The sequence below is a fragment of the Phodopus roborovskii genome, unplaced genomic scaffold, assembly GCF_943737965.1.
Source record: "Phodopus roborovskii unplaced genomic scaffold, PHOROB, whole genome shotgun sequence".
NCBI lineage: Eukaryota > Metazoa > Chordata > Mammalia > Rodentia > Cricetidae > Phodopus > Phodopus roborovskii.
The window spans coordinates 5,726,250-5,787,197 of NW_026126515.1; the positions used below are offsets into that span (position 1 = coordinate 5,726,250).

A 60,948-nucleotide genomic window follows, 5' to 3' on the forward strand; every position below is an offset into this window, starting at 1 on the left:
TCTGTGTACCCAAGGATGTCCTAGAACTCTCTCTGTAGTAAATGCTGGCCTTGAACTCACAGAGATCAGCCTGCTTCTGCCTCCCGACATTTGGGATTAAAAGTGTGAGCCTCACTGCCAGGCTCAACCACTCTTCATACCGGGATCAGTGCTCTGCCATTAGCTGTTGCTGGGATACAGTGATTCCTACATCCACCTAATTCAGAACTGTCTGTTAGGGTTTACAGGTTCTGGAGATACAAAGTTATCCTAGAAACAAGCTGTGCTTAATCCAGTCCAATTTATGAAAAGGAGCTTGATGATTGAGCTGAGAAATCAATACACAATATGGTGTGTGTGTGTGTGTGTGTAAACACAATATAGTGTGTGTAACTCCAGCATTATCCTTAACTGGCCTAAAGGTAATGACCCAACCACATCCTCAGGGGACAAGCCCAGTGTTTCTCAACCTATGGGTCGTGACCCCTTTGGGGTCCAGTGATGAACATAGATATTTACATTACGATTCGTAACAGTAGCAAAACTAGTTATCAAGTAGCAACGGAACAATTGTATGGTTGAGGGTCACCACTACATGGAGAACAGCGTTAGGAAGGTTGAGAACCACTGCTCTAGTCCTCTAGGCCTGTTTCTCCACCTACAAACAAGGGTTAGGCTTGATGGTACCTGCCTCACTGTAAGTCCTCAAGCTTACTCTTCTAGGGGCTGGGGCAGTAGGTGAGTGGCAGAGCGCCTGTCTAGGCGGCGCCAGGACTTGGGTCCACTTCCGGGGGAGCCGAGGAGGGCACCCACCCGGGGCTTGACGTGGACTCACTGGCTGTGCAGACGCCGAGGGCAGCCACGGGACACCAATGGACTAATATATGCTCCCTGCCTAGACCAGCAACACGGCACGCACTTCTCCCACCTCTCACCGACTCCTGGAACCCTGCGATCGCGCCTGAACTCCAAAGTCCCGCCCGCACAGGGGGCGAGCCAGGGTTGGTGCTGCGCTTGCGTAGTGTGGTTCTCGGGCTAAGGTCGTGCCGCCAGCCGGCCCCTCGCTGTTCATCAAACCCCGCGAGATCTCCAGCGGCCAGACGCGCAGGGGGTCACTGCATCCGGACGCCGGAAGCTGGTTGAAGCCCGCGGAGAAGGAGGCAGCTCCGAGCTAGAGTGACCCGCGAGCGTCCCCACCGAGCTCCTGGCGACGGCGGCGGTATAGCCTTGGGACACTAGACTAGGGAAGGCCCAATAAGCGGGCGCTCTTCGTTTTCGAGAGCTGTCAGGGTAAAGAGCATGAAGTCCGGGCATGATTGTTTGAGTTGCCTCGGGTTTGAGCATCGATTGGGCACCTACTGTGTGCATAACGGAAATACCTAAGTCATGTAAAAACCAGACACAGCTTTATCCTCTTGGTGCTGAGGGTCTGGGCAGTCGGCTTGAAATCCCGGCCAGGTTATTAGTTACTTCTGCGCAAGTGGTTGGGTTTTTCCGAGGAAGGGAAGAACCATGTAGGGATTCTCACATGGAGGTAGAGAGGGAAGGGTTGGACAAGATACGGCTGAACACAAGGCGTGTTTTCTTCAAAGGTATCGGGTCTGGATTCGGCCGCATCGTGTTAGGAAGCTCCTGTTGTAAAGTAGTGGGTTAGAAGGAGCTCAAGTGTGAGTGCGAGTCGTGTGACCTTGGGCAAGTCATTCAGTCTTGTATCTTCTGGGAAGAGGACACCACTCCATCGTGGTGACATTTGAGGAAGGAGTTGTATTTAAGCAAGCTAATTAATAATTGTTTTTTTTCTGTACTGGGGATTGAACCCAGGGACACCCCCCCAATGCATGCTAAACAAATGATTTTTTTTTTTTTTTACTACAGACCTATATCTCTAGTTTTTCATTTTTATTTTGAGACAGGTTTCTCATGATCTTCTCCAGTCTGGCCTTGAATTTGCTATCCCAGTTCTGCCCAGGATTAGGTTTACAAATGTACACTTTCATGTCCAGGGCAAGCAAAACTCACCCGGTTTTTGGGAAGCTGGAAACATTTGGGGACTAAACTCAGAGAAGACTCTTTCAAGGTCCCACTTGGCTAGAAACAGAATATGTGAATTCAGGGAGGTTTTCCTTACATTAGGCTGCTACATTTTTTTTATGACTACCCAGTGGTATTATTTTGGAATAGTGACACCAGTTACAAACCCACTTAATTTAACAGGCAAATGGGATTTGCTGAGGTCTGAGGTCGTGTCGTGTCCCCCCCCCCCCCCATGACTCTTAACCCAATGCCCTTCAGATCTTGAATCTGTTCTGCTTATTTTAGATGGGAAATTTTTAGATGGGAAATTTGTGAGTAAATCAAGGATTTTTTTTTTTTTTGGTATAATTTGAGTGTGTCTGTTTTCACGATGATGAGAGATATTGCAGTTATCCTTTATTAGCTGTATTTGGCACGTCAGGATTTCTGATTTGAAACAAAAAGAAGGAACTATAATAGTACCCTTTTCATGATGATGAGCAGTGTTTAGGCAGACCTGTCATATCACATTCTTTTTGTGGTGCAGAGTTAGCAGAATGCTTTGTGTGAGTTTGGAGAGACTTCACTGAGCTACGTGCCAAGCCATAGATTTTCTTTTGGAGCTAGGATCGCTCATGTAGTCTAGGTGTCCTTAGCCTCTGGAGTCCCGGGATTACAGACATATATCACCATGCTGGCTATAGTATACTAGTATACTGTGTTATTTCCTTTTTCTTTCTTTCTTTTTTTTTTTTTTTGGACAGGATTTCTTGTAGTCCAGGCTGGCCTCAAATTTTGTTCTGTAGGTGAGGCTGGCTTTGAACTTAGTTCTCTTGCCTCTACCTCCCTGGTGCTGGGATTTCAGGAGGAAGGTATCACTTGGCTCGATTAGCATATTTTAGAGAAATAAAGCTGACAGTAGAGAACTAATAGGAAACTGATCATCTGGATCTGGCATCCCTGAGGAGACAAGCTTCAGGGCATACCTGTGAGGAATTAGCTTGGTTCTAAGTTTAATGAAGTAGAAAGTTTGGTGGCACCGTTTCCTATGTTGGGTCCTGGATCGAATAAAAAGGACAAAGCTGGTTGGACACCAGCATCCACTGTTTGTGATTCTTGACTGGGTGTCTTGTCACCAGCTTCCTCAAGCACCTGCTGTGACTCTCCAATGGTGAACCGTTGAAGTGAGCCAGAGTAAGCCTTTCCAGATAATTCTGTCAGGGGATTCCATCACAGCCACAGGAAAAAAGACTGAGACCACTTTGGAAATACGCCTTTGACAATTCAGCCATCACAGTATAATTAGTAACCACTCAGGGACAGTCTGACCAACTGAATTGGAATAAACTTGCTTTTTTAATTCTTTCGTGATTTCTACACATGGTGATTGCACAGAAAATGTGTCCTGTTGGGCATGATGAAATGCACTTGTAGTCCCAGCTAGTTAGGCTGAGGCAAGGGAAGCACTGGATTGGAACTCAGGGATTTGGACACAGCAGCCCCATAAAAAGTCCTCACTGACTAAATGATGTGATGGAATAATAGAGACAACACCACCTTGAAAGATTCCTGTGCCCCCCCCCCAAAAAAAAGAATCTGAAGCACTTGTCTCCTGTGTGTCAGGAGCTGGTGCAGTTGCCAGTCATGGGGGGGGAAGAGAAATAAATCTCACCAGGCCTCTAAATACTACTTTCAAGTAAGGGAAGAAAGTAGAAGTCACTGAGGACATCCTACAGTCAAAAGAGGGAAGAAACAAAGCAACAATGATATGAAATAGGAATGTGAGCCCCCTATGCAGCGTGTGAACCCTGAGTCCTGATTTTCTGGTCGTCAACTGTAAAAACATCCACCAGGCATCTGGGCAGTTTGACTGAGCACTAGATGTTAGGGGGCAAGAGGTTACCTGTGCTGCTGATCCTGCTAATAATGGCGTAGTGTTTGTGTTGTAGAGAAACTTAACGGAAGGAATTTTTGAGTGGAACAGGATAGCAGTGGGATTTGCTTTAAGAGAACGATGGGAAGAATTTTATCCTGATGACATGTATCCCATAGGAAAGAGTGGGTTTGAGAGCAACTACCCATTTCTGCCACCACTGGTGAGATTGTCAGTATGCACATTAGAAAAATTAAAGGACTAGAATGTGTTTCTGTATTCATCATCCTACCCTACTGAATGAATGTTACCAAAATCAGGCATTCAGTTCTATTTTGGGTCCTGGGTTTCAGGCCTAGGACCTCATACATGCCAGGCAAGTGCTCTACCATTAAGCTGTATCTTCAGGCCTAAACACATCGGCTTTTAAAAATATACTATGTGTATGAGGTTTGCCTGCATGGATGTGCATCAAGTATGTGTCTTGTGTCCAAGGAGGTCATAAGAGGGTACTGGATCCTCTGGAACTGTAGTTATAAATAGTTGTGAGCCGCCATGTGGGTGTTAGGAACTGAAGCCATGTTCTGTGTAAGAGCAGCAAGTGCTGTTAACCACTGAGCCACCATCTCTCCTGTGCTGACACTTTGTTGGAGGAATAGAACTGACTCTTCTAAATTGTCCTCTGACCACCACATATACATGTGCCCCCCCATAAGTATGTAAGACAAAACAACAGCAAAAACCTACCCCAAACCCATGAAAGCTCCTTTGTAATCCAGGCACTGAGAAGGTGGATCTCTGGGGCTCCCAGCCACCCTGAAGTTAATGGATAGGCTGCATATTAATGAAGAGAGTCTGTCTTGGTAAATGGCACCAAGGGACACCACCAGAGGTTAACCTCTGGCTCCCAATATGTACACATGTACATCTGCATACACAGATATGAATATTACAGTTGAAGAGGGTTTTTGTTTTTGTTTTGAGACAGTGTTTCTCTGTGTAACCCTGGCTGTCCTCGAACTAACTTTGTAGACGAGGCTGGCCTTGAACCCAGAGATCCACATGTCTCTGCCTCTTTTTTTTTCCTCCTGAGACAGAGTTTCTCTGTGGTTTTAGAGGCTGTCCTGGAACTAGCTCTTGTAGACCAGGCTGGTTTCAAACTCACAGAGACCCGCCTGCCTCTGCCTCCTGAGTGCTGGGATTAAAGGCGTGTACCATTATATCCAACAAAACGTTGTTTAAAAAAAACTTTTAAATTTATTTTGTGTGGGTGTTAGGGCCATTTATATGCCACAGCCCGTGTGGAGATCAAAGGGTAACTTCTGGAAGTCATGTGGGTCCTGGAGATCAAACACAGCTCATTACACTTGGCATCCAGAGCCTTTACCCACTGAGCCATTTTGCTGTCCAAGCAGTTAAGTTTTTAGTTTGTTCTGTGGTATTTGGTGTCTGGGATTCCGTCTTGGTTGTACATGTTAGGCAGATGCTTTACAACTGAGCTGCATGTCCAGTTCCTAGGTTAGTGGTGTATGTATGTATGTATATATATATATCTTGACCAATTGCCTAATTCTGGAGGGACAGGAAATGTTTTTTTGTTGTTGTACGTTTGTTTGTAATCAAGTCTTAGTAAAATACTGAATCTTGATGACATGAAGACAACCCTTTCAGAATTAACCTAACCAAGCCACTTTTTTTTCTTCTCTTTCAGTCTTCAGTGAACTTAATCCTATTAGCTGAGAATTCTAATTGGACTTAGTTGTTGTTTTTCTCCATATATTTATGTTAGGAAGCAAACTGACAGGAGAGTATTATATAACGTTAGATTTTGCTCTTTTCAGTTCATGTGTATTAGTGTTGTGCTGTGTGTATGTCTGTCTGTATAGTACATGCATGTAGTGTCTGATGGGAACAGAAGAGAGTGTCAGATCCCCAGTGCTGGAGTGTGAGCTGCTGTGTGGGTGCTGGGAACTGAAAGACCCTGTTTCTGTGGAAGAGCAGTCAGTGCTCTTAACCACTGAGCAATCTCTAGCTTTTTTTTAGATTCCAAATATGATGTTTTCCTCTCCACTCAGAAACACATATGGAGTTTTTGTTTTTTGGTTTTTTGAGACAAGAGTTTCTCTGTAGCTTTGGAGCCTGTCCTGGAACTTGCTCTGTAGATCAGGCTGGTCTTGAACTCACAGAGATCCGCCTGTCTCTGACTCCTGAGTGCTAGGATCAAAAGCGTGCACCACCACCGCCCAGCTGCACATATGAAATTTAAGTTTTCTTTCCTTGATTTTTGAGACAGGGTTTCTCTGTGTAGCTCTGGATGTCCTGGAACTCACTCTATAAACCAGGCTGGCTTTGAACTCAAGAGTTTTAAATATTTTTAAATTGATTACTTCATATATTTCTAATGATTTTTTTCTAATTATAGGAATTATTTGATATAGAAATCTTGTGAGACCACCGCAAGTAGTGATGATTATACAAAGAGTGGTATTGAATTCCCGACCTGGTATGTATTATTCTGTGGTAAATGAACAATTTTGGGTTCTGGTAACTATTACTTGAAATGGAAGAATAAAAACTAACATAGCAGTGTGGTTAACTAAGGTAGTAAATTAAGATTAGTAAATTTCAGATCTGAGTTTGAGGCCGGCCTTGTCTATAAAGCAAGTTCCAGGGCAGCCACAGCTACACAGAGAAACCCTGTGTCAAAAACAAAAACAGACAAAAAAGGCTAGTAAATATAATAGATGAAACTATGAAACTTTTTAAATAATGTCATATTCAGTTTTAAGATGTTAACTTTGCAAGGCCATTTGAATCATTATATTTGAAAGGTTATATTGAAAGTGTATAATTTTGTATTTTTTTTACTGTGATAGGTGTAACTAACTATTAAAATTTGTTTTTCTGTTTTTTTGTGATGTATACCAGCTTAAATCAATACTGATATCTACCTGATCATAGAACCATAGGTGTGGCCTACTGTTTTGTGGCCGTTTTGTTGCTTGCCTGCCGTGTTTTCTGCCTTGTTTTTGTGTTGAGAACAGTTAGCCTGAGACCTTTCCATTGGATCCCACCTTGGATGGTTCTTGAAAGGTTAAGTTTGCCCATAGTAAACATAATTCAAGATGAATACACTTCAGTGATGATAGCTTCTGCTTAGACGTTTTTCTTATACCTCAAGATTTCTAGATGGCCTGGAACTCACCCTGGAGACTGTGCTGGCCTCAAACCAGCGTCCACTGCCTCTGCATCCCGAGTGCTGAGACTGAAAGCGTGCACCACCACCAGATCACACAAAAGAGTGGGCTTTTCCTTTCCAGAGTCTTCCTATTATTTCGAAACAGAGTATATTATTTACCTGTAATCATTTCTAAAATCCAAAATTACTTTACAAGAGTATTTCTGAATTTAAATTCAAAAGTAATGGGAACTATTTAAAATTTTATGCTGTTATTCTTGTTTGAATGAAAAGGGAGTACTTTAAATCCTAAGGGGTAGCATTAGGAAACAATAAATTATGAGAAGGTGACTTTCTTTTCTTAGGCATGGTGGTGTGTACCTTTAATCCCAGCATGGGATCTCTCTGAGTTGGAGAACTCAGCCAAAGCTACATAGTGAGACTGTCTGGAGGAAAAAAAAGCCAATGTTTTAACTTCATATTTTTGCTTGAAATTTTAGGAAAAAATGGTAATCCAGTGGCAGACAATTTCAGAATGGAAGAAGTCAGTTTACCAGATAATATCAAGGAAGGACAAGTTCAAGTTAGAACTCTCTATCTCTCTGTGGACCCGTACATGGTAAGAAGCAGGGTGTGGCAAGCTGACGAAAATGGTTCTATTCTTGTATTGTATCAGAGTTTTATTGTTCTTTCTGTATGACTAATAAATATTTGAGAAATTGTGTCTTTTTGTTGTTGGTGTTGGTGGTGGTTTTTAAGACAGATTTTCTCTGTATAGCCCTGGCTGTCCAGGAACTCACTCCGTAGACCAGGCTGGCCTCAAACTACCAGAGATTGCCTGCCTTTGCCTCCCAAGTGCTGGGATTAGAGACCTGCACAGTTTAACACTTTGTCTTTTTAACACTTATAGACATTCTATGTTGTGTGAAGAATAGACATTCTACATGGTGTGAAGAAGTATCTTATTGTGACTTTTTTTTCTTTTTCTTGATAGTTAATTTTGAGTATATTTCCATGTGATTATTGGCCAGTTGAATGTCTTTTTTGAAGAAATATCTACCCTGAATACTAGAGAATCTTAAAATTGAATTATTTGGGGCTGGAGAGATGGCTCAGCAGTTCAGAATGATTACTGCTCTTGCAGAGGACTTGTGTTCTATTCCCAGCACCATAGTAACTCCCAGCTGTCTGTAGCTCCAGTTACAGGGGGTGCAATTCCCTCTTCTGAACTTTTCAGCACTGGGTACTTACTTGGTGTACATACATGCAGGAAAACATTTATTCACATTAAAAATAACAGTAAATCTGAAAAAAGAAATAGAAAAATGTCTCAAGTTTCATAAAAAATTTAAAAAATTATCTGTAGTAATGAGTTGCAGTCTTTATTTTGTAGATATTAGCACTCAATAATCTCATATTTCTTCTGTAAGAATTAACCTCCTAGCCAGGACAGCCAGAGCTGTTGTACAGAGAAACCCTATCTTGAAAAACCAAAACAAGAATTATCTCCTGTTTTATGGATTATTTGTACAATCCATACTTCTTTCTAAAGCACAAAAGTTGTTCATTTTGATAAGGTCCAGTTTACTACTACTTTTCCTTTTGTCATATACATTTGGTCTCATATTTTGTCTAACTCAACATTATGAAGATTTAACCCTAACTTTTCTTCTAAGTTTTTTATAGTTTTAGCTCTAAAATTAGACGTGTGGTCTATTTTAAGTTATTATTTGTATGTGGTATGAGAAAGGGATCTATATTATAGTTCTCCAAGGAAATTGAAACTGTAGGAGATAGATACAATTATAGAGACATAGATAAATTAGACGGGATTTGTCGGGGCAATCAGCTAACACAGTTAAGGAGACTGAAAAGTCCATCTATAAACCAGAAAACCAGAGTGGTCTGTATTCTGGCTCAATCTAAGTGTGAAGGAGATTTGAGAACCAGGGAAATAGATAATCGAAGTCTTACTCTGAGGCCGAAGGCCTCGGAGGCTGGGAGGATGCTGCAATTGTCTGTTGGGAATGTGAATCCAAGACCAAAGGCCAAAGAACTTGTGGTTCTGAAGTCTAAGGGCAGAAGAAAAGTCTCCACTCCAGATAAGGAGAGGGTTCTTCCATATTCCAGGTTAGTTTTGGTTTTTCATCCAGCCCCTAGATGGTGCCTTGTGGGCAGATCTCAATCTAGTAAGACAGACATCTAAAATTAAATCTTTTTTATTCCTTTTTCTTTTTTCTTTTTTCCCCCCTTTTTTGTAGTGCTGGGGAGTGAACCTAGGCCTTTGATGTTAGGCAAGCACTGTACCATTGAACTACAACCCCCACTGGCACTCCAGATGAATCATCACAGGGTTCAACTTCAATATTTTGCAGGTGGATATGAATTGCATCAGTATCATTTGTTGAAAAGACTATACTTTGTTGGGAATCAGTTGACCATGAACTGGACATAGTGGCTCATGCCTGCACCCCAGCACTTGGAAAGCCGAGGCAGGAAGGTCGCTGCAAGTTTGAGACACAAGTGAAAGCTTACTTCTAGACTCAAATCTTATCCCAGTATTAACATGTGTGTTTATGTGTTTACCTTGATTATTATGACTGTAGTGATTTTGGAAAGTAGCAAGCATGAATCTGCCAATTCTGGTTTTGTTGTATTTAAACGGTTTGTTTACTTTTTTGGTTTGGTTTTTTGAGACAGGGTTTTTCTGTGTAACAGCTCTGGCTGTCCTGCTACTTGCTTTGTACACCAGGCTGGCTTCAAACTCAGAGATCTGCCTGCCTCTTCCTCTTAAGTGCTGGGATCAAAGGGACACCGCCACTGCCTGCCAAGTCTGTTTTTTTTTTTTTTTTTTTTTTTTTTTTTTTCCTTTCGAGACAGGGTTTCTCTGTGCAGTTTCATAGACTCACAGAGGTCCTCCTGCCTCCACCTCCTGAGTGCGGGGACTAAAGGCTTGTGCCGACACCACCTGGTTTCTTCTTGTTGTTTTAAATGGTTTATTATATTATTTGTGTGTGTGTGCCTGTGAGTTGGCAGGAGGACAACTTGCAACAGTCTATTCTCTCCTCTTACCATTTGAGTTCTGGGAACCAATTTTAGGTTGTCAGGCTTGGCAGCAAACACCTTTACCTACTGAGCCATCTATCTCACTATCCTTATAAAATAAATTGGAGTATTTTACCTTCCATCTTTGAGTTTGTAAACAATTTGTATTAATTATAACCACTGAGCCATCTCTCCAGCACCACCTTATTTTTTAAATCAGTGTGTGTATGCATGTGCATGTGTTAAGGCATACATGTGGAGGCCAGAGGACCACTGTGCAACCAATTTTCTCCTTTCACCTTTATGTGGTTCAGGGATCAAACTTAGGTTGTCATGCTTGTACTGACTGGCTGGGAAGCAAGCTCCAGGGTCTGCTGGGCACCAGCCCCCAGCCCCACCAGGGCAGAGTTTACAGACACACACTGCTGCACCCAACATTGAATCTTTAAAACTTCCAAAAGGAAAAACTGGGCCCTAGATGGTTTCCCAAATGAGTTCTACTTATTTTTAAATTTTTAAAATCTACATTTATGTGTATTTGGTTTTTTTTTTTTTTTTTTTTTTTTTTTGCCTACTTGTATGTGCTCATGCATGACTGCCATGGCTCATATGTAGAGGCCAGAGGACAACTTCTGAGAGTTGGTTCTTTCCTCCTTCCATCGACAAGTCTGTCGTCAGACAGACTTGGTGACAAGTGCCTTTACCTGCTCAGACATCTCAATCGTCTTTTGTGTGTGTGTGTGTGTGTGTGTGTGTGTTTTAATGCCAGTATTACACTGTTTTGATTAGCATACTCTGCAATAGATCTGATTTTCTGTTCAGTTCTATTTCTTTATTGGTACATGGTTTTCCCAATTTTTGCAGAATTAAAATAAAAAGGGGGGCTAGAGTAAGAGACTTGCATGCCTTGCATCAGGTAAATTAAGCTTCCTTTAATGACAGCTCTCTGTTCTGCAGCGCTGTAAGATGAATGAAGACACTGGCACTGATTATCTAGCCCCTTGGCAGTTGTCTCAGGTGGTTGATGGCGGAGGTATTGGAATTATAGAAGAGAGCAAACACACAAATTTGGCTAAAGGCGATTTTGTGACCTCTTTTTATTGGCCCTGGCAAACTAAAGCAATTCTGGATGGGAATGGCCTTGAAAAGGTGATGTATGGTATAACACTTTCTGATTTTTCTTCCTATTTTCATTTCTGCATTCATATTATTTTGTTAGAGAGTGAATAACATCTTTTTTTTTTTTTTTTTAAGATAGTTGCCAAAATGTGGAGAGTTTTGTCCTGTTTACTGTTGGTTATCACTTATCACCAGACAACACTATCATCTCAAATTGAATGTGTAATAGAAAGCTGAGCTATAAGCATAAAAATATTTAATGCTAAGAACTAGAAATAGTTAAATATATGCTAGCGTTCCCTAAGAAGCAGTTACAAGAGGACTATATCCATGATTGAAATTCATCTCATGTCAGAAATCAGAGATCAGTCATTGAGCCATGTAAAATGACCAGTACTGTTTTCACCTACAAAACCTCACTACTGTATATAATTTGACCTCAGTGATGTTCATAGGGAAGATACCTCATTTCTTTCAAACTCAGAGACCTGCCTGCTTCCTCCTCCCCAGTGCTGGCCTCAAAGGTGTGGGCCTCCACCACCTGGCTATATCGTATTTCTTTATATTCCAGTTTCTCTTTTTGTTTGTTTGTTTAATTTGTTTTGTCTTTGTTTTTTGGAGATGGGCACTCTACATAGCTCTAGCTGTCCTGTCAGTAGATAGACCAGGCTAACCTCAAACTCATCATAGTGCTCCACCTTCCTCTGCCTCTCAATGGGCTGAGATCAAAGGTGTGCACCACCGTCTGTCCAAATTTTAGTATTTTTATATAATAACAAATTCTTAATTAGTTTGAGAGAGTTGCTAATGCGTGCTACCACTTTCTCGTTTTTCAAACTTAACAACGGATTGAGGAGCCATGAAGGAAGGGCTCCCAGGAAACTATAACTGTGACTAAGAACTATTTCAGAATTGGGTGTGGTGGCACACCCGTTTAATCCCAGCACTCGGGAGGCGAAGACAGGTGGATCTCTGTGAGTTCCAGGCCAGCCTGGTCTACAGGGGTGAGTTCCAGGCCAGCCAAAGCTGGCTGTTTTAAAGAGAAAAAAGAACTGTTGTAATGATTCTAAGAACAAAAACCTTGCACAAAGGTCACCTGTAGGGAAGATGCTGACGTGTCAATTGCTCGCTTCATAGTATCCTAGGTATTGAGCCTTGCAGTCAAGAATACTGTCTTAAAATGACTTTCCTCATTTTGCCTTTAAAATACTTGCCACAGGGGTAGAGTTCAGTTTAGTTCAGAGGTACACATTTGTTCAGTTCTGGGTGAAAGCCTTTGTTTAATCACCAGCATTTTAAAAGCAACAAAATGATAAAAACCCTTGCCTTTTGTACCACTTTGAATGTCATCATGGCCCATATCTTTAAAAAATTATTTGTTTTTGTTTTGAGACAGTTTTTCTGTGTCATGTGGCTGCCCTAGAACTTGCTTTGTAGACCAGACTAGCTTCAAACTCAGAGATCCACCTGCTTCCCCTTCTTTTTATTGCATGGGAAATAAGATTTCAGGACACAGTGTAGGCTGATGGATGTTTATTTGGGGAGAAATCACTTACACCAGAAACAGTTCCTGCTCCAAGGATGCCCCCGGTGCTCTTTGTCTCCAACCAGGAAATACGAGCTTGAGCTGGGGTCTGGGACCCTAGACCTAGCCCCCACCAGTCACATCCACACCTGTTCCCATAACCCCAAATGGGCGTCATGGTCAGTGCAACAGGTGTGGGCAGGGTGGATATCTCACTACATCATTTTCCCCCTCGAGACAGGGTTTCTTTGTGTAGTCCTGGCTGTCCTGAAACTCCCTCTGTAGACCATGCTGGCCTCAAACTCACAGAGATCCACCTGTCTCTGACACCCAAGTACTGGGATTAAAGGTCTGCGCCACCACCACCTGGCTCTTTTTTCTTTCCATTCATATATATTGTGTGCCTGTGTAAGTGTCTGTGATGTATGTGGGTGTTCATTGCCCGCGTATGTGGAGGTTGGGTGACAACTCTGGGTGCCACCTTCAGGAGTGCTCTTTACCTCCACTGACACCATTTGAGATGGAGCCAGATTGGATGGCCAGCGAACACTGGGAATTATTCCTCTCACTCCTGAGAGTGAGGTAGTCTGCCTGACATTTTTATAAGGGTTCTAGAGGTCAAAGTCAGATACTCATGACTGCAAAGCAAGTGCTTTACTGAATCTGAATGAGCATCCCCTTAGCCCTCATTTGTTTTTACTGTTTACAAATATGCTAGAATCTTAACAAGACCAAAGAATGGACTACTAAAAAATACCATGCAATCTAGTGGCTTCACCATCAGGGACTCACTTCCTATTGTGGGATTGAGTTTCTGGAAATTTCTGGTAAGGTCTCTCTTAGCTTGCAGGGAAATGCTTTCTTGCTGTGTCATCCAGTGCCCTTCCAGGCAGTAAGGGGTATTACATCTGCTCCTTCTAATGACATACATATATTGGATTAGATCCCCAACTTCATGACCTCATTTAACCTCAAATATCACCTTAAAAGACTTGATCCAGTATACCTATAGGGATATAGAGACTTAACATGAAACTGGGTGTGAAATACTTTTCAGTCTATAATTCTCTAACTTCTTGGCATAAAACTGTAGTTTCAGCATTGTTTAAAATGTACATCTTTTATTTCAGGTAGACCCACAACTTGTGGATGGACATCTTTCATATTTTCTTGGAGCTATAGGTATGCCTGGTTTGACTTCCCTGATTGGAGTACAAGAAAAAGGTCACATATCTGCTGGGTCCAATCAGACAATGGTGGTCAGTGGAGCAGCAGGTGCCTGCGGGTCTTTGGCTGGACAGGTAAAGTGTCCACACGTTACTTTTCTAAAATAGAAGGCATGAAGAGATCACAGAATCCACGTACATAATTAAGGATATAAAATTGGGGATGGTGACATGGCTCAGTTGGTAGGGTGCTTGTCTAGCATGCTTGAAGCTCCCGGCTTGATCCCTTGCACCACACAAAACAGGTGTGGTGCTACACACCTGAAATCTCAGCATTTATGAAGTAGAGGAGGAAGATCAGAAGTTCTAGGTCATCCTCTGCTACTAAGTGAATTCAAGCCCAGCCCAGAATGCATAAAAGTTGTCACAAAAAGTAACTAATTAATTTTAGGGTTAGCAATTTATAAGTTGCCCATGATCCAGCAAATAGCCTCACACCCGTGCACATGGAAGCAACATTGATTAAACTTTAATGGTTATTGTTTTTAAAGACACGAAAGTAGGAGGGGGACCTGTTACAGTAAAGAAGGGATTCTAGAGGAATGGGAGGGGAGAAAGGGAATGTGGCTGACTGCAACCAAACTATAGGATACACATATATGAAGTTGTTAATGGTAAAACTGATCTTAATTAAGAAAAGATTTGTTATTTTTGTTTGATTTTGTGTGTGAGCTCATGCATGCATGTTTGTGTGTTAGATCCCTTGGGACTGGAGTTAAGACTTTGTGAGCCTGCTGAACTGGTGTTTCAGACCAAACCCAGGTCTTCTACAGGAGTAGTAAGTGCTTTTAACCACTGAGCCATTTCTCCAGACCTCTTAATTTTAATTTTTTTTATTATATCATTACTTCGTACGTTGTTGGCAGAAATGTTATTACCTGTTTAGATTCTGTTGATAACAGTATAAAAAAATGGTTCGTGTCTCTGTTAACTAAAAGAGATGTGGCAAATAATAGAGTAATTCTGCCGTTTACGTAGGGATGAAAATCGTAGAGATCTGTCTGTAATTCCTTGAATTAAAGGCAGACAAGCAGGGGTGAAAGAGATGGTTCAGTTGTTAAGAATACTCATTGCACTTGCAGAGAACCCAGGTTCAGTTCTCAGCTCCACAGAATCGCTTGGAACTCTATAACTCCAGTTCAGGGTACCCAGTGATGTCTTCTGGCTTATCAGGCACCAGATATGCACATCAAGCGTATACATATATGCACCCAGAGCACACACATAAATACACCATGGGGTGATTTCTTTGTTTATGGTCTAACAAAGTTTGCTTGAAGATCTGAGTGCAAAGCTAGCCACACTAGTTTGACACAGAGGCCAGGCAGTGGTGGCACACACCTTTAATTCCAGCACTCAAGAGACAGAGGCAGGTAGATCTCTGTTAGTTCAAGGCCAGCCTGAGCTACATGAAATTGACCCAGTCTAAAAGAGAAACAGGGCGCACAGGAAGGTGATCTCAGCACTTGGGATCCTACGCCTTTCACCCCAGCACTAGAGAGGAATGAATATAAGGCAGGAGACAGGAGCTCAGTGCAGTCTGAGGTTTGGTGGACACAGATGCAGTCTAGAGATGCAATCTGAGGACAGGATCACACCTTTGATCTGAGCGTTGATAGAGGTGAGAACTCTCTAGTGGCTGACCAATTTGCTTCTCTGATCTTCAGCTTTAACCCCAATATCTGACTCTGAGTTTTTATTACTAAGAACAATTAGAATTTGTGTTACACATCTTTAAAAAAAAAATGATAAAGAAGGATGTTGGATTGTAGTTCAATGGTTTGAGCCCTTGCTAAGCATGCATGAAATTCTATGATCAGTTGCCTTTACCAAGTAACAACATAAAATTAGACTCTTGTTTCATTTATTTATTTATATTTATTTTTGAGACGGTTTGTCTGTGTAGCTTTGGAGGCTGTCCTGGAACTCCTTCTGTAGACCAGGCTGGCCTTGAACTCACAAAGATCTGCCTGCCTCTGCCTCCAAAGTGCTGGGATTAAAGGTGTGAGCTACCACTGTCTGGCTAAAGTCTTATTTTAAAGAAGAAAAGAAATTCTTCTTCCTCAAAAAGGTTACTTATTTATGTATATTTTGAAAGAGTCACTTGTCTACCTGGATGGCCTCAAACTTACTATGTAGCTTAGGCTGGCCTGATTCCTATTCCTCCTACTTCCTACCTCCACCTTCCAAGTGCTAAGGTAATAATAGTGCGAAAAGCATTTATTGAATTGTAGCTATGTAATAAAATATTTTGAAAGAACTGTACAAAGTTCAGTGTTTTATAAATGGTAACTATATTAGTTATCTCCTTGCTGTAATAAAATGCCTGACAAAGGCACCCGGAGGAAGGAGGGTTTTATTTGGTGCACAGTTCCAGGGTATGGTCCATTATGGCAGGGACACCATGATGGTAGGAGCTCCAGGGAACTGGTCACATTGCAACAGCACTTAAGCAAAAAGCAGTGAATGCTTGCAGTGAGTTTGCTCTCTTTTGTGTATTCAGTGTGGTACCCCAGCCTGTGGAATGGTGGGTCTTCCCTTTCAGTTAGCCTAAGCTGGATAAGTCATTGCAGACATGCCGAGAGGCGATTCTAGATCTTGTCCAGTTGGCAGTTAAGCTCAGCCATCACCGTGGTGCTTTGAAGAAACAGCTCCCATAATCTCTGGTATTTGAACACTTGTCACCCTGTTGGTGGTACTGTTTGGGGGGGGGGAGGTGTAGCCTTGCTGGAGGAAGCTTGTCTGTCACTGGGGGCAGCTTTAAGAGTTCATGGCCTCACCCTACTTCTATTTTGTTTTTCTTCTCCCTGCTGTGGCTGAAGAAGTGATCTCTGATTCCTGTTTTTGCCACCATTCCCACTGCTTGTTGCCATGCTTCCCTCAGGAAATGTACACCCGAATCATCTTCCCTTTCCTAAGTTGCTTTTGGTTATGGCATTTTATCCCAACAACAGAAAGTAACTGACACAGTAGCTTTTATAGCATGGGAAACAAAATACTGTTTTTTAGCTACCGTTTGTTTTCTCCACAGCCCTGAAAATTATTGAGTTTTAAGGGTGATATTTTGGATCTGATTACTTATTTTGAAAATTACACTAAAGTTGTGAATTAAAACTACATTTTATTGTTGAAGAATCACATTATCTGTAGAATAGGCTGGCCTTGAACTCATTGAGATACACTTGCCTCTGCCTCTCCAGTGCTGGGATCAAAGGGATGTGTCACCACACTTTAAGTGTTTTAATTAAAAGCACTGTGATGAATACTGTCTCAGGGTAATATTGATGTGATGAAATGTCACAACCAGAAGTCACTTTGGGAGGAGTCTGTTGTGCTTACACTTCAGGAACAGTCCACCACTGAGGGGTGTCGGGGCATGAACTCAGGGTAGGAACCCAGAGACAGGAGCTGAGGCACTGGCCATGGAGGAATGCTATTCACTGCCTTTTCATAGACTGCAGGTCCCCCAGCCCAGGGGTAGCATACCTACAATGCCTGGGCTGGGCCCTCCCGCCCTTACAGACTCGCTCACAGTCAGATTTTATGGAGGCATTTTCTCAATTGAAGTTCCCTCCTCCCAGGCGATGCTAGCTCATGTCAAGTTGACATAAAGATTAGCCAGGATAGATACTCTCTTCTACTTGCAATATCTTGTGCACTTTGACATTTTTATGCTTGTGTGACTATAAAGTCATTTAATTTTCAAAAAAATTCCTTCCTAGATTGGCCACCTGCTTGGCTGTTCCAGAGTGGTAGGGATTTGTGGAACGCATGAGAAATGCCTCTTTTTGACTTCAGAACTGGGGTTTGATGCTGCAGTTAATTATAAAAAAGGGAATGTAGCAGAACAGCTTCGAGAATCCTGCCCCGCTGGAGTGGATGTTTACTTTGACAATGTTGGAGGTGACATCAGTGATACAGTGATAACTCAGGTTGTTTGCTGATTTGTTTGTTTTAAATCTGATACTATATTTTATTTATTGTGATATAGTTTTGGTTGATACTGATGGGAGCTATAAAATTATAGTGTTCATTTTGATAAATATCATGATTAATGTATTTGTTATACAAAACATCTTCTTGATACTTTCATTTGATTACACATTTACGTTCTGAATTTCAGTTCCTATTTGGCAATATATTTTCACCCTCAATTAACTCTTGTGAAAAATTAACAGTTGAAATAGTGAGATTCTGATCTGTAACTCGCCATCTACCAATCACCTTGCAGCCATAACCCTGGGTTGGGAGATGGTTTTCATAGATTATAGAAGTTATGTATCTTTATTGACAGTGTAGTAAAATATCAACAGTTGATAATAAGAATAAATATTTCTTGACTGTATGTAAAATTATTTGCAGTTGAGATTATATTATTTAAGTATAAAGAAATATATTACTGGACTGGAGAGATGGGTCAAAGGCAGGAGAGGACCTGCATTTGATTCTATGTCAACATCTATGCCAGACAGTTCAAACCACCTGTATCTCAAGCTTCAGGGAGAACTGACCCCTCTGGCCTCATCAGGCACATGTACTTACTTATATGCATGTATCTGTTGTGGGTAGCCACCAGAGACATGGGTTTAAGCCAATGGAAAGTCTTTATTAGCTGGCTACTCACTACATTGGATGTTCACATCCCCAAAAAAGCTCCAGGCTACACTACAAAAAAGCAGCAAGGTCAGTGGCAACTAATGTAATTCTTTTGATGATTACCAAACTTTTATTCTGTATTCCTTCAGAGTGGACTTAAAACTTGTAGGGGCTGGAGAGATGGCTCAGCAGTTAGAGTGCTTACTGCTTTTGCATCCTGACACCCACATCAGCAGCTCAAAAACACCTGTAACTCAGTTCTAGGGGGATCTGAGGCCCCCTTCTGGCCTTCACATGCACCTGCACACACGTGGTGAACAAAATTCATGCAGGTGCCTGTACCTGTGCACATGCACAAACACATTTTAAAAATGTGAAAACACTTTTAAACAGATAAACTTCAAAATGAAATTAATTGGCAATAAAGGTTTAAGTCTGGTGTTTAAATAGGTTTTTATTGATATAGTCATAAATCCATCAATAGGAAAGGTGTCTAAGGGTGTAATCTTCAGTGTTTCTCTATATAGATGAATCAGAACAGCCACATCATCCTGTGTGGGCAAATTTCTCAGTACAACAAAGATGTGCCTTATCCTCCTCCGCTGTCCCCTGCTGTAGAAGCAATCCAGAAGGAAAGAAACATTACAAGGTGCGTTCTTTACCTTTGTCCTTACTACTACTACTACTACTGTCACAGGAGCTGGGGCGTTAAATTTCATAGCTGTGAAATGTATTCATTTTAGTGTTTTCCTTATTAAATAAAGTTGAAAAGTATTTAAGGAGATTCACTATTTAAATTTTGGTTAAATGGTTCTCAGAAAGCTGGTACTTCTGGCTTTGACTGGATGAGATCATGTGAAAGAAGGGGAAGAATGTTATCCACAAAGAAAAACCACAATGCTGTTGCCAAATAGGGCTGTAGATGATGAGCAGATATCAACAGTGTACTTACCCCTTAACTACACCGGAAACTGTATCTGACCAGACTCAGCCTGGTTATATGCTAATTTAAAGACTCATGGGTATTGCCATTTTTAAAGATTTAAGTTTGTTGTTTTTTATTTTTTAACATGGTTTTCTCTGTTAATAGCCCTGGCTGTCCTGAAACTCTCTTTACAGATTAGGCTGGTCTTAAGCACACAGATATCCTCCGCCTCTGCCTCCCAAGTGCTGGGATTAAAGGCATGCACCTTCACCACCCTCAGGTTCTCACTCTTGAAATATTCTCTAATCATTATTCTTTTATTTTCTACTTGCAGAGAGAGATTTACTGTGTTGAATTATAAAGATAAATTTCAGCCTGGATTGCTACTGCTGAGTCAGTGGTTTAAAGAAGGAAAACTAAAGGTAAAACCTTTTTTGTTTTTTGAAACCAGGTCTCAAGTGTCCCTGGCTGGGCTTAAACTTAATAGCTGAAAATGACCTTAAACCCTTAGCCTCCTACCTCACTAGTGCTAGAATTACAGAATTATAGGCATGCTCTAGCATGCCAAATTGATGTGGTACTGGACTTGAACCCAGGACTAACAAAGTCTTGTACCAACTGAGCTACATCCCCGGTCCAAATTTCTATTAACTATAAAAGTATATTTTTTTTTCTTCCATTTGGCATACTTTTATTTTATTTGACTTTACTATAGCAAACATTTGTTTCATTACAAAATATTCTTACAAAAGATGGACTAGAGAATTGGCTCAGTGGTAAAGAACATGTTGCTCTTACGGAGGATCTAGTTTGCTTTCTAGCTTGTATGTCAGGCTGCTCACAATTGACTGAAACTGCAGCTCCAGGGGCTCTGTGACCCTCCCTGGACCACCTAAGCAACCACACTCGTGTGCACATACACACAGATACATAGTTTTAAAGTTAATCTTTGAATACAATTTCCTCCCAGATGACTATAATCTCCTAATTGAGAAACCTTCTTTTATTACCTTTATGCAATATTTTATTAAGCTCAAGACTGTAGGCTGCTCAGTGGTTAGGAGCACTTGCAGAGGACCTGGATTTGGTTTCCAGTACCCACATAGCTCCAGTTCCAGGGAATCCAGTGACCTCTTCTGGCCTCCAAGGGGGCCACACACACAGTGGTGCATACATGTGCATACTATAATACATGCAGGCAAAACACCCATAAAATAAAAATAAATCTTTTAAACTAATCTTTACTTTCCATGGATTATTTACAAAGGCAATAGGTATTTCTCCTGAAATCTAAATTTGTAATGTTCATTAATTTAACAAATATTTATGGAATTACACTTAGAAATTCTGAGCTCTTTTTTATTTTATTTTTTATCTATGGATGTTTTGTTAACAACAGTGTTTGTATGCCACTTGCTTGCTCTGGCTCTCACAGAGGCCAGAAGAGTGTATCAGATCCTCTGGAGCTGGAGTTAGAAATGGTTGTGAGCTGCCAGCTGGGTGCTGGGAATTGAACCTGGGTCCTCTGCAAGAGCAGCCAGTGCTCTTGACTGATGAGCCATCTCTCCAGCCCCGAAATTGTGTTTTATAAAATGTTGTATAAGCACATGCCAGAACGATCTTCAGATTTTTTTTTTAAACTGGGAATTTGTTAAATTTTATATAACTAGAATGAATCATCACTGCATTTTAGAAGTACAGAAGAGTTGTAAACTCAGCAGTACAATTATGTTACTTTGGTTTAAAATAACCTATTTCCTTATGATTTTTAATATATAATGTTTTTATTTTTTATTCATTGGTGTCTATGTGTGTCTATGTGAGGGTGTCAGAAACCCTAAAACTGGAGTTACAGACAGGAGTGAGCTGCCATGTGGGAGCTAGGAATTGAGCCTAGGTTGTTTGGAAAGGTGGCCAGTGCTCTTAACTGCTGAGCCCCTTCCTTATGATTTTTATAGATTTCAGTAAGTATCCTTTTAATATTCAGTTCTTTTGTGGTTATTTTGATTTTAGTTATTGGGAAAATTAGAAGTATTATTAATATTAGATTTTTGTTTTCTGAGATAGGGTTTATTTGTAGACCAGGCTGGCCTCAGACTCAGGGATCTGCCTGCCTCTGCCTCCCCAGTGCTGGGATTAAAGATGTGAGCCATCACCACCCTATTATTACTATTATTGTTTTTTTTTTTTTTTTTTTTTTTTTTTGAGACAGAGTTTCTCTGTGTAGCCTTATCTGTCCTGGAACTTGCTCTGTAGATCAGGCTGGCCTCAAACTCAGAGATCCAATTATCTCTGCCACCTGATTACTGGAATTAAAAGCATGTGCCACCATTGCATGAAACTAAAAATTATTAATCTGGGTGCCATATAAGATGTTCTTGAAACATGAATATGGTAGGCAAACTTGTATCTGTGTACATTTAGATAATTTTTTTCTCAAGAGGGTGTATATGAACTGGGGGTGTAACTTGGTAGAGTACTTGCTTAGCCTGCATGAAGCCTATTCTACCCCAGCAGGGGGAAAAAACCAACCAACCAACCAAACAAACAAACAGAAAACCAACAGATCAATGGTAGGCACAGGCCTGAGGTGTGGGCAGGAGAGGACCATAAATTCAGGGTCACACTCAGCTATGCAGCCTGTATAGTTTAATAGATGGGATGGGAGGGCAGCAATTAGATGGTTCAGTGAGTATAGACATTTGCTGCCTAGTAGATGAATTGAGTTTGATCCCCATGTGGTAGAAAAATAGAACTGAGCTGGTAATGGTAGCTTATGCTTTAAAACCCAGGGAGGAAAAGGCAGTCCGATCTCTTTGTATTTAAGGCTAGCCTAGTCTACAGAACAAGTACCAGATTGCAGAGTCTACCAAAAACCAATAAGGAGACTAAATCCCATATATAAAAGCAAAGAGCCTTTATTCAAGTTTGAACTTGGACTCTTCATTTGTCCAACAAGGTTAGCATGAGCAGAGCCTCGAGCTCAATTGGGGTGGGGTTTTTATCATAGCGGAGGTTGGGGTGAGGTATTTCTAAGGTTCAGGACTCCTGATTGGCTGACATTTGTCTAGAGGTGTCTTGGTGAAAGGGGGTGGGTATGTGTGCTGGGCTAAGGGACATCAGGTGTTAGGAATGAGGAATTTCCTTTGGTGGTCCGTTCCTGAGTGGTGCTTGGGTGGTCTTAGTTTGTGGTCTTTTTCTGGAGGCAGGCGTTTCTTTAGGGTAAACTGAAACTCAGGCCTACTTGAACCGTGGCATGGCAGCCGTGTAGCAAAGCAGATGTGTAGTCCTCTGACTTCCTCCACATGCATGCTGTGACACATGCACTCACCCACAAAACAAATAAATGTAAGAAAAAATTTTTAAACAATCAGACAACAAGAATTTAAGATTAGGATTTTTCTACTGTACACAAAGTTCTAAATTGTATTGCTTTCTTTTATGGAAACCATTAACCCTAACTATAGCTATTTTGACTAACAGATCAAAGAGACTGTGATAAATGGATTGGAAAACATGGGAGGTAAGATGATTTATTCCATACATGTGCTCAATGTATTGGTTTTTCTTCTAATGCTACTTTTCATGTTTTTTTCTTTTTTTCTTTTTATGTTATAGAGAATGAATCTGTGGCCTCTTTCATGCTAAGCACACTTTACCACTGTGCTAAACCCTAGCCACCCACCCCTTTTTTCCTTTGTTGAGACAGAGGATCTGTGTTAACTGAAAGATTGTGCTTTTGTTATGCAGTGATGGAGGACTGAACCTAGAGTCCTGTGCATGCTAGGCAAGGCCCTAAGACTCAGCTATTTCTTTTTTCCTTTGTTTTGTTTCTCCTTTTTTTGTGGTGGGGAAGGAGGGGAGTGGAGCAGAGCTTTTCTGAGACTAGGTCAGTGTGTAGCCTTGATTGGCTTTGAATTTAGTAGGTAGCTGAGGCTGACCTTAAATTCCTGACCTCCCAAAGGCTGGAATTACAGGAATTTGCCACCACACCCATCTTATTTTCTTGTTAATAATTTATTGCTGGGGCTGAGGATTTGGTAAATTGGCAGAACGCTTGTGTAGCATGAATGAAGCAGTGTACAAATCATGCATATTATCAACCACTATAACTCCAGAACTCAGATAGTAAAGGCAGGACAATGTAAGGTCATTCTTAGCTAATGAGACTGTCTCAAAAATAAATAAAAATAAATAAACTGGGTAGTGGTGGCACATACTTTTAATCCCAGAGCTTGGGTACAGACAAGTGGATCTTTGTGAGTTCAAGGCTAGCCTGGTCCATAGAGCTAGTTCCAGGACAGCCAAGGCTACACACAGAGAAACCCTGTCTCAAAAGAACAGCAGCAGCAGCAGCAGCAACAACAATAAATAAATAAAATAAAAATTAATTTCTTCCCTGTGAAACTGTCCTATATTTGTAGGTTTCCTTATATATTGCAATTAGAGTTCACTTTAGTGATACTTAATATGTGTATTACTTTTTCATCACTGTGACAAAATGCCTGAAACAAAATTTTAGGGAGGAATTATTTTGCTCATGATTTTAGAGGTTCAGTTCACGGTCACTTGGCCCCATGAACTTGGGTAGGGCAGATAATCCTGGTAGTGGAAGTACATAAAGGTTTCTCTATGTAGCCTTGGCTGTTCTGGAACTCATTCTGTAGACCAGGCTATCACTGAACCTGTCTTGAGTGCTGGGATTAATGGCATACACCACCACCCAGTGGTTGTAGTGTGTGCCTTTAATTTCAGCACTAGGGAGACAAGGGAAGTGGATTTCTGTGAGTTTGAGACCAACCTGGTCTACAGAGTGAGTTTCAGGACATCCAAGGCTAAAAACAAAAAACAAACAAAAAAGAAAAGTCACTGAAGAAATTATTCGGCTAATTTTGTATGTCAGACCTCCTAACAAATACATAGTAACATTTCTCTTTTCAGACAAACTTTCTTTTTCTTTCAGTTGCATTCCAGTCCATGATGACGGGAGGCAACATAGGGAAGCAGATCGTCTGTATTTCAGAAGACTTTTCTCTGTAGTCTATGTGTGTTTTCATTAAGGAAGCCCTAATTTTCCCCACTTTGCACAGATTCTTAAGGTCTATTTAAAAACTATTCTAACAGTACAGATAGTTCTTGATTTAAGTGTGATCATATTTTCCTATTTACATAACCTTTTTATCTTCAGTATCATATATTAACTATGTATCTAATGTGATTGCTAACCATAATACAGTGATTCTCAGCCCGTGGATTATGACCTCTTTAGAGTAATCTATCTATCAGATATACTGCATATCAGACATTTACATTATGATTCACAGCAGTAGCAAAACCACAGTTATAAAGTAGCAACAAAATAATTTTATGGTTGGAGGTTACAACATGAGGAACTGTACTAATGGGTTGCAGCATTAGGAAGACTGAGAACCACTGCCATAGTAGATTGAAGTTAGTATCATCTGTTTTTCTTTTATTTTTGAGATAGGATCTCAATATGAAGTCCACACTGGCCTTGAACTTGTGATTGTGGCCCTGCTTCCTGAATGCTGGGGTCACAGGCATATACCACTCTGCCTGACTTGTTTTTCTTGTAATAATAACTAGCAATAATAATTATTTTGGAAATGGATCTGTTAGTATAGCTCAGGCTGGACTGATCCCTTGGGATTCCAGGCACATGCTACTCACTATACTCAAATATTATAAAAACCCCAGACAGTTAACACAGCTGTTAATGTACAGTACATATACACCTTAAATTATTTTTGAAACTGAGAAAGCATCCTACTAACCCTAAGATCAGCAGCAGCTAATGTTTGTTGAACTGGGGGAATTTTTAACATGTTTCTTAAAATAAGAGTATTAGAATTGAGATGGGCTTTCCATATTTTATATGGAAGAGATTTTTAAAAGTACTATGTACCTACATGTCTGCCTGTACACCACATGCATATGCGCCTGGTGCCGGCAGAGGCCTGAAGAAGGTATTGGATCTCTTGGAATTGGAGAGAATTTTGAGCTGCCATGTAGGTGCTGGGTTCTTGAATGCAGGTCCTCTGATAGAGTAGCAGGTGCTCTTAACTGCTGAGCTATCTCTCCCCAGCCAGCCAGAAGAGAGACTTTTAATGGTACAAGTTCATAGGGTTGGGGGCAGCATTTGGGAGTATCAGATTGTGGAACAGTTTTGGGTTAGGAGTGGTATGAGAAGATAAATGAAGTCAGTTAAGTTAGTGGGGAACTCAAGAGACCAGTTTTACACCCAAATTACTGTGTAGCAAGCCTAACAAAAACTTGTGTTTACTTTAGGAATATATATATATATTCTGTTATGTAGCTTGCTGTGTAATCCAGCCTGGCCCGGAACTCAAAGATCTCCACCTGCCTGTGTACCTCTGGAGTGTTAGTGTTATAAAGAGCACTTGGAATTTCATTGATTAAAATGGGTTGGGAGAGAGATCAGGGCAGAATTCTGGTCAGTATTCTACGGCTCTTGGGGTTAATCCCTAATAGCAACCCCCACTCCCAACAACCCCAAGTAAAAAAGCTTCAGAAAATGATAGGACTGAGTAAATTAATCAATTATTATAGGCATGAAAATTACAGATATATTGATGTACCTCATTTGTTTTATTAATTGTAACTCAACCTTCAGAAAAGTAAACCTGAAGATGTTTTTTAAGTGTGATTTATTTACAGCCACTTTTTTACACATCCAATGTACTTTATATGTGACACTTGCAATAAACATACTTAAATTGTATTAGTAATCAATCTAGTGTTGCGTCTGTCTCACTTGTTTTACACACTTGTTTGCCCTGGACTAGTTTTTCTCTCTGGAGGGTTCTTCACCTTCAAATCCTGGTAACTCCCAAGTGTACTCTGTTTTCTAATTCTTGCTTGAACTTTAGGACTTTAGCTCCTAGTAAACGTTTCTTTGCCTTGCCGTCCCAAGGTTTTTCTCAGATACTGTGTAGCCCAGTTGTCCTTATGGCAACTCTCATATGGGTTTCAGCCATGCTTCTCAGTGCCCATCATGGAACTGTGTACCGAGGACTTATTTTCCCACAGAATACCCGTAATGTTTTGTACCCACACTATTAATACTACCTCGTTTAGGTACCAGTTTTATTTATAGACACTTAAAATAAACTCCCGAAGAGAACATTAATTCCCATGGATACTATCTTTAATCCCCTACTTAGGTACCACGCCATGGGTTTTTGTTGTTTTTTTGACAGGGTCTCACTATGTATCTCTAGCTGCCCTGGAACTCCCTAGTGCTGGGAGTGATGGGATTACAGGACCACCCAGATCTTTACATTTCACGCTGTCAGTCACACTCAAAAGTTCCGTCAAGTACTGTCATGCAGTTTGGAACTCAGGTATCTTAACCGTCGGTCAGGGCATCCAAGATCTCTGGGGAAATCTAAAATGTGCCCAAAGCTGTACATGTGCCTAAATTCACACCCAGTCCAATGGGCAATGCAAGGCTTGATTGTGCAGGTCCCTTCTTGGGCCGGGAAGATTCCAGGTCCTCTTCTTCATGGGGAGTTTTGGTGTTTCGAGAATACCGTTTCTCGTTACCTGTGTCATAACTCCTCAGCTGCCCACCGGTCACTGGCGCCGCCGCCACCGCACACCTCCACCGCAGCCGGAAGGTGGTGACGTCACGGCCAGCGTGCGCTGACCTGGTTTCAGACTTGTCCGACCCGAGAGTCCTGAAGGGCAGGGGGCGGGGTGCTGCCGCTCCGCCGCCAGAGACCACTGTGTGTGTGAGGGAGGGGGCACCGGCCCAAGCAGCTGCCCGAGGGTCAGCACCTGCACCTGAGACGCACCGGCGGGCCGGGAAGAAAGCCGGTGGGTATGCTCGTGGGGGGTGGCCAAACTTCCTGTCCCGCTCTGGAGCTGCTTCCGGCGGGAGCCGGAAGACGCCGTGTGTGGACGGAATTCGGGACTGAGTGACGGACGGCCAGCTGCCCTGGACTGGAAGGTGAGCTCCGGGCTGGGGCTGGCCACACCCGCTCGGCTAGGTGGTCCCGGAGAGGAAGGAGCGCACTGCAGGCTCTGGGGATCAGAGCCGAGTTCGCCCCCAAAGGGCACCCGGAGGCCGCCCCCACTCGGGCTCTCCCCACCCCCGGCGTCTGGCGGGCTAGGAGCGACCGGTCCGCAACCCAGCGGCCCGGCCCTACCCCCTCAGGATTTGCAGCGCGCTGCTTTGGTTCCTTGGCTTGCTTTTGCGGGAGGGTGCTCGGGAGCCCGGTTGCCCCCAGAAACCCGGAGTTAGCGAGTCCCCGGAGCCGAGACTCCGGACTGCACCCACACCGCGGACCTTCGGGCCTTCGACCGAGGCCTTTGTGCTGGCGGGAAGGCTTGTCAGCGGGGCCCCGCCGGCAGCTCACCCACAGCTACCGGTTCCTTTTCCGGCGTCCGTCCACTCCCTTGGTCAGGAAGGGGGGACGCCTGAGGACCAGGGCTGGATCTCTCCTCTGCCTGCCACTTCAGGCCGGTGTGTGGGCAGCGAATGCTGGTAGCCTGGATGTGTTTTGCTCATTGAACCGGTCCTCAAGTTTCTCAGAAGAGAATCCAATTAGTTTATTAAACTTTATCCCACTTGCGCATGAGGCTCTGAATTGTCCTTAGGTACCATTGGGGAGTTAAATATTATTGAGATGGGATTCAGCGTTCATACGTTTACATTAGACACTGGCACAGGGGCCAGTGTAACATGTGCAAAGAAAAGAAAAAAAAATTAGCTTGAAGTAAAGACGGACAATTCTTGGTGTTTGGCATTGAGAAATTACACTTTGTGTTATCGTAGTGTATGGCAGAGTGCAGGGCAACCAAACATCAGAAGATGTAGGTTCTAATTTAAGCCTTGACCTCGTAGGTGTCAAATTTGGGATGAATTGTGCAATTTCTAGTTTTTTTGGGGGGGTATGTATCAACGAAGAGGTTTACCCTAATGGGCTTGACCAATATTCTGAGATATTAAACTTTGAATATGAGGGGTAACAAACGTATTTTGGAAAAATAATGTTTGGGTAAAAGATAGATTGGAAGGGGGGGGATTCACTTTTAGTTTTAGACTTTTGAGACAGGGTTTCTCTGTGTAGCCCTGATTCTCCTGGAATTTGCTCTGTAGACCAGGCTGGCCTCTAACATACACCTTCTCTGCCTCCTGAGTGCTGGGATTAAAGGTGTGTGACACCACACACCTGTGCCTGTAGGCAAGGGTAACTTTTAAAGGTGACCAGTTAGAAGCCTGTTTTAATAGTGCAGTTGAAAGATATTGAGGAACCTAACAGCATCACAGAAGAAGTAAATGATTTGGGGAAGTCATTAATGGCTGGAATTATTTATATATGGAAAGTGAAAGACACTGCTAGATAGAATTTTCAGCTGAGTGGGAAGAAGATTGGGCAGTAAATAAAAGGGTTAATTCAAGAAGAACAGGTTTGGTAGGGGAGATGATAATCTGGTTTTGGATGTGGTTTGGTTTGGAATGCTGATGGACATACATGTGGAATTTACTCAGGTAATTCATAATCAAGGTTTAGAATTCAAAAGGAAAGAGTAAAGGGGTGGGGGATTGAGTATCATTTGTCATGTTACTTTATCCATTGCTTATGTGATCACTGGGAAACTTGAAGGAAGTCCTTCAAACTCATAGTAATGACTACTTTAGAAGTGGACAGTGACTTCAAGGTGTCTTTTGGGATAATGTGAAATTAGTCAAGTTTAGTGGCACACACCATTAATCTCAGTACTGGAAGGTGTAAGCAGGAGAGACCAGCAGTTCAAGGCCAGCCTCAGAAACTTACAGAGATCCAGGACAGCCTGGGCTATCTACAAGAGCCTGTCTGAACTCTTCCCCACTCCAAAAAGCAAACATGCACACACAACTGATTATGTGTGTGATTGTACAACTATGAAGATTATGTATGTGATTGTACAACTATGAATATACTAAAGACAGTTTAATTGTACTTTTCAAAATGTGTGATAGTGGGATCTGAAAAGATGGCTCAACAGTAAGAGCACTTGTTGCATTTATAGGGGACCTGGATTCAGTTCCAGCACCCACATGGTGACTCACAACCTTCTGTAACTCCAGTACCAGAGAATCCAGCACCGTCTGCTTCTTTGTGTGGTGTGCTGCACTTGGAGGCAAAACACCCATTCACAATAAATAAAAACTAAGGATCTTGAAAACACATTTATATTTATATTATGTGAACTGTCACGGGGAACATCAAGATGAGGTCTCACTGTGTACCCTTGCCTGGCCTGGAAATCACTAAGTAGACCAGGCTAGCCTCAAACTGCTAGAGATGTGCTTATCTTTGCTTCCAGAGTGCTGGAATTAGAGTGTATGCCACCATGTCCTGCCCAAAACTTTCTTTCCTTTTCTTTTTTCTTTCTTTCTTTTTTTGAAAGATTTGCATTGCCAGGGGAAAAAAAATTTACATTGCAACTTTTGAAATGGGTTAACTAGATAATAGAATTGGAACTAGCAGCAAACCTAGCTTATGTTACTTGTCTTTGTGCTCCTGGCTAGTGTGCTTTGCATGCTGTGTCACAGATGGAGTCTATAAAGAAGACTTGTTAAACCACTGTGCTCTTGAACAGATTGTTTTCTTCTCGTTTTGATATGATCTTGCTGTGTAGCCAAAGATTCCCAGGTCTCTTGCTTTGGGCTTCCCTTTGCTGAGATTACAGATGCCTGCACCACACCTGGCTCTTGAATAGATTCCTTGGAGTTCTCTAGTGCATTCCACTTTATTTGTTCATTAAGTACCTATATACAAGCCAGAAATTTGGGCACCAGGATTGTATGACTGATTCAGTTACACTATACATATTGCAGTTCCAGAATAGCCTTACTTGTTGTCAAAGATTATATATTTGTAATGTATTCAGAATTCTGCCTGCATATATGCAGGCCAGAAAAGGGCACCAGATCTCGTTATAGATGGTTGTGAGCCTCCATGTGGTTGCTAGAAATTGAATGCAAGACCTCTGGAAGAGCAGCCAGTGCTTTTAACCTCTGAGCCATCTCTCCAGCTCATTTTCAAAGATTATTAAAAATAAAAATACTAAAATTAAAAGATATAGTAGGTATCACTGAAGGGTTGTGTACTGTCTCATTTCTTAGTAATTCTATAATTCAGGAATCTTAAAGTTGGATGCACTTTAATGATAACCTAAACGAACATCTGGTCACATCTTGGCTTGTTATGTGAGCTGGAATTGGGAAGAGGAATTGCTAAGCCCTTGAAATTTAAGATCATCCCCTATTTGTGCCAACTATTCATGCCAACTTGTTTATGTAGCTTAATAACATGATCAAGTGATTTACTGACCCTTAGTTTCTTCCTCTCATGAAAATGAGTGGATAAGCCATATCAAGCTGTTGTAGTGCTTGAGAAAGAAAAATGTATGTAGAAAGAAAAGCCGAGCATTTATGATACTTTGTCTTATGTGATAAGTGAAAGGAACATTTCATATAAATCTTATAAACTGGATTATAGGCTGCTATTAACATCAACAAATAAAACTTTAATTCCAATATTTCTTCTAAAAATTAGATGTGTTTGTGTGTGCACATATGTGGGAGTCAGAGGACAACTTGTGAGAGTTCTGTCTGTCTGTGACATGGGTCCTGGGGATTGAATTGAGGTTGTGGCCACCTTCACAATTTGAGCCATCTTACAGGCCTAATTCCAGTATTTATTTATTTATTCCTTCCTCCTCTTCCTCCTTCTGTTTTTTTTTTTTTTTTTGGTTTGTTTTTATTTTTGTTTTAGTTTTCAAGACAGGGTTTCTTTGTTTTGTCCTGAACTCCTGGCTGGCATCAGAGTTCCGCCTGCCTCTGCCTTCTGAGCACTGGAGCTCCACCACTGCCTGGCGTCGAGTATTTCCTAATGTCTGTCTTAGTCTAACTTTCCAGTCTACTATGTATTAATGGACAACTTCCATCCTAGGTACTTTTTTTTTTTTTTTTTAACTTTCTTTACAGGTAGCAGTACTCCCAGTTTTATCTGCAATTACACCAAATTAAGTGAATCATGTACCAAAGCATTGGGGTGGAGGGGACTTAAGCAAGGGCTATTCTTAGCATGGATAAACCTTAGGCTCAGTCTCCAGTGGTGGCCAAAGAAGGAGGACAAATGAGAGGGAGGGAGCATGAGCATGGGTTGCTTTTGTGTCCTTGTCCTAAGAGTATTGTCTTGGGGAAGTGCTTACAGCCCACCCCACTGCTGCTGTTTTGTTGGAGAGCATACTCAGAGCACTGAGTTACACCTCTAGACTTGATGAAATTTGCTTTTGTTTTTCTGAGAAAGAGTATCACTGTAGCCCAGACACTGGTCTTGAATTTGCTATAGAGCCCAGGCTTCCTGAGGTGTGCGCCACTATGCCCCTACTATGGCTTATGTTTTAAATGATCAAAACAGCATAACTTCCTTTTAGAATCAAGAAAAGTGAAGTCACACTGGTCTGCTACACATTATAACTACTGTTACATCTGTGTGAAATTTACTCTTTATTATGCATGTTGTAATTAGTGTAAAAATGGAAAATAGATTTGTAATCAATTTACTGTATGGGCTTCACAATCTGTGTGTGTGTCGGGGGGGGGGTGTGCAGTGTGCATGTGTGTGTGTGTGTGGGGTGTGGTGTTGTGAATCAAACCCAGGTATCTACACAAGCTAGGCAGATGCTCTACCATTGAACTGTATTCCCAGCCAAAATTGTATTTTGAAGTGACAGTGCCATATTAATTTTCCATACTTTATATTGTGTGTATGTGTTCAGGTTTTCTTTTTTCTTTTTTTTCTTTTTTTTTTTTTTTTGGGGGTGGGGGGAGGAAGGGGGTTGAGACAGGGTTTTCCTGTGGCTTTGAAGCCTGTCTTAGAACTCTGTAGACCAGGCTGGTCTTGAACTCACAGAGATCCGCCTATTTCTGCCTCCCGAGTGCTGGGAATAAAGGCGTATTTCACCATTGCCCGGCTGTGTTCAGGTTTTGTAAAAGGCAATTGTGTGTTACTTCCAGTTTTCTGTCCTATATTTTTGACGAACATCTTTGGGAATATAGCTTTTCCATATTTAAGACCTGATATCTGTAATTCCAACACTCAGGAGGAAGAGGTAGGAGATTTCATTGGAGGCCAACCTGATCTATATGTGAATTTCAGGGCAGTCAAGGCTATATAGCAAGAACCTATCTTTAAGGGGGGGAGTTGCTTTATTAGTGGGGACTGAAGATGTGACACTTTACGTTTGGTTCCCAGCATCCTCACAGGGCTGCTTGTAACCATCTGGAACTCCATGGCGCCCCAGGAGAATCTGATACTTTATTGGACATTTGACACAGCAAGATACACATGTGTGAAATAAAACTAAGATTTTAAAAAGAAGTAGAAATATTAAAGTATAACACATTTATAGATACCTACTGGGTTGTTCTATTTTAAAACAGTGTTATAGGCTGAATTCTTTGCTTATGATTCTTAGATATAAAGGCATGCCTTTGTTTATTTAGCTACATTTTCCTACTGCTCTTAATGTTGTATCTTTCTCTTTTTTTTTTTTTTACCCTGTTTTAGGTTAAATTGATTACCAACCTAGTTCAGCATCTTACAGGAAAAGCATAATGTTTCTTAAAGGGCTGAGTGTAACAGGAAGGTGTCATTGACTGAATTAGATTTGAACCTGTCCCCGAACAGCTACAGGATTTCAGAAGCTGAATCAATGTTATCAGATGAGTTAGAATCCAAACCAGAGGTGAGCCCACTTAGCTGTTTTCTTTGGTGGGTTTTCAGAATTTATTCTTAGTTCATTGGTCAGGAAACAACTTGTCTAGTGCCTTAATATTAAGCTTTTTTGACTTTGTGAGCCAAATGATTTTTACTGCAGTTCTTAGTTTACAATTTTTCTGTTACTAGATGTTTCCTTAAAGATTTCTCTGCTCTGTTTCTATCTTGTATGGGGTTTTTACATTTGCCATTTAAGTATTTAGTGAAATACTAAGGTGCTTATATAATAAAAATGTTCTACATCCCTATAATGTTTTTATATCATATAGTTGTGGTATATATGTATGTATATGTATCTATCTGTTTATACAAGTGTTTAATCTTATATGTAATTGAAAATATTTTCTTTCTGAACATTATTGGGAGATTTAAGCATTTAATAATTTCACTAATTTTCCCTCCTTAATTTTAGTAAATCTGTGTTCCATAATAGGAAAGTCTCCAAATTTGAAATCATTACTTAATTTTGAAGACTGGGACTTGTAACTAGTTATGTCATCTTACACAAGTCAATGTTTTCAGATTGATCCCTCATTTATAAAATACATGTTCATTTAGGAGTTTAATATTAGGGTTAATGAACCGCTACCCAGGAAAATGCTTTGTAAGATGTAATCAGTACAGTGCAGTTGATTTAAAAAAAAAAAAAAAAAAAAACCAAAAGGTCCTCATTTTAGAATACACTTTCATAATTTGGTAGAAAATGACAGATTAACTTAATTTTATAAATCAAGCCATTGTGTAGAACAAACACCTTGATAAATTATAGTTTTTCTGTGTAGTGGCTGAGACCAGGAACAAGACTGATTTATATCATCACTTGTTTGGTAAATTTAAAAGTTGAGATTCATTCCTAGCAACCACTGTTTCTCAGCATCGCTTCTTTTCCCCTCTTCAGCTCCTGGTTCAGTTTGTTCAGAATACCTCCATCCCCCTGGGACAAGGGCTAGTAGAATCAGAAGCTAAAGACATTACTTGCTTATCCCTCCTTCCAGTGACCGAGGCCTCAGAATGCAGTCGGCTAATGTTACCAGGTAAAATATGTTCACTACAGATAGGACAAAGAAGTCTAAAGAGTTTAGCCTACTCTGTGGTAAGAGTAGAATGGATAATTTGATTTTGAAACTGAAGTTTAAGAGTCATGGAAAAAAGCATCCATGGAAGTTTTAAGTGCCTAAGTAGTTTAAACCGTAGGAGTAAGTACGTGCAAGTGAGACAGAAAGGCCATTGTACCGCTGTGGGACTCCTTTAGCAGCTACAGTATCAGGCAAGAGGTCTGAAAAGGAGGGAAGAATAGAGTACCTAGATAAATATCAGCATAGCGAGGAGGCACGAGACCCAAGGGAATCTGTGTTAAAGGCCCCAGGAGGCCAAGGAGGGTATCATTAACATTGGCAGAGAGAGGGTGAGAAGCCTGGCTGCAGGGATGGAGGGAAGGCTACAAGGTCTAGTACAGGTGAGAAAATGACTATATAGTTTTGGCTTGGGGGGTGTTGCTTGTTGGTTTGTTTTGTTTGTTGAGATGGTCTGGCTGTCTATCCCTGACTGACCTGGAACTCATAGTAATCTACCTGCTTCTGCCTCTACTGGGATTTAAAGCTGTGTGCCCCCATTGGCCCTATATAATATTTTAAAAGGGTTTCATCCTTTTTTGTTTTTTGTTTTTTTGGTTTTTTTTAATCTAAGCTATTTGAGGACCGTTTAGAATATTAATGCTAATCAGGAGGAAGTCAGTGTTAGCTTGTTGATTGATGGCTGTTTGTTAAAAATTCTATTACGTTCCTCTAATGATGTTCAGTAAATACTAAGATCTTTTAGGATCCAAAAAAACAGATATGTTCAACCAATAAACATTTGAGTTTCCCTATCTTGGGCTGGAGAGATGGTTTGCTGGTTAAGAGTACTTGCCTTGCTAGCATGAGGACTGGGGCTTGAATCCCCATAGGACAAAAAAGGAGCTTGTCACCAAGCCTAGTGAACCTCGACTGACCTCAAGAACCCACATGGTGGAAAGAGAGCTGCTTTCTGAAACTTGTCCTCTGACTCCCACATATGTACCATAGCATGAATATGCACACACACTCTAAATAAATGTAATGTAACAAATCAAAAACAACAGTGAAAAGGAGTCCAGCCAGGCAGTGGTGGCACACACCTTTAATCCCAGTACTTGGGAGGCAGAGGCAGAAGGGTATCTGAGTTCAAGGCCAACCTGGTCTGCAACTACAGAGTAAGTTCCAGGACAGCCATGGCTACACAGAGAAACCCTGTATCAAGAAAGAAGGGTGGGGGCAGTAACTCCAACTGCAAATACCTGATGCACAGTTTTGTTGTGAAAAGGTCTTGATGTGTAGCTCAGGCTCATCTTGAACTCAGATATCTACCTGGTTTTGCTCCCTTAATGCTAGGATTAAAGGCATGAGCCAACACATGTACATGGCTTGGTACCCTTTTCTGGGTTCTACTTGTGAATAGGCATGCATACCCACACAAGAGTGTGCACACACCCTAAAATGAATCTTTTAAAGTTTCCCTGTGTGTTCACACAATTTTTGTGTTTATAATAACATATTATGAGCCATGTTATCTAAATCTTTTTCAACCTGTACAGAGATTTCTAAGTGCTAATAAAATCTGTTAAGTTCCCTGTCATCCTGAATATTCTGTCCCAATTTTAATTTGTTGAATAACAATAATAAAGGGAATTAAAATAGGAACAAAAAAGTCCTTACTCTGTTAGAATGATTATGTATTTTAAAAAGAGAACAAACAAATGTTGACAAGAATGTAGAGAAAAGGGAACCCTTGTGCACTGTTGCAATTATGGGAAATGTATGGAAAGTCCTCTAAAATAGAACTAAAAACAGAACTACCAGATACGCCAGCAGTTCTGCTTGTATGTATCTCCAAGGAAATTGGAATCAGTTGAATCAAAAGTTAAACACATGTACCGTGATGCATGTGTGGAGGTCAGAAGACAACTTTCGGGAGCTGGCTCTCTTTTCCCGCCATATTGATCCCAGGGATTGAACTCAGGTCATCAGGCTAGGTGGCAAGTGGCTTTACCCATAGCCATGCTATTGGCCCTCATGTTTTTAGTTACAATATATGCGATACAGAGAAGTGTAAAGCCACATATGTACAGCTTGAGGGATAAATTTTTAAAAAATTAACTACTCTTGTATACATCTCTAAGCAGAATATTTTAATTTTAGCTGGTTTGTGAATGGAATGATATAATCTCTTTAATAATAAAGATGTTTTTTGTACTTTGTTTTGCTCTGTCTGTCTTTGTAAAGTTCATTCTTATTGTAGCTTGGTTTGGTAGCAGTCATAGTAAAATCCTGCCATATTTACGTAACACAACATTTAGTTAATGTCTCTGTTGATGACTGTTTTTCAATACTGTGCTATGATGAACAGAGCTATTAGGTATTTTATATTTTAAAAATATTTTTGGTATGTTTGGTAAAGTAAACATGGTATAGAATTTCCATTCAGTGTATGGTTGTGTGAGATTAAGAATATGCACATTATTGTGCAACTTCATTAGGCCAGTATCTAATGAAAATGCTATTATGACCTTATTTGTCATCTGTTTAAAAGAGAAAGAAAGTGTTTCTTGCCGCCTCTTACAAAGATGAATGAAAGCCTGGGGAAATGTTGTGTACTGCGCACCATGTAGTGTAATTCCTGATTGTGTAGAGCCATTATACCCAGTTGCTATCTCCTTTAAATGTTAACTTTCACTTAAAATAGTTTATTTTTAAAAATTAGAATTTTTTTTTTTTTAACTTTTTGAGGCAGAGTCTCATGTAGCCCACCCCTTAGAACAAACTTCGTTTTTGAATTAAGACTGGGTCTCTATGTAGCCCTGGTTGCCCTGGAACTCTTTTGTAGACCAGGCTAGCCTCAAACTCACAGAGATCCACCTGCCTCTGCTTCCTGAGTACTGGGATTAAAGGGGTATGCCACTATGTCCAGCTTAGAACAAACCTCTTTAGAGCAAGTGTCTTAAATTATTTATGTATATTCAATTTAAACCCGGAACTGTAAAGAAACACAGTGATTATTCTACAAAATTTGGTTGTTTCCCAGACAATGGTTTTCCCCCGTGATTATTCTAGGGCAGTTTTTGTATTTGCAAAAATGAAAATGCAGTATACTCTTGTAAGGGTACTAAAAACTAAGTGGAGTTTAGTGTCTTAAGTGCTATTTATTGAAAAGGTGAGCCACCTGGAGGTGAATGTTACATAAACCTGTGGTTTTTCCTTCATTAGATGATACTCCAAATCATACTAATCCCTCGAAGGAGGTCCCTTCTTCAGCTGTTTTGAGGAGCCTTCAGGTGAACGTGGGCCCAGACGGAGAAGAGACAAGGGCTCAGACTGTACAGAAGTCCCCAGAATTTCTGTCCACTCCAGAGTCGCCTAGCTTGTTGCAAGATCTACAGCCAAGTGATAGCACTTCTTTTATTCTCCTTAACCTAACAAGAGCAGGTACATTTACATCTTTTCTGAACTCTATTTATTTTTTAGGGGAAAAAATTAGAGGTGGGCCAATATTTAATATTAATAACCTGCAGAGAATCTTTATTATTTGATTAGAGAGTTGGTTTGAACTGGTGACCTATTGAATATATACAGAAATGCAAAGACTCTGCATTTCCTCTTGTTTAAGTTTGTGAGGTGGTTGGTTTTAAATTTTGCCAAGTGTAAGAATAGTTTGTTCTTCATATTTTGGCTTGTATCATCTCTGTTTTTCTCTGTAGCACAAGAATGCTGTCTGCTCTTATAAGGGCATGTTGGGTGTTAGGTATCAAAATGGTAAATGCTTTGGATATGGGTGGTTTCTCTGTGTAGCACTGACTCTTGAATGTGGGATCCTCCTCCTCATACTGCTGAGTGCATGGGTGGAGTGTGCTAGGACACCCTGCAAAAGAAACTTTTTTTTTTTCGAGACAGGGTATGTCTGTGAAACAGTCCTGGCTGTCCTAGAACTGGAACTCTCTTTGTAGATCAGGCTGGCTTCGAACACCCAGAGTGCTGGGATTAAAAGTGTGTGCTGCCATTGCCCGGCCAGAAACCTTGTTTGGAAAAGTAATGTGGTGCCCTTGACCAAGACAGTGAGAACAAGAACAGGTTTGGAGGAGGATGCTTAGTTCCAAATGAGTCTGTTAGTGTTTTGATACTGGAGGTATGTTGAGGGTGTACCTTTAGAGAGTGAAGAATAGGAGTTCAGGGTTGCAGGGGAGGGTTGGTATAAAGTAGGCAGTTGGGCCATTCCTCACATTCAGACAATGTGAAACATGGATCATGGCCTGTTTGATTATAGAGAGGTTTGAAGCATATGTAGAAAAAAGGTAAACCTAGGACCCTAGGAAGGGGGACATTTAAGAGGACAACAGGACAACAAGGAGAACTGGGAGAGAATGGTGGTTGGGAGATAGATGATTCCAAATAATATCCGATGGACTAGTGAGATTAAATGTCTCCCTGGTGACCTTTGTAAAATTAGTAATTATTAGCAGATACATAAGAGAAGAGAATGGAATGTGACTGAATGGAAATACAAGTTAGAAGGTAGAGTTGTTTCAATGCTTAGTATGTACCTGTAGCTGAAGCAGGAGGACAAGTTTGAGGCCAGCCTGGGCTATGTTGCTCAAACAAAAGTGAGGTGGCACTCACTTTTAATCCTAGCACTTGGAAAACAGGTCCAGACCTCTGTGAGTTCAAGGTCAGCCCAGCCTACATAGTGACATCTAGGGCTCTTAACTGCAGAGCCATCTTTGCTGCCCCAGTAAGAGAGAATTTAACTTGAAGTGCACATAAGAGAATGACTGAGCATGGGATTGGAGTATTTCAAATGGGAGGTGGCCTGATTGCCAGGACAGAACATTATACCTCTAAAACAAGAGGAGGCAGAGTTAACAATTAACTAGTGTGAGGAAATATGATATCTTATAAGAATGGAACTTGACGTGAGAAAGAAAGATGTAGAGTGATTTGGTTCAGGACACAAAGTCTCTGGGCCAGGGCTAATGAGAGGATGCTGACTAATCTTCCTGTATTATTGTCCTTCCAGGTCTGGGCTCTTCAGCTGAGCACTTCGTGTTTGTACAGGATGAGACAGAGGGTTCAGGCAATGACTTTCTCTCTGGTGAGAGCCCTGACAGCAGTATCCCATGGTTCCTCCGGGTCCAGGAATTGGCCCATGACAGTTTGATTGCTGCTACTCGTGCACAGCTAGCAAAGAATGCGAAAACCAGCATCAATGGTGAGGCTCCTGTGGCATTTTCCTTTCTGGTTTTCCGTACAGAAGTTTGGGTAATGTGATAGCTATGTTTTGAAATGTGTGTAATTCAAATTATTTTATTGATGAGAATGGAAGCCTAAATTAAGTTGTCCTATTGTATAAAATAACTTGGCTTTATCTACCAAATCAAACTGCCAAGTCATGTTTTGGATTTCCAACTTTTAAGTCATGTACAGAGTATCTCTTAGAGAACAAATAGGGCCTGGGGACAGTGGCACAGAACCTTAGTCCCAGCATTCATGAGTTTGAAGCAGAAGGATTTTCAAGGCCAACATTGCCCCTGTCTTCAAAACAGGAGAAAATAGCACAGATTCTAAGGTTATCTTGAGTGTTTTTATTGTAATCTTCTTTAAATATGTAAAGATACAGAATTTATATAAACTTTTTATATATAGAGCTCAGATGTTAAAATAGTTTTTTCAGTTAATAAAAATATAACTATAAAGTTATTGTTGAATCTGACTCATACTGTTTTGCTATAACTATTTTGTTCATGGCAGTTTTGTTGATTAGCTGATTGTGCTTGCTATTTTATCTCTAAATTTTTGTGTGTGTATATGTATACATACATGAATATGTAGGCTAAAGTACCTTCCCACTACTAGGATTACACCATACATGGCTGTTTACATTTGATAAGGATTTTGGTCACCTGATTTATGCATACACTGAGCTATTTTCTCAGTCTGTGGTGGTTTTTCAGCTTAGCATGTCTGTACAACTTCATGTGTGCTGCTGGTCATTTTGGAATACCATCCCCAAATCATGAGTATCACCTGGCAGCTTCAAAGTCTCGGGTTGAGGGTTGGCTCAGCAGTTAAGGTCGATTGCTGCCTTTCCAAAGGAGCTGTGTTTGGTACCTAGCATCCACATCAGGTGGACCATAACCTGTGACTCCAGTTCAGCGGATCACACACACTCTTCCGGTACTTACGTGGCATATATATGCAGACATACATGTTACCTTAAGAATCATTGGTGGTGTGGGAGGAGGTGCTGGAGAGATGGCTCAGGTTAAGAGCACTAGCTGCTCTTCCAGAGGTCCTGAGTTCAATTCTCGGCAATGACATGGTGGCTCACAACCATCCATAGTGACATCTGGTGTCCTCTTCGGTCTGGCCTGCAGACAGAACACTGTATACATAATAAATAAATACATCTTAAAAAACAAACAAAACAAAAAGATGGGTAGTGAATGTCTTTAATCCTTTCACTCAGGAGGCAGGCTAGCCTGATCTACAGACCAAGTTCTAGGACAACCAGGGCTGTTAGAGAAACCTTGTCTCAGAAATCTGGGAGTAAAAACTCATGAATGGGTACATTTCAAACATCCTGCAGCAGTCAAAACCTTCATTTATATATACCATTAATTTTTAGGTCTCTTTTGATTAGTTCTCCTTCTGTATATTCTCGTTAGCCTGTGATAATTAAGTTATTACAATATGTGCCAGTATTATCACTATCTAAGCCAAGATTAAACACAGAATTGTCAGTTCACGACTGTTTGGAGCTCTTCCTGGTAATCAGGAATATATTTATGATTATTTTAATTACTGTTCATATAGAAACAAAAAGCTGAACAATATCTCAGAACTTAAGAATTCTACAGATTTCAGAATATTGCATTTTTATAAACAGTAACACCTGCACAGAAAATTCTTTTTGTTCATCTTTAAATAATTACTCTGTGACTATCATAGAGCATTATATTCTTTATTCTAACCATTTGAGGAAGATTTTTCCTGAGATGGTTTTTCTACTCCTTTGATCCCGAAACCTTTGCCATTCTACTCACGTTTAGAAAATAATGCAATATATGCCAACGAGAAGCAGGGCAGGCCTGGGGTCCAGATATGGTATCATTGCTTACTGATTTCTAGCCTTGCATGCTTTTAATTTTCCCATGTTCAGAGCATAAAGATCACTATCTTAACCTGTATGAGCCATTGCAGAGACTAAATAATTGGTATAAGCTTTCCAATCTAAAATATTCCATGAATGTTTTTCTTACTCAAAATATGTTAGCTTACAACCCAAGAGGGAATGGGGTGGGCATGGCCTTTAATTCCATTATTGGGAAGCAGGGATCCACAGATCCCTGTGTGTTTGAGGCCAGCCTGGTCTACCTTGTGAGTTCCAGGACAAACATAGCTACTTAGTGAGGACCCTCCCATCTCAAAAAATAAACAATTAATAAATAAATAGATTAAAAAGTTGGCTTACAACCTTATTGTTTTTTATTCCTGAATACAAAGTAAGCACAAACATAAGACAAAGCACACATTTTTCATTTGTGTGTGAGTGTGTGCCCTTTAGGGGTTAGAGGACAACTTTGTTGGGGTTGGGTCTCCTCCTTCTACCATGTGGGTCCTAGAAATAAAACAAAGATCTTAAAGTTTGGTAGCAAAAACTGTTACCCAAAGGATGTTTTTTCTTTTTGGGGGGAAGATTTATTTATGATATGTATAGTGTTCTGCCTGCATGTCAGAAGAGAGCACCATATCTTATTACAGGTGATTGTGAGCCACCATGTGGTTTCTGGGAATTGAACTCAGGACCTCTGGAAGAGCAGCCAGTGCTCTTAGCCACTGAGCCATCTCTCTGCCCACTCCCGCACCCAGTTACCTTGCTGGCCTTTGGTATTCTTATTGTATGTACGAAATTGAATGTACAAAGCTCTAGTTGATTACTTGTGTCAGTTTCTAGGTTAGCACAGGGTTTTTTTAGACCTTTTGTTAGAAACTGATTAGCTGGATCTCTGAGGTTATTGGGAAATTTTATGTTATATATACTTTAGTCTTGGTTAAAGTTTAACTTTATTGATTAAATACATTTTAACAGATGGAGAGCAATATTATGAAAATGTTAATGTTAGCTAGCAAGAACCATCCAGAATTATGTCCTGACATATGTTTTATAAATGTTAACTTAGTAAAATGTAACAAGAAGAGTGTAGCAATAGAAAGAGAAAGATTGCTAAGTGGGCAGAAACTGCTTTTGATCAGCTGTTTATAAGGGCTGTGGTGTGAGTGCAGCACATTATATCCTGCTCTGACTTTCAGAGGGAAGTTTGGAAATCAAATTCCATTCCTAAGCTGTATGTGATACAGAGAAATTCAGTGTACTTATGGCTGGGTAAGTGATGCTGAGTGTTCTCATCTGTTGCTGTCCAACAATATTTTCAAGCAGTGAAGAAAAGGAGCACCACCTGCTGATATGGAGTGTGCATTGATTTTTTTTTAATTAACTGACTAAATGTCATTTAAATGGAGCCATTGTTTACTTTCTCTTTGCCTCTATGGAACAGCATGTCTGTAGATGTTCTCTCTTTTATAAGAGTTTGGTTAGGTTTTTTAAACATTGGATAACCAAGGAGGAGTAAAATAATAAATTGGAAGGTTGTTTTTTTTAGCCTTTGAGTGGTAGGAAATTAAATATTTTATCCTTCAAGAGAAATGGAAATGAATTAAGTTGACTCAAAAGATGGAAATCTTAGCCAAGTGGTGGTGGCACACGACTTTAATCCCAGCCAACACTCAGGAGGCAGAGGCAGGGGGATCTCTGTGAGATCGAGACCAGTCTGGTCTGCAAGAGCTAGTTCCTGAACAGCCTCCAAAACTATAGAGAAACTCTGTCAAGATGGAAATCTTCAGAGTGCCATCTGTGGCAAAAATGTGCTATAAACTCAGCCAGAGCATTGGTTTTGTCTTAAAATACATGCTTTTATTTATTTATTTGGTTTTTTTGAAACACGGTTTCTCGGCTGTCCTGAAACTCACTCTTTAGACCTGGCTGGCCTCAAACTCACAGAGATCCACCCGCCTCTGCCTCTGCTTCTCAGGGGACAGGGTTAAAGGTGTGCGACACCATGTCTGGCTAAAATACGGGATTTTTTAACCTAGAACTTCAGGTTACCTCTGTAGCCTTCGCTCTTGCTGTCACCTCTCTACCAGCTTGTGTTTTATGAAATGGTGGGGAGTTTGGTTTGAGACTACTCAATCAAGGATGACCTTGTGTGTACTGCCATGCCTGGCTCCTGCAGAATAGTTTTAATTCTGCTTTCTGAAATAATGTGAAAGGGAGCCTAACTGATGCCCTTACATCTGTCAGAAACTAGGTCTTGTTTAATAAACCTGGTAACTGGATAATTCTCTGGATGGGGATATGGAGTACTCCCATTGCCTGTATATAGGAAACACAAGCAGATGTCTGATTAATGATCACTAGCAATGAAATGTTTTATTGTTTGAATCCCAGTATCTAAGCAGGATTTTTCTCTGAATTATAAATATGTCACTTGTTACAGGAGAAAATGTCCACCTTGGTTCTGGCGATGGGCAACCCAAAGATTCTGGGCCCCTTCCTCAAGTGGAAAAGAAGCTCAAGTGCACAGTTGAAGGCTGTGACCGGACATTTGTGTGGCCAGCTCATTTCAAGTACCACCTTAAAACTCACCGGTGAGCTAATCGTAGAGGAACTGGTCCCTGACCAGACAAACTAACTACCAGAAATCAGGGACTACTGCTATGCGGACTAAGATTGTCTTTTAGTGAGGGGTGATGATAAATATGCACCTGTAATCTCAGCCAGTCTGGGCTATAGCAAGACCTTGTCTCAAAAACCAAGATCTCTGGTTCTTGTTTGTTTTTCAATGGAATCGTATGCTGCCCAAGTTGCTGCAATTCTTTGAGCTTAAGTGATCTTTCTACCTCAGCCTCCCAAGTGTTGGTTTACAGGCATGCCACCTAATATGAAGCCTTCTGCCTCTGGACTTTTTTTTTTTTAACCTTTCTCTTCTGAATATCTTAACTTTCACTCTTAATCTGTGACTGGCTCCTGCTGGTGGCTGCTGGCTCCTGTCCCCCTGCACTCCTCGCCTTTCTCCTCTATTTCTTCCCAGATTTCTCCTCCCATTTATTCCCTCTGCCTGCCAGCCCCACCTATCCTTTCCTGCCAAGCTGTTGGCCATTCAGCTCTTTATTAGACCAATCAGGTATTCTAAACAGGCAAAGAATCACAGCTTCACAGAGTTAAACAAATGCTGTGTGGTGGTGCAGACCTTTAATCCCAGCACTTGGGAGGCAGATGCAGGTGTATCTCTGAGTTAAAGGCTGGCTGAAGGCTGAAGGTAATCTACAGAGCGAGTTCCAGGACAGTTAGGGCTGTTACACAGAGAAACCATGTCTCAGAAAACAAACAAACAAGAATGCAACACATCTTTGCATTATTGAAACAAATGTCCCACAGCATAAACAATTGTAACATGTCTTAGAAAATAATATGCCACAACACATCCTCCTGTTTGGTTTTTGTTTTTGTTGTTCTGGGAGCTAAACTAGGGCTTTCTAATCTGTTAAAAATATACTGTCCCCCGAGCTATAGCCCCAGCTCCCTCCTTTTTTTTTTTAATAATTTATTTTTATTTCATGTGTATTTGTATTTTTACTTGCATGTATTGTTTGTGTGAAGGTGTTAGATTCCCCTCAACTAGAGCTGCCATGTATGTATTGGGAATTGAACCTTGGTCCTCTGGAAGTATAGCTGGTGCTCTTAACTGCTGAGCCATCTCTCCAACAACCCTCCCTCTCCCCCACCTTTTTTTTTTTTTTAAAGAAAAGTTCTCATTGCTTGCTCAGGCTGGCTTGAACTCCAGATCCTTCTTCCTTAGCCTACTATGTGCTGAGATACGTGTGCATCATCGTACCTGGTGGAAGGTGCTTGGATGTTAATACAAAGAATTGTGTCGTCCTATTTACTTACTTTATTTGAGGCAAAACATACTGTATAGAAAAGGGTGGCTTTGAATTCCTGATTCTCCTGCCTCTACCTCTCATTACCTCATTCCTGATAAATATTTCAGTAAGAGATTTGGCACCTAAATATCTTTTGGTTTTTCAAGACAGGGTTCCTCTGTGGCTTTGGAAGTTGTCCTGTTGACCAGGCTGGCCTTGAACTCACAGAGATCCACCTGCCTCTGCCTCCCGAGTGCTGGGATCAAAGGTGTACGCCACCACTGCCTGGCTGGCACCTAAATATCTTAAAGAGCAAAAATTCTCAAGTCTCATTACAAAATAATTTGAGAACTTAATAATATGTAAGGATTAGAGAGATAGATGAATTAGCTATTAAGAGCATTGGATGCTCTTCTTGAGGATCCAGGTTATATTTCCAACACCCAAATGGTGGTTTATAGCTGCCTGTAACTCCACTTCCAGGGATCCAATGCTCTCTTCTGGCCTCCTTGGGCACCAGATATGCACGTGGTACAAATACTGAATCAATGCAGGCAAAACACCCATACACATGAAAATAAGTAATAATATATGTGCCTAGGCTGTTATCCTAAATCCGTGAAGTTAGTGTTGAGTTGGGATTGGGCTTTTATAATTTCAATAAGCTGGGTTACTTTGATATATTCAAGTTTGGAATTCATTGTGTCTTGAGCGTCAGTAGAAATGTTGACTTGTCACCACCAGCACCAGGTGCTTTCAGGCATTGTTGCTTATGATGTCTTTACAGAAATGAGCGCTCCTTCATCTGCCCCGCAGAAGGCTGTGGGAAAAGCTTTTATGTGCTTCAGAGACTGAAGGTGCACATGAGGACACACAACGGGGAGAAGCCCTTCATGTGCCACGAGTCTGGGTGTGGCAAGCAGTTCACCACAGCTGGAAACCTGAAGAACCACCGTCGCATACACACAGGTGTGCGTCTCTGCATTCCTTGGCTCCCTTGCTTGCTGTTTGCTTATACTTTGGAAAGCAATGGGAAAGTAGAAGATGCAGTATTGTTCCTAGACTCTGGAGATTTTCCTAATTTCAGTGTCTTGTGCATTCTGTTCATTCTTTATTGGTAACATTTATCCAGCTTTGTCTGTGTGTGATGAACAGACAGTGTTGATGTCTGTCTCCAAAAGCCTAACTTGTAGGAAGAAATGTAAGGTTGTCATAGGTAACAGTGACACCAGGACATAATGGACAAGTCAGCCTGTTTTCCAGCCTCTCTGAACATTGTACAGCTGTATTTAATGAGTCATACAAATGTTACAGAGCACACTGAATGTGAGATAAGATAGAACCCCTGAACTTCAGGTGCTTGCTTTCTTGTTAGAGCTTACAACATGAGATATAGAATAACCGTCAGATGGAAAGGAGCAAAATGAAGATTCCCTTGCTGCTTAGCCTCAGATACTGCAGATGCTTTTGGAGCCATTGGCAGAAATGTGTGTTTTCGAAACTTAATCACTGAACTCAGCTCACCCATTGAGAATGTGTCCCTCTTCCCTGATCTGTTCTGTTCTCTGTCTCTTTGCTCAAATGACAGGAGATGTGCTCTAAAGTCACTCTGAAAGGAAAGTCCAGCCTCAAACCACAATTGTTCTAGACATGATTCCCTCCAAATTGGCATAACCTTTCAGTATGTTAGTGAATGAACAGTTCTCTTTTCAGTGTTCTTGAAATAGTAAAAGGTACTTATCCCAAGAAAGAAATTTGAAAGTCTGTCTCGTGGTCTGTATTCCAGAACATTGAGAGGCAACATTGCTGGGTACCCAGTTGCAATTATATAGCATAAGTTAAAGAAACCAGAAAGAAAAAGTCATTAAAATCAGAACACAATGATGGTCAGTTCTCAGAAGGCTGAAACTTTGTCTCACTTTCTGTCTCTAGGAGAGAAGCCTTTCATTTGTGAAGCCCAGGGATGTGGCCGATCCTTTGCTGAGTATTCAAGCCTCCGGAAACACCTAGTAGTTCACTCAGGTACTAGAACTGTCTGTGTGTTCATAGACTTCAGGCGTAGTAGGAGACAAGGGTGGGAAGGCTGTGTGCAGTACTCTAACACTTTCCATCATAAAGTAATAAAGCCCAAGACTGAGAGATTGGCCTGTAATAATTATATGCAAAAGATCTTCTCATCAGTTACTGCTCTCTTCAGATTTAATGAGGAACCTTCTAATACAGACCTTTTTCTGAGATCTGTGTTGGATCTTTTTATATATTCAATTTGATATGGATCCTATATTGACATTTTCATTCCTCTGGGGTGGGGATTTCAAAATCCAGAGCAAACTGGGAAAACATCAGTGGTAGCAAAATCTGTGATATTCCTGTCTTCTGAGAAGGCATTGGTGGTCCTGCTTCAGTCACCGTTCCAACAGAAACTGCCCTTGCCTACTAGGACTTCATGGTAGCCAGCAGTGTAGAAGAAAAGACTTAGTGGCCTGCTTTTTGCTTTGTATTATTAAATTCCATGCAGCTCTGTCGACTTGCTTATTCTAGGCAGATGACTTAATCTCCCCTGATAAAAACCGTCTTTCAGGCTTTCTGAAAATACTCTTTAGCAGCCAGACTTTGTAAGCTAAATAGAAAAATCTGAATCGATACTTGTTTCCCTTCTCTCCTCTCCCACCCTCCCAAACGGAAAGCACTGAGGAGGTGGAGTTGATGATGACCGCAAAGCACTTCAGCAAGAGCTGGGGGGGTGTGGAGATGACCAGTCAGCCAGGGATGGAAATTTCATGGTTGAGCTCTCAGTGCTGGAGCTGTTTTGTTTTTCAATTGGTGAGACCGGTCTTAGGTAGAACAGGATGATATTGAACTTCTGATCGTCTTGTCTCCACCTCCCAGGTGTTGGGGCTGAAGTGTGGCCTTTGTGCATGGTAGGCAGGTAGTTTACCAGTTGAGCTGTCTCCAGCTCCTAAGCAGTTTTCATATGATGACAAGTTCCAAGTAAAAACGGCAGGCGGATAGCTTGTGAGCCAGATGTGGACTTCACATGTGTATTGCTTGAGTCTAGAGTGTTTTGTTATACTAGCTGTATAAAACTATGTCAAACATATAGTCAGATATACACAATAGAAAAATAGATATTTTCTTATGCCTATTAAATTTAGAAATAACTTCTTGCTTTTATCTTATATTTAGTCCATGTTCTGTTCCACCCAGTTGTCTCCAAAATGACTTGTTGATTTATTTTTAAATTTTATTTATTTAATTTATTTATTTTTGTGTTGCTGGACATTGAACCCAAAGCCTCATGTATAATGGGCAAGCATTTAACTGTTGAGCTACAGCCTCAACCCAGAAGTTGATTCCTTTAAATAAGGATCCCTTCGGGTATTGCTTACTCTTGGCTATTAAATCTACTTTGAACCTAAATCTTTTTATACTGATGTTTGTTTGGTAGATTTATTACAGAACTGAGTTACTGGGGTTCTATAGATGTACCATCCTCTGGATTTGTCAGCTTCCTTTATGTGTTTTTCTCTCTGTGCTGGAGAGTGAACCTAGGGCCTCACACATGCTGGGCGAGTTGTTTCCCAATACTTGCTTTTTGTTTTCAGCTTGTTTTCCTATATTGCTAAAAATAGAATTAGGCTCTAAGAGCTTCAAAACTTGGGGCAAAAATACATTGTATAATGTACAGTGTACTTCATTTATGCCACATCAGGACCCACACAAGGTTTGGTGGACGGAATTGATCAGTGGGTTCAGTTTGTATAACCGGTTTCTTAAGGTCTTCTCTTAACCTTTCACCTATGTTTTTGCCCCTGATAGTTAATTGGTAGTTTCCCTTAGTTCTGTTCTTTCACATTAGCTAGATTTCTTCATGAAGTAGGGCTGTTTGATCCTTTATACAAGTAATGGCCAGTTAAATGCTTTTCATTATGAGCTTGCTTTTGGTTTTGTTTTTTGTTTTTTTGTTTTTTTGTTTTTTTTTTTATTCAGGCAGGACTGGAACAAACCACATATATAGGCTGGCCTCCTGCCTCAGCTTTGAAAGTTCTCAGATTATTGACATGCATTCCCTGCCTGGTCTTCAGAATAAGGAACTGGTTTCTTGACTTACTTGGGGGTTGTTTATAGCTAGAACACAGACATGGAACAGAGGCTGGAGAGATGTCCCAGTGGTTACAAGAGCACTGCTACTGTCCTTCCAGAGGACTCAGGTTCAGTTCTCAGCACCACATCAGGTATCTCACGTCCTCCTGTAACTGCAGTTCTAGGAAGTGTTTGTTTGGTTTTGTTTTGTTTTTTTTTTTTTTGTTTTCCTTTTGAGACAGAATCTCACTATATTGACCTGGCTGGTCTGGAATTTATTAAAATCTTGCACTCAAGTTCTGGAATTAAAGGCATGTACCATCACATTCAGCTGCTTGTGGCTTTTTAAAAATAAGGCTTTAGAAAAGCCTGGTAGTTTATTTCATAGCACTCAGAGGTTGATAGAAAAGGAATGTCATGAATTTGAAGCTAGCTTGGGCTATATAGTGAATTCCAGTATAGCTGTGCTTACAGAGTGAGATGTCTGTAATAAATACCTAAAAGACAATAAAAGAATAGAAATGGAGGTTTCAGCTGTAGTTCAGCGTGGCCTAGAACTCACTGCTGTAGCCCATGTTGCCTTTCAACATTTTTTTTAACCTTCTTGCCTTTAGTCTCCTAAGGAATATAGGCACATAACTTTAATCTGTGAGACACATACATGGGTTTGTCTAATTGTTAGCCATTTCAAATAGTACTGCAATAAATAACCTATGTGTAGGTTGTTTCCTGTTGTAACTTAAGGGCAGATTTAGAAAGGTAGGACTCCTGGAGATGAAGAACAAAAACATCTGTATTGTTTCTAGGTAATGTCAGATTCCCCACCATAGATGTCATGGTTTTTTGCATTCTCATCAGCAATGAAAATTGCTGTCTAATGCTTTTGCCAGTTGTAAATTGATTCCCAGTATTTACAAGTTGGAAGATTTTATTTAAAAATCCTCAGTTCTAGCTTCTTTAAAAAAAAAAAAAAAAAAAAAAATCTGGCAGAACAAGGCTTCTTTCTACACATGGAACATGAGCGCCTGCCCGTGGATATTAGCTTTGGAGCTTTGTTCTGAGGGTCGTCATGTGGGTAGGTGAGTGAAGACTATTGAGACTTATAGACATGATAGCTCAGATCATCTATGTTAAAAGAATTATTGGCAAATGTTGAAGATCTTGAGTCTTGACAAGAAATAGGTTGTAATGAACCCTTGAACCCTTGAGGTAGATCTGAATTCTGATGTTTGGTGGAAGACTATTGGAGAAGTAAATAAAGACTTTGTGCAGGTGCCTGGTACCACACTGAGGAGGCTGTTTGGAAGGAGAGCAGGACTTTGGTCCAGAAAGAAGTGCTGGAGCTAGGCCCTCCTGGGATGGTCATCCTGCCTTCCCTGTGTACAGAGGTTGTGTGCCAAAGAGCAGCCCTAAGTCTTCTGTCCACCTGATGGCCATCAGAACTGTATACTGTCTTTTGGGCTGCCCTATCTTAACATAGTTCTCTTTGCAGGAGAGAAACCTCATCAGTGCCAAGTCTGCGGCAAGACCTTTTCTCAGAGTGGGAGCAGAAATGTTCACATGAGAAAACATCACCTGCAGCTGGGAGCAACTGGGAGTCAAGAACAGGAACAAACTGGTGAGGAGAATGTGTTAAACAGCCAAGTCATTGGACTGCTTGGCTATTTGGAAATCTATTTAGGTTTACGATAGACAGACTTGGTTTCATTTGATGGATTCATAGTTTGTAACAGCTGTATAGTATAATCATCTGCAAACTTTCAAAACATATATTTCCTTATTATTTGTGTTCCTCCCCTCACAAGAGAGGAACTGGTTAAATGAGATGAGTTGCATGCAGCTCGGTAGTAGAATGATTGCTTAGCATATGTAAGACCCTGTGTAAACACCACAAAAAAAGTATGTGTGTGAACATGCATATACACATGCACACAAACAAATTAGTTAATTAATAAATAGCGCCTGTAGATCCACTTGGAAGGCTAGGTGGGAGGACAAGCTGGATAGCATAGTGAGATCCTGGTCTTAGGAAAGAAACAAAAAAGCCAGGAGTGGTAGCACATAGCCTTTAATCCCAGCACATGAGAGGGAGAGGTGGGAGACCAACAATTCGGGGCCAGCTTCAACTACATAGCAAGTTTGAGTTCAGCCTGGGCTAGTTGAGACCCTGTCTCAGAAAACAAAATAGTAAATAAATGTTCCACTAATGAGTTTGAGATCAGCTAGGTGGTCTGTGATTCAGCTTTTAAGGAGCATGGACATAAAAGATTTCTATATAACTAAAGTTTTAACATTTTGTATTTCTTTGTTTGGCTGCCTTTTACCCTATTTTAACACTGATAGAAACCTCAGGGTTTCTCTGTGTAGCTTTGTAGACCAATCTGGCCTCGAATTCTCAGAGATCCACCTGCCTCTGCCTCCCTAGTGCTGGGATTAAAGGTATGAGCTACCACTGCCCAGTTAGAACCTCCTTTTCCATGTTTTTCTTTAAAACATTCCAAATATTCTTTCAAAGGTTGTCCTCATTTGATCTCTGTTATATGCTGACCTTCAGATGGTGGTCACATGAATAGATAATTATCCCTAAAGATTGGTGTCCCCTGTAGGTGTATTCTTGTTATCTGAAAGTGAGTGAAATAGTGCACTCAAGACAAAAACTTACAGTTCTGAAAGAGGTAGCCAGCTTCCTTGTGAAAGGAGATAAGGACCAGGCACAGCCTTAATTGCTGTATGTCTCTCACATCCTGTTCTCTGTGTAGCTGAGCCACTAATGGGCAGTAGTTTGCTTGAAGAAGCTTCAGTACCCAGTAAAAACCTGGTGTCTATGAATCCCCAGTCCAGCCTTGGTGGAGAGTCCTTGAATCTGCCAAATACCAATTCTATTCTTGGAGTTGATGATGGTAAGACTTCTAGTTCGTTATTTGGGGGAAACAAGTTGTAACTCGGGGCTAAGGAGTAGAGAATCTCCAAAATGGAAGTTTTAATATTATCTCTTATATGATGCTATGATTGAATAGTATTTGAACTTATTCTCTGGGGTGGTTAAATGAATCTTTTTTTTTTTTTTTTAATGATTAACTATGATGTAAAAACACAAGAATAAAGAAAAAATTTAAAAGTTAAAATATCTGTAATCCTTAGCATCCTAGCCCAACTGTGTCTGTCTTTCCTGTTGCAGTTATGGAAGAGCTTAACTTTTAAAACATTTAAACAGAGCATAACCAGGTTTTACAGAGGAGATACAAAGCAATTTGTCCATACCTTCAAAAGCCATATCTTCTGGAGAAAAGAAAGGGCTCTCTAGGAAACAGTTGCTCCTCTGGTATAGAAATTTCACCCAGCTTACACAGGCCAGGCCCTCTTCTCTGAAAAACTTACCAGGTGAGGTCAGCATGCATTTATTAGTGCCTACTGTGTGCCTGGCACCATGGGAAAGACAAAAGTAGGAGGTAGGGACCATTCTAGCTGAGAAGCTGGAGCCGCATAAATGTGTGAAAGATCACTGAGTAAATAGATGAGATTACATCATCAAACGTTCATTACACAGTGCAGTCTGGAAGGGCAGACCAAGCTATGAAGTCACCAGAAAACATCTTGTAATTTGCTTGAGGACTAAGTGGTTTATCTTAAAATTATCTCCAAAAGGTTTTCATGGTAATTCTCTGAGGAATGTCTACTAAGTGTAAGAGCCTGTGTTTTAGTCATTTCTCCTTCACAGTCTGAAGTGTAATTGACTGTTTTAGTAACTTCAGTGTGGAGCTTACAAAGCCTGCCTGTTCGTAAGCAATACTAGCAGAGCACACCAGAAGACAGAGGAGTTGCATGGAGAGCTTTGCTGGCCTTGAAGAAGCAGATCCAAGGGAGGAAGGGACACAGAGTATGAATTTTAAAGCCAGGATTAGGATTAGCTCAGTTTCTTGACATGGACATATTGCTCAGAACTTCGGTATTGACAGCCTCAAAGGCCTGCCTTGCCCTATTTCATACAGTCCAGAAAACGTATTCTGAATTGTTGCATTGAAAACTTGTCATTCTTATGTCCAAGTTTCTTTGACTTCCCACCCTCTTTTTAATACTTTCTAAATCCACTAATAATGAAATAAAAGAGAGAGATTGGGGTTGAATTCTTCGGGGAACAGATTTTTAATAATTGATTTGAAGCAGTGGGTGTGCTTGTGTATTCTCTGTCCACTGAAGATTGATGCTCCTGTTGTTTCGCAGACGTGCTCACTGAGGGATCCTCGCGCCCCCTGTCTTCAGTGACTGATGTGACTCATCACTTGGTGACCATGCAGTCGGGGAGGCAATCCTATGAAGTTTCTGTCTTAACTGCAGTAAATCCACAGGAGGTAAAGCTGTCTGTCTCCCGCTTTTACTTTGTTTCTGTAGCGACTTGAATGGGTGGGCCGTGACTGAGAAACTAGTTCATTGGATCTAAAAAATGTGCCACTTTCCGGAATTTTTGACTGGCTTACTTTCCTTTAAGCACTAGTGCAGGGTTACTGCAGTCTGAGTGTTGCCTGGTGATTTGGGAGACTGATCTGATACTCTGAGGCCTGAGCACTCTTACACATAACTTTTTAAAGTTTATTTTTAATTATTTGTGCTCTGTGTGTGTGTGTCATGAATGCACATGATTGCAGGTATCCAGGGAGGTCAATAAGGAGGGTATCAGAGCCATGGTGGTGGTGGCGGAGCACACTTCCAGCTCTCGGGAGGCAGAAGCAGGCAGATCTCTGTAAGTTCGAGGCCAACCTATTCTACAATGCAAGTCCTAAGATAGCCAGGCTATTACACAGAGAAACCCTGTCTAGAAATGCAAAAATCAAGCAAGCAAGCAAGCAAATAGAAAAGGTGGCAAATTCCTTGGAGGTGGAGTTATAGACAGGCAGGCAGTTGTAAACCATCTAGCACAGGTGGTAGCACTGAACTCAGGTCCTCTTTAAGAACAGTATTTACTCTCTTAACCACCAAGCCATCATACAGTTTTCTTAATGTTGTTGTGTTTATTCCCACTGATTTCTGCCTCACTAGATTGCTGGTTCAAGACCAGCCTGTCAATTAGGCTACATTGTGAGACCACTTCTCAAAAACAAATCCACATTTCTTTCAAATATGGAATCTAGATTAAAACAAAAACAAAACAAAAACCCACAAGAGTCTAGGGGGATGGTTCAGTTGGTAAAGTACCTATGGTGCTAGCATGAAGACTTGAGTTCAGATCCCTAGTACCTGTGTTAAAACCAGATAAGGTGGGTGGTATAGATCATGCTAGTGCTAGGGAGTAGAAACAGGTGGATCCCAAGAACTCACTGGCCATCCAGTCTAGGAAATTAATTTTTGAGCTCTAGGTTCAGTAAGAGACCCTGTCTCCAGAAATGTGCAGGAGGGCCAGCAAGATAACTGAGCTGGTAAAGGTGCTTGCCACCAGGCTTTATGATCTCAATTAGATTCCTGGAACCCATATCATAGCAAAAACTGACTCTCATGACATGTTTGTGTAGTTTCACACAGGCCACGCATACAAAATACTATGGAAAAGGTGTTTCAGAACGTTGAAACATTGGCAGAGATGTGGGTGGTCCAGTCCCAATGTTGTGAGTATGGGAGAGCTGCCCCTATTACTCATCTGTCATGTGGCTGCATGGGCAGAGGAGAGATGCCCTACTATTCCACCTCCCTCCCATCAGTGTCTGAGACAGGTGGCAGGTGGGAGAGCTGGCCCTGAGATCATAAGAGCAGGAGAGCTGTTCTTGCCCCTCATCAGTTGCCAAGCAAACCTGAAGGCTGTCATTCAGATCCCAAGCACCAGTGGAAGTACTGGGTAGTTGCGTCAGGTACTTGTTGGTCCCAGCATTCACTGGGGCAAGTTGGCTAACTATACTAACTAGAATTGGCAAGCTCTGGGTTCATTGCGAGACCCTGTTTCAATAAATAATTTGGAGAGTGATTGAGGAAGATACCTGACATCAACCTTAGGCTTCACACTCCTATGTTCTCTCATAGATGCAAACACATTTTAAAATGTGATCGCTGGAAAAAGACACTCTAAAAATGGGGAAATTAAGCTGGTAGCTCAAGTTAAGCTTTTCCCTGTAGTTCCAGTGTTCCCAGTTGAAATAAAGGGATTGCAAGTTCAAGGCCAGTGTAGGTTACAGCTGGATCCTGTTTCAAAAACAAATAAATAGTGGAAGTAGAAGGGGCCAGTAATTTTGGGAAAAATTTGCTGTTCGTAGAGCAAATAAGGTCAATTAGGGTTAGAGTATGATCAGAATATATTACTTACGTGCTAATAATCCATGAAGATTTTTTTCATTTGTTTGTTTTTTAGGACAAGGTTTCTCTGTGTATCAGGTCTGGCTGTCCTGGAACTCGTTGTGTAGATCAGTCTGGCCTTGAACTCACAGAGGTCTGCCTGCCTCTACCTCCCAAGTGCTAGGATTACAGGTGTGTGCCACTACCTTAAAACAGTTCTTTAAACAAGGCATGTTGACACATGCCTATAATCCCACTGCTGAGAGGCCAGAAGAATTATGTGTTGGAAACCAACTCATAATACTGAGTGGGTTTCAGGATATCCTGAGCTACAGAGTAAGCCCTTCTCTTTAAAACAAACAAACAAAACAAAACAAAAAAACCCCAGAAGGGTCAAAATTGGGCCAGGTATTTTAAAGAACAGCATCTGGGAGGCAGAACTAGGCAAATCTCTTGAGTTTGAGGCCAACGTGGTTTGCATGATGAGTGCTAGGCTAGCCAAGGCTACATAATGAGCCCCAGCTGCAAACAACTACAACTACAATAAAACACCTAAGGAAAAAGAAAAGGCCAAAAATCTTTATCTGAAACTCCCTGTTCAAAAAAGGTGTCTTTATTCTGCTGTGGTCTTGAATCTGGGAGAATTTAACAGACCGAACCATCTAAAGGACCTTGTTCAATTGCTTGTTAGCTGAGAACTATCATCCCAGTCAAAGAGGTTTAGATTGATTCTGAGCCCATCCAACTGTATCGTCTTGGCTGACTCAGAAAAGAGAATGAAAAGCCAATCAGGCCTTAAGTCTTGTGCCTTGAGAGTACATGACTTTTTTCACAAGTTCATTGCATATGGATTAACTTTCAACAAAGATCCCTCCAGTATTTGGTTTTGTTTTACAACCTCTCCCTTTCCCCCTTTCCTTTCAGTATAATCTTTATGCCCTAGTAAGCCATTTATAGTATCTAAATGACTCTACATTCTACATTAAGTATTTTAAATAGGTTAACTCTTTTGGGTTAATCACAGGGCTTTGGGCACATTCATGTCAGCATACTCTATCAGGATTTTATATTGTTGTTGTTACTTGTTTATCTTGTATTGAATAGTCTGCTGTTGGCATCATTGGTTCTAAGTTACCTTTTGTAGGTTGCTCTTTTGGAACCAGTCATCTCTGTCTCACTTATGCAACTGTCCCCTCTATTTTTGCCTCTTCATTTTTCTTCTTTGAAATGTATCTTATGGGGGTGCTGGAGAGATGGCTCAGTGGTTAAGAGCACTGACTGCTCCTCCCGAGGACCTAGATCAATTTCCAGGACCGACATGACAGCTCACAACCATTTATAATTCCAGTTCCAGGAGACCTGACACCCATGCCAAGACATCAGTGCACATAAAATAAATTTAAAATGAAAGACAAATTGGTTGTCTTCTGTACTGCAATCCACTTGTCTAATGATTTCTATTTTAAACAATTATTTTATGGAAATAGTTTTTATTTGACATGTTTTTTTTTTTTGACTGTATGTATGTATGTATGTATGTATGTGTATCTCATGCATGCTTGGTTCCCTTGTGGGCAGAGAAGCATCAGATCCTATTGAGCTGGAGTTGCAGGTGGTTGTGAGCCGCTGTGTAGTGGCTGGGAACCAGGTTTGTGTTCTCTGCAAGTTCAGCAAATGCTTTTAGCTGCTGAGCTATTTTTCCAACCCCTCAGTACTTAATGTTGAACTGTTTTTGTGCCAGAATATTGTAAAACATTATTATAGACCTGTCTGTAATTTTTTTAGAGTATACCTCTTAAAAGATAAGGATTTAGGAAATAACTATATTTCTATCCCCAACAAGTTGAATAATAATTTGTTATCATCTAATATTTTGTTTTTCATCTCCTCAAAAATGTCTTTGGTTGTCTGACATGAACCAGCATCCATGTATTGCACCTGGTTAACACATTACTTTGTTTCTCTGTTGTTGTGATTTAAACCCTATGACCAAAAAGCATCTTGGGAAGAAAGGTTTTTTTATATATAACTTATAGATTAGAGTCCATCATGGAGGAAAGCCAGGACAGGAACCTAGAATCGGGCACTGAAGCAGAGACCAGGGAGGAATGTTGCTCACTGGCATGTTCTGCCTGTTTGCTGGTGGGACTAGGGAGGTAATTCATTTTGGTCAAGTGCTTGCCATACAAACACAAAGACCTGAGTTGGATCCCAAGAACCTTTGTAAAACAGCCAGGCATGGTAACACATGCCTATTATCCCAGTACTTTGGAATTATAAAAAAAAAAAAAAAAAAAAAAAAAAAAAAATTGTAGGTTTGGCAGCATGTGCTTTGTAATCCTGAAATATGTGACATCAGTCAACTGACCTTGCTAAAATCCATGAGTTTAGAAAGAGCCATTGTCTCAAAAAAGTCTTATAAAACCAAAGTGAATGGCATGTGGACCTCCTTCATATACATATATAAACACACAGGTGGAAACTGGTTTCATCAATTATTATTCAAAAACTGAACAGTAGAGTGGAGTATCAGTGTTTGCTACAGCCCTGTAGGAGTCCTTCAGGCCCATCTCCCTTCACCACCGAAAATGTTTTAAGCCCAGTGAAACCCTGAATCTCTAATGGGTAGGTTCCTGCTTCAGGAGTTGTAATAGAAACAACCTCCTTTCCTGGTTGTCTGTTTTGGATTGACACTGACTTCATAACAGTTTTGGCTACTAATTTCCTTCTGTGTTGTCCCATCACTAACTCTCAGGTATGAACACAATCGTTGAGCCTGTAGGTTCAGGTTTGTTTATTGTTGTAGTTAATGTGGCAGCCAGGCATAGTGGCGCACACCTTTAGTCCCAGTATTTAGGAGGCGAGATCAGGGGATCTCTGAGTTAAAGACTGGTCTGGTCTACATAGCAAGTTCCAGGAGAGCCAGGGATACACAGAGAAGTCCTGTCTCACAAAACAACAACAAAAGCAAGCTTTTGGGGGCTGGACAGATGGCTCAGTGGTTAAGTACTGGCCATTCTTCCAGAGGACCTCACTCCACTCCCAGCACATTGCAGCTCACAACTGTCTGTAACTCCAGGGAAATCCGACACCCTCATGAAGATATATATGCAGGCAAAATGCTAATACATATAAAATAAAAATGAATCCGTTTTTAAAAATTAAAAAACAAATGGATTAACAGTAAGTTCTATCCATCATCCTTGACAGAATTTACCAATGTACTCCCCAGACTCCGGTCTTAACCCTTTCGTTTAGTCTAAGCTGGTTCTTTTTCTTCTGTAATTCATCCTTAACCTAGTCTATATTTGTTTTCAATTTTAGTTACTAAACCAAGGAGATTTAACTGAAAGACAGACATGAGTATGCTGGCTCCTGGAGGAGGGGATCTATCTGACCCCAGAGTGCATGATGGGAACAGATCCAAAGGCTTACATTCTGCCAGAACTGAAATGAATCTGTGAAGGACAAAGACCTTACCTTGCCTGTGTTCATCTTCCCTGGCAGAGAAGAGGGGTGCCTGAGAGCTTCTGTTCAGCCTCCATCTGATCCAGACAGAGTGGGGCAGTGTGGGGGCAGTGCTATGGGCTGGATACCTATAGCTGCTTCTCTTCCTACTGCAGAGTTTCGGGTTGACTTCTCTCAAAAGCAAGTTTAATGATGTGTTGGATGAAGATTTTCATTGTGACTGTTCAGGTTTTCCTTCGAAGAGTTTTCATCCTAGATAGACCCAGCCATCTTTTCATATGATTGAATCATGTCCTGCCTCCAACCACAGAACTTCACCAGGACATTGAATTTTCTAGATGCCTTGTTGCTTTGAAGAAGGGAGTAATGCCAGTTATGTTGTGGTATTCTTCCTTTAGCAACCTGAGTAAAAGACTCTCAGCCATTGGGCTGTAAAAATAAATTACTTGAATCTCCCCTTGGCCCAGGCTGAGGTACACCTCTTTCTTCTTGGTCATTTTTTTGTTTTTGTTATAGGACTTAAAAATAGCATGTTATGAGGTTTTTGTTTTTGTTTTGTTTTGTTTTAAGTTAAAAACCACATGATCTAGAGTTTCAGTTTTCCTTTTAAATAAACAAAACAACCTACTTAGCTCTGGCTCTTGTTTTAGACCAGTGGTTCTGAATCTTCCTAATGCTGCAACCCTTTAATACAGTTCCTCGTGTTGTTGTGAGCCCTCAACATAAAATTATCTTCATTGCCAATTCATAACTTTAATTTTGCTACGGTTATGAATTGTAATGTAAATATCTGATGTGGAGGCTATCTGATGGGGTCACCATCCACAGGTTGAGAGCTGCTGTTTTAGATAGATGTGTTCTTAAAGAAGTCAAGAAAATAATCCAGCCTTTCTCTTTAAGATAAAGCACTGAAAAGAAGATGGAAAGGGGGCTAGGGATAGGAGCTCGTGCCTTTAAGGCAGTCAGATCTCTTACGAGTTTGAGACTGACTACCTTGTCACAAAAGTTCCAGGGCAGCCAAGTCTACACAGTAAGACACTGTCTTAAGAAAACAAAAAGGGCACTAATTAGCCAGGTGTGGTGGTGCCAAACATTCAGAGGACAGATTTCTGAGTTTGAGGCCTGATCTACATAGGGAATTCCAAAATAGCCAAGGCTACATAGTAAGAACTTGTCTCCAAACAGATAAAGAAAGGAAAAACACACTTTTTGGCCTAGAGAGATGGCATTGTAGTAGTTAAGAACACTTGCTGCTCCTCCAGAGGACCCCAGTTCAGTTCCTAGCACCTACATCAACCAGTTCACAACACCCTCTACCTCCAGCTCCAAGGGATCTGATGTCCACACCTGCGTGGCTGGCTTCTGTGGGTACCTGCACTCATGCACGTATCGCCACAACACACAACATAGACATAATTTGAAAAATAGGAAAAAAAGCTACTATAAGATAGGGTTCTGGTTGACACTATAGAGGTAAAACTGAACTGAGGAGTCTTATAAAACTGAACACCAAGCCAGGTGATGGTGGCCTTTGCCTTTAATCCCAGCACTTGACAGGCAGAGACAGGCAGATCCACATTTGAGGCCAGTGTGAGCTACATAGAGAAACCATCTTGAAAAAGAAAACTTGACACCACTGTTTTTGTTTAGAACTGGTGAACCTAAGCTGCTGCTGCTGGTGGCACTGCAGCAGGGTGCACACCTTAAGAGTGAGTTCCAAGACAGGCTCTAAAGCAACACAGAGAAACCCTGTCTTGAAAAACCAAAAAAGAAAAGGAAAAGGGGAGAGGGTGTTG

The 60,948-nt window shown here is 41.0% G+C and overlaps 2 protein-coding genes across 4 annotated transcripts; both read left to right on the forward strand.

Moving 5' to 3' along the window:
- The first annotated feature begins 6,268 nt into the window (after nucleotides 1-6,268).
- Ptgr2 (prostaglandin reductase 2) lies at nucleotides 6,269-26,156 on the forward strand. 2 transcript variants are annotated; one of them, XM_051196318.1, is made up of 9 exons: nucleotides 6,269-6,368; nucleotides 7,544-7,662; nucleotides 11,046-11,237; nucleotides 13,863-14,033; nucleotides 17,681-17,890; nucleotides 19,082-19,203; nucleotides 19,814-19,901; nucleotides 22,963-23,002; nucleotides 24,443-26,156. In XM_051196318.1, exons 1-9 carry the CDS (start codon nucleotides 6,332-6,334, stop codon nucleotides 24,517-24,519), a joined length of 1,056 nt encoding a protein of 351 aa, XP_051052275.1. In that variant the 5' UTR covers nucleotides 6,269-6,331; the 3' UTR covers nucleotides 24,520-26,156. The 2 variants fall into 2 exon arrangements, with proteins under 2 accessions (XP_051052275.1, XP_051052276.1); XM_051196319.1 differs by lacking the exons at nucleotides 6,269-6,368; nucleotides 7,544-7,662 and adding an exon at nucleotides 9,455-9,566.
- Nucleotides 26,157-27,317: 1,161 nt separating this feature from the next.
- Nucleotides 27,318-59,784, forward strand: Znf410 (zinc finger protein 410). Of its 2 annotated transcripts, none has more exons than XR_007835237.1 (12): nucleotides 27,318-27,472; nucleotides 33,090-33,267; nucleotides 34,198-34,333; nucleotides 37,580-37,798; nucleotides 39,384-39,575; nucleotides 43,921-44,071; nucleotides 46,134-46,315; nucleotides 47,279-47,368; nucleotides 50,922-51,047; nucleotides 52,189-52,329; nucleotides 52,608-52,810; nucleotides 53,651-53,778. XR_007835237.1 is itself a non-coding variant. In XM_051196306.1 (12 exons), exons 2-12 carry the CDS (start codon nucleotides 33,235-33,237, stop codon nucleotides 59,045-59,047), a joined length of 1,437 nt encoding a protein of 478 aa, XP_051052263.1. In that variant the 5' UTR covers nucleotides 27,318-27,472; nucleotides 33,090-33,234; the 3' UTR covers nucleotides 59,048-59,784. The 2 variants fall into 2 exon arrangements, 1 of the variants encoding a protein (XP_051052263.1); XM_051196306.1 differs by lacking the exon at nucleotides 52,608-52,810 and adding an exon at nucleotides 59,009-59,784.
- Nucleotides 59,785-60,948: the final 1,164 nt, after the last annotated feature.

What these genes read in the sequence shown, in the direction of transcription:
- Ptgr2 (XM_051196318.1), top strand. Translation starts at nt 6,332, where the DNA reads ATGATTATACAAAGAGTGGTATTGAATTCCCGACCTG. An exon ending in GGTATTGAATTCCCGACCTG is followed by an intron (nt 6,369 to 7,543) that starts GTATGTATTATT and finishes TTGAAATTTTAG; the next exon opens with GAAAAAATGGTAATCCAGTG. An exon ending in ATGGGAATGGCCTTGAAAAG is followed by an intron (nt 11,238 to 13,862) that starts GTGATGTATGGT and finishes CTTTTATTTCAG; the next exon opens with GTAGACCCACAACTTGTGGA.
- Znf410 (XM_051196306.1), top strand. Translation starts at nt 33,235, where the DNA reads ATGTTATCAGATGAGTTAGAATCCAAACCAGAG. An exon ending in CAGTCGGCTAATGTTACCAG is followed by an intron (nt 34,334 to 37,579) that starts GTAAAATATGTT and finishes TTCCTTCATTAG; the next exon opens with ATGATACTCCAAATCATACT. An exon ending in CTGCAGTAAATCCACAGGAG is followed by an intron (nt 53,779 to 59,008) that starts GTAAAGCTGTCT and finishes TTTCAATTTTAG; the next exon opens with TTACTAAACCAAGGAGATTT.